At 37.7% G+C, this 72,089-nt stretch overlaps 1 protein-coding gene, 1 long non-coding RNA gene and 1 other non-coding gene across 3 annotated transcripts; 1 reads left to right on the top strand and 2 right to left on the bottom strand.

The window, feature by feature from the left end:
• Positions 1-14,843: 14,843 nt before the first annotated feature.
• On the bottom strand, positions 14,844-20,655 carry LOC130983080 (uncharacterized). The gene is made up of 3 exons (XM_057907260.1): positions 20,060-20,655; positions 19,761-19,957; positions 14,844-16,834 (listed from the first exon to the last, which is right to left on the bottom strand). The coding sequence occupies exon 3, from the start codon at positions 15,695-15,697 to the stop codon at positions 14,864-14,866; it is 834 nt and encodes a 277-aa protein (XP_057763243.1). The 5' UTR covers positions 15,698-16,834; positions 19,761-19,957; positions 20,060-20,655; the 3' UTR covers positions 14,844-14,863.
• A 2,667-nt stretch (positions 20,656-23,322) lies between these two features.
• On the bottom strand, positions 23,323-27,297 carry LOC130979135 (uncharacterized). The gene is made up of 3 exons (XR_009086524.1): positions 26,753-27,297; positions 26,454-26,650; positions 23,323-23,517 (listed from the first exon to the last, which is right to left on the bottom strand). It is a non-coding gene; the product is annotated as an uncharacterized LOC130979135 (long non-coding RNA).
• Positions 27,298-60,945: 33,648 nt separating this feature from the next.
• LOC130984761 (small nucleolar RNA R71) lies at positions 60,946-61,053 on the top strand. The gene has a single exon (XR_009088673.1). It is a non-coding gene; the product is annotated as a small nucleolar RNA R71 (small nucleolar RNA).
• The last annotated feature ends 11,036 nt before the right edge of the window (positions 61,054-72,089 follow it).

The following is a 72,089-nucleotide window of genomic DNA, read 5'->3' as shown; positions in this document are numbered from 1 at the left end:
CAAAGGGCTATAACTTGAGCTACAGATGTCCGATTGATGTGCTTCCAGTGGCGTTGGAAAGCTGACATTCAGAGCTTTCCAACAAAATATAGCAAACCATATTTGGCGTACAATTGAGGTATGAGTGAAAGGCATCTTTAAGGGCAAAAAATAAGCAAAAATAAACCAAAGTGCTTCCACCAATGTTCGAAGCTGGAGCCTTACTCCAAAGCAAAGTAGCGCTCATTATTCTGCTCTGCCCTCTTGGTGAGAGAAATGTCGTGCTCTCTTCATAAAAATTCAAGGAAAATTGTTTTTCCAAATACTTTCACAAGGGTTTGAACTTGGGAACTCTCCTTGGCGCACACAAGCATGAGCATGTCACGGCCCAGGGAAGCATGTCACGCACAAATTGACACGGGCAGGGAGGCAAGGCACGCACCATGACACCACTGCCCCGCTCTCCACAAGGGCAGGGCAATCCCCTGGTTCCCCTCCCACACTTGGCACGCTAATTGGATCCCCATGCAAGGCTTCACTGCTCTGCTCTCCACAAGAGCAGAGCAGCCTCCTGGGAGCAACTCCCATGGGCCAAAATTCAATTAAAATTCCCTTTGAACTCAATTCTTCACCAATTGAATCAAGGCCATCCAAGACCCATTCTCCCTCAAATCCAAAGCAAGCTAAGCCCATTATCATCTCTCAAAGGCACAAGGATCAATTAGATTAGGATTTTTATTTTAAATGTAATTTGTTTTAATTTCATTTTCATTTTCACTTTGTAAAGCCTATATAAAGGCATCAATTCCATCTTATTAAAGAGAGGCTAGCTCCACTAGGGAGCATTAGGAGTAGTAGTAGAGAGCTCTCTCTCTTAGTTTTTCTTTCTGTTCTTAAATTTTGAATTGAGATTGGAAGGAATTTTATTTTCATTCTCTATCTGCACTTCTCTTGTTCTTCTTCTGCATAATTGAGAATTGGATTTACATTTCACTTGCTGTTTGATTTACTTCTCTTCTGCTGATTATTTTCTACTTTGATCAAGGAAGGAATTGAGATCTAGACTTATTTTCTAGTCTCTTTGATTTCCTGAGATCATCATTTTGATTTTCCAATCGAGTTGAATTTAATTTCTGTTTGCTTTTTCAAGCAATTCTACTTTCTGTTTGAGATCAGTTGCAAGTTACTGCATCTTTTTACTTCTCTGTTCGATTGCCATTTACAATTTCTTGTTTGATTTATTGAATCCCATCTCCCAAAATTCTTTTATTCTTCCTGCAATTTAAATTTCTAGTTGCTTGATCTACTGCTTTCATTTAAATTCCCTGCTCCCGCTCCCTTTTATATTCAATGCAATTTATATTTCTTGTCACTTAAGTTTCTACAATTTACATTGTTTGCTCTTTAATTTTCTGCCCATTTACTTTCTGCACTTTTAATTCTTGCAATTTCCTTTCTGTTGGCTACAATTTCACTCAATTCATCAATGTTAGCTTGACTAAACTAATCACCTACTAAAGTTGCTTGATCCATCAATCCCTGTGGGATCGACCTCACTCTAAGTGAGTTATTACTACTTGATGCGACCCGGTACACTTGCCGGTTGGATTTGTGTGTTGGAAATTCGTTTTTCCACAAAAAACCATCAAGTTTTTGGCGACATTGCCGGGGATTGATTAGATCAACAATGATTAAGTGGGTGAGAAGTCTAGATCAAGCATTTTTTTGTTTTTGTTCTCTTTTCTATGTTGAAATCAAGGTGTTTGAGTTATTGCCTCACTCAGAAGTTCTTCTTTGAGACATGAACTTCAATTTTCATTGGTGTTATGTTTTACAAAATTCAAATGGAGTTCAATTCATCTGGTGATCAAACAAATTTTTTGGGATATCACCCACCATCACAAATCTCTAATGGTGGCTGGGAATATCACCAAGAATTTACAGATTCTAAGCACTCCAATCCATGGAGATGCACTTCAAAGCCACAAGATGAACAAGATAATCATATGGGATATTTCTCACAACCACAAAATGATTCAAGAATTAAAGGAGTATGAACAATCAAGTGAAATGAAACATTTTCCAGAGCCACAAAGTGACTCGTACTGTGATGGCACATATACAAATGATGTCTGGGAAGGGAAATGCAATGATTCACATTCTAATTATTTAAGAACATTATCACTTGATTGTGCTGCCAGAGCATACTCGGAAGATTGTTCCTCTCTGCCACAAAATAATCCACACTGTGATGAATTCAATGATCAAACAAATTGTGGGTGGGAGGATCAAAACCAAGCAGCATTCAACAGTTCATACTCCACTTATCAAGAGCCATCATCACTTGAGCAAACCTTCAATTCACTCATACAAAATTGCCCAACCTCACCTTCCATTTCTACATTTGACAATTCTTTATCACCTAAATATGTCTCAACACAAACTTCCACGAGCCAAAGATTCTCAGAGCTTGAGTCCATGTTCAACAGAATTGTAGAGGAACAACAATCCTGGAGAGAACGAGACATCCTTTTTCAAGAGACAGATGAGCACTTGGAGAACACAGAGAAACGCTTAGAACTACTAAGCAAGAAAAATGAAGACCAATTGATGGATGTGAAGGAGAAAGTGGAAGAGCAAGATGAAGAGGCCACTGTATCAAGTGAAATTGCAAAGAAGGAAGAGGTGGTGGAAACATTTGAACCTAAAACTGAACTTGAGATGACAAGAGAACCTGAACACTCACAACCTTCTCAAACTCCCCTGGACTAAAGATGCTCAACATTGATCGAAAAATATAAAGAGGAGATGAAGAAATGTTGGGAAGATCAACAAACCTCCTCAATGAAAAAGCTATTAAGTCAAATGTTGAGTGTAAGGGAGGAAGTGGAAGAGCAAGAAAGTGAGGAAGACACTCAAGAGAAGTCACACTCAACTGAAGCAAAGAAGTGCAAAGAGGAAGGGCTCATGGAACAACCAATTCAAAAGGCTTTTGATGAGGAGAAAAATCCAATAAACACACAGCAACCAAGTCTTGAATACAAAGGAGTGAAGGCAACTAACAAGAGCACCAATCATGTCCCTGGTCTAGCAAGCAAGGTCAATCAAGCCATGTACAAAAGGAAGCTTGCTGAAGAGAGGCCAAGACAAGGGATACTATCTAAAACTTCTCCCCCCTTGAGGTCATTCCTCTTAACAAACTGGAAGAAGAGGAAGAAAGTGAAGAACAGGAAGACAGTAGGTATATTTCTTCTCCTTGCTTTGTTTAAATTTCAATAAAATGGCATATGATTACATTCTAAGTTTGGTGTTGCCTTGCAACAATTTGTTTTCAATCCCTTTTGGATGATTGCATCAATTCTACTTGAAAGTGACACACCAAGATTCTACGTTTGGTATGCCACTTATTTTCTATGCAAATCATTCAAGCAACACTACTTGTCTGCATAATCATAATGCCTCTGTAGTTTTATTTTTTTTCTCTTCTAATTTGACACTTTCTCATCCTACTTGCTTTAGTCATTTTTCTGTTTTTAAATGCTTTCATTTAGTTTGCTTATTAACTATTTTTGTTAATACATCACCAAGACATCCTTATTCATGACAGACTCTTCATTTGGTGGTTGTATTTAACAAATAATAGTTTCTTTTGTTTAGTTTTAGTTCAAATAAATTGACATATGGTTGCATTCTAAGTTTGGTGTTGCTATGCAACAAAATTTGGTTCTAATTCTTACAAGATACTTGCATTAATTCCAAGTGAAATTGTCACACTAAGTTTGGTGTGCCACTTATCTTTTATGCAATGTATTGTGCACACCTTCTTATCTATGCAATCAAAATGTCTCTGTCTCTTGTGCCTTGATTGTTATCTTTAATTTTGCTTGCTTAAAACACATGTGCTACTAACATTTCATTGTATAAGACATTCATGATCCATCTTAGCCCCATAGCCATTGTTCTAATTGTTGCTTGAGGATGAGCAAGCATTCTGAGTTTGGCAAGGGAAAGAGGAAGAATAGAGGAAAAAGGACAACAATAATGAAGATGAACTACAAGCTTGTAGAGCTCCTTTTCTTCTCTTTTGTTTCTAGCACTTTATTTTGCATGATTGTCTTTATATTCTCTGTATGCATGTGTGGTATGAATAAGCATAGCTTGAATCTTGATTTGTAACATGTTGCTGTGACATTATGACTACCAACTTGAGTTTTGTGAATTCAAAAGCAAAAAAAAGCATCATGATCATAAACAAACAAGGAATTAAAGAAGAATTTAACATGTGCATACAAGTATTGGAAAGCTAGTATGATTGATTGTTGCTCAATTGCATTGGATTTTATTTAATTGAAGTTTTTATCTAGGACATTTTGTGAAATCTTTTGAAATCATGAAAACCTTGAAGAAGCAAATACAATTAAAGCAAGAAAAGAAAAAGGTAAAGAATGGGAAAGCTGAAGGCTCTGAGTACCAATGGCAATTTATTTGTTAAGTGCTTGTGGTGTTTATGTATCAAGCCAAATGCTTGAAAACAAAATACTTAGAAGTCAAGGCTAGGCTCAAGTGCAAAAGCACTCCCTCAAAGCTCAAGGTTATGAGCATCAATGATTAGAGAGTCAAGAAAAGAAAAGAAAAATGATGAGCTTAATGAAGTCCTCTAATTAAATGCTTGTGGTGCTTATGTATCAAGTGGTAATACTTGAAAATAAAGCATTTAGAAGTCGTAGCTTTGTTATCAACTCATGGGGCAAAGCACCCAAAAGGAGAAGCTAATAAGAAAAAACAAAAGCTTGTTTCAAGGAAGAAATATAAGAGAAAGATTTCATAAATTGAGCTAGATAGAAGCATGAATTATTTACATCCCTTTTGTGATTGTAGCATGCTTAGAAAACTAGCTAACCATGAACATTGAGTTGCTATTCTTCTTACCTTGGATTGTCAATATTTATTGCATGATTCTTTTCTTGCTTGGGGACAAGAAAGGTTTAAGATTGGTGTTGTGATGACAAGTCATCATATACCTATTTTTCAATGCTTTTTCATACAAGAAATTGATGATTAGTGCTTAATTATTGCATTCTTTTGTGCTTAATTAGAATATTTCTTTGATCTTTTAATTTTATAAATTTTGTAGGAAATAAGAAGAAAAAGAAGCAAAGAGGCACAAAATAAGCTAAAAAGGAGAAAAAAAGAGCTTTGGGGCACACTTTGAAGTTGGAGCACACTTTGGAGCCTTAGGCCACGCTTTTAAAAGCGTGGCCCATGACCAAATCAAAGAAGGAAGCAACCAGCACGCACATTGCTCTGCTCTTGCCAAGAGCAGGGCAATATCTTGATGAAACAAAGTGAGGTTGGAAGCAAATTTTCGCTAAGTTAAAATCTGGCCGCTCACAGCATGACCATGCCTACTTCAAAGTGCTATAACTTGAGCTACAGATGTCCGATTGATGTGCTTCTAGTGGAGTTGGAAAGCTGACATTCAGAGCTTTCCAACGATATATAGCAATCCATATTTGGCGTACAATTGTGGTATGAGTGAAAGGCATCTTTAAGGGAAAAAAATAAACGAAAATAAACCAAAGTGCTTCCACCAAGGTTCGAAGCTGGAGCCTCACTCCAAAGCAAAGTAGCGCTCAATATTCTGCTCTGCCCTCTTGATGAGAGCAATGTGGTGCTCTCTTCATAAAAATTCAAGGAAAATTGTTACCCCAAATGCTTTCACAAGGGTTTGGACTTGGGAACTCTCCTTCGCGCACACAAGCATGAGCATGAAACGGCCCAGGGAAGCATATCACGCACAAATTGACACGGGCAGGGAGGCAAGGCACGCACCATGACACCACTGCCCCGCTCTCCACAAGGGCAGGGCAATCCCCTGGTGCCCCTCCCACACTTGGCGCGCTAATTGGATCCCCATGCAAGGCTTCATTGCTCTGCTCTCCACAAGAGCAGAGCAGCCTCCTGGGAGCAACACCCATGGGCCAAAATTCAATTAAAATTCTCTTTGAACTCAATTCTTCACCAATTGAACCAAGGCCATCCAAGACCCATTCTCCCTCAAATCCAAAGCAAGCTAAGCCCATTATCATCTCTCAAAGGCACAAGGATCAATTAGATTAGGGTTTTTATTTTAAATGTAATTTGTTTTAATTTCATTTTCATTTTCACTTTGTAAAGCCTATATAAAGGCATCAATTCCATCTCATTAAAGAGAGGCTAGCTCCACTAGGGAGCATTAGGAGTAGTTGTAGAGAGCTCTCTCTCTTAGTTTTTCTTTCTGTTCTTAAATTTTGAATTGAGATTGGAAGGAATTTTGTTTTCATTCTCTATCTGCACTTCTCTTGTTCTTCTTCTGCATAATTGAGAATTGGATTTACATTTCACTTGCTATTTGATTTACTTCTCTTCTGCTGATTATTTTCTACTTTGATCAAGGAAGGAATTGAGATCTAGACTTGTTTTCTAGTCTCTTTGATTTTCTGAGATCTTCATTTTGATTTTCCAATTGAGTTGAATTTAATTTCTGTTTGCTTCTTCAAGCAATTCTGCTTTCTGTTTGAGATCGGTTGCAAGTTACTGCATCTTTTACTTCTCTGTTCGATTGCCATTTATAATTTCTTGTTTGATTTCTTGAATCCCAGCTCCCAAAATCCTTTTATTCTTCCTACAATTTAAATTTCCAGTTGCTTGATCTACTGCTTTCATTTAAATTCCCTGCTCGTACTCCCTTTTATATTCAATGCAATTTACATTTATTGTCACTTAAGTTTCTACAATTTACATTGTTTGCTTTTTAAGTTTCTGCCCACTTACTTTCTGCACTTTTAATTCTTGCAATTTCCTTTCTATTGGCTATAATTTCACTCAATTCATCAATGTTAGCTTGACTAAACTAATCACCCACTAAAGTTGCTTGATCCATCAATCCTTGTGGGATCGACCTCACTCTAAGTGAGTTATTACTACTTGATGCGACCCGGTACACTTGCCGGTTGGATTTGTGTGTTGGAAATTCGTTTTTCCACAAAAACACCATCAATGCACAACAAAATCTGCAGCTCAAACCTTCATTAGTGACAATCAATAAAATTCCTCCTGACATCAAACCTAGGTTTGGTGTTGGGAATGCATCATCCACCAAGGAGGAGGGTCCTAAAAAGAAAGTATCCAGAGGATGGAGAAACAAAAAGATCCCCACTGAAGGTTTCTCCCCAGGAATGAAGGTGGTGTTGACTAGCAATCCAGTGTTGACTTATACAGTACACCGAATCCTCTCTTTGGAGCATATTGAGCTACTTTATGGAGACAAGGGAAAGAAGTTCAAAGTGATGGGTGAAGAGCTGAGCCCTTATGATCCTCCTCCCTAGAGGAGCTGACCATCAAGCTAGTGACGGTAAAGAAGCACTTGTTGGGAGGCAACCCGATCTTTTCGTATCCTTTAGTTTGATTTCTGTTGGTTTGATTTTGTTATTTATTTAGTTTTAGTTGAGTTTTTACTATTTTTCCTTTGTTTTACGTGTGTTTGGATCATGCAAAGTTATTGAAACAGAAACAGGTTCCAAAATACAGAGTTACAGACGCGCAGAAGAAAATTTGTCTCAGGAAGATCTGCGCCTAACTTTAGATTTTTCAAGTTAGGCACAGGGGTGAAGGCCAAGGATTCTTGGAGACTCGGGAGACTCTAAGTAAGGTGCTGTGCAAGCCCAAGTTAGGCGCAGGACAGCCCCCCTCCTTTCAAATAAGGCGTGGTCCCCCCTTCCTTTATCACCCAACCTACCTTATTACGCACCAAATCCTTCCCAATCAATTCAAAGATTTGATTCCCATCACCACTTCCTGATTCCACTTTCTTTTATTGAATTCATAAAATCCCCTTTGGCCAAATAATAAATCTATATATATGATCATACCCCCCTTTATATATTTATACTCTCAAAAAGAAAACATAAATAAATAAATCAATAAATAAACAAATAAATAAATAAATAAATAAAGAAAAAAAAGTTTTAATTTTTATCTTTTTTGTCCTTTTATTATTTTCGGCTTATTTTGCATTAATATTTGTTTTTACTCATCCATACGTTTTTTTTATATTCCTCCCTGTTTTTAGTTTTTCTTTGCATGAGGAGAAGCAAACTTTTAAGTTTGGTGTTGTCGCTTCGCTTGTGTTTTTTTATTTTAATGGCACCAAAGGGAGGCGAATTATCTTCACAGAGGAGCACAACCTAAAGAATGAGACGGCCACTAGGATAACTGAGGTGGTTGAGTTCCTTTAGTTCTATATTTCCTCCCGTTCTTATTATGTTATATTCCTGTTTTTTGCTATTTTACTTGGTTTCTGCATGATGCTTTAATATTTCAATCACTAGGTTCTAGTTTAATTTGTTATTCTTATTCGGTTATTTGTTTTTAATTCTGAAAAATGTCTCATGTATTGCTCACTAAGCTTAAATTCGAAAGAAAAAGAAAAAGATGTAGTGCATGAGAAATAAAGTTTATAACAAAGAATAGTCTTATTTACTTAAATGTGGTGGTATTCTTTGTGATTTTGAATGCATGACATGAACCGTGCATATATGAATTTGAATCAAAGGATGTTTATGTATAAGGAAAAGAAATTTAGAGAACTATTATGAATTCTCTAAAGTTAGTGAAAGCTTAATCCTTGAAGCAAAAGAAACAGCAAAAGAAAAAAAAAAGCAAGGTCCAAGGCTCTGAGCATCAATGACTAGGGATGTCAGATATGATTAAAAGCTCAAAGAGTTGTTTCCCTAGATATTTTCTTGTGATGTGAATGTGTCAAGTAACTTTTGAGACAGAGCACTAAGAGTCGAGATCAAATGCATTTAATAAAGTATGCCAAAGGCTTTGAGCACCACTGTCTGAAAGTAACTAAAAGAAAAACCAGAACAAAAAGAGAGTTTCCCAATTAAGTACTTGTGGTGTTTTTGTGTCAAGTGAAGCTTGAGACAAAACATTTAAAGTCATGACTAGGCTCAAGGTTCAAAGCACCAAAGAAAAGAGAATTAAATGAAATTTGCTGTGTTCAAGGATTAACTGAAGTATAAAATATTATAGAATTCATAATATTTATCCGAATTCTAATTTCGAATGACAGTGACATCCTTCTTATTCAAAGGAGAGTGAGATGCCAAAACTATTCAGGATTGCAGTTTCTAACCCCACTTCAAGAAGATACATGAGCTAATTGAACTCTCACTCTCATATAAATTCACATCCTAAGCCAATATTAGTTTTAGTTGCTTGAGGACAAGTGGTGCACAAAATTGTGATCTCAATGGCGCCAACAACTTGGTACGCACAATTGTAATCTCAACTCTTTTTCACAACTTCGTACAACTAACCAGCAAGTGCATTGGGTCGTCCAAGTAATAAACCTTACGTGAGTAAGGGTCGATCCCACGGAGATTGTTGGCTTGAAGCAAGCTATGGTCATCTTGTACATCTCAGTCAGGCGGATTCAAATGGTTATGGAGATTTAATAATTAAAAGATAAATAAAACGTAAAATAAAGATAGAGATACTTATGTAAATCATTGGTGGAAATTTCAGATAAGTGTATGGAGATGCTTTATCCCTTTTGAATCTCTGCTTTCCTACTGCCTTCATCCAATCCTTCATACTCCTTTCTATGGCAAGCTGTATGTAGGGCATTACCGTTGTCAATGGCTACTTCCCATCCTATCAGTGAAAAAGGTCCTCTACGGTTTCCCGCATGGCTAATCAGCTGTTGGTTCTCGATCATGTAGGAATAAGATTTACTATCCTTTTGCGTCTGTCACCACGCCATACAGTAGCGAGTTTGAAGCTCGTCACAATCATCCCATCCCGGATCCTACTCGGAATACCACAGACAAGGTTTAGACTTTCTGGATCTCAAGAATGCTGCCAATGGATTCTAGCTTATACCACAAAGACTCTGATCTCACAGAATGGAAGGCTCTGTTGTCATGAGAGGCAACCATGCGTCGTGGACTAGGAATCCAAGAGATACACACTCTAGCTTTCGCAAGTAGAACGGAGGTGTTTGTCAGGCACGCGTTCATAAGTGAGAATGGTGATGAGTGTCACGGATCATCACATTCATCAGGTTGAAGTACGAATGAATATCTTAGAATGAGAATAAGCATGAATTGAATGGAAAATAATAGTAATTGCATTAATAGTCGAGGAACAGCAGAGCTCCACACCTTATTCTATGGTGTGTAGAAACTCCACCGTTGAAAATACATAAGAACAAGGTCTAGGCATGGTCGAATGGCCAGCCTCCCAAATAGCATGTGAATTCGAAATTAGGGAAAAAGACCCCTAGTACAATAGTAAAAAGTTCTATTTATACTAAACTAGTTACTAGGGTTACAGAATTAAGTAAATGATGCAGAAATCCACTTCCGGGCCCACTTGGTGTGTGCTTGGGCTGAGCATTGAAGCTTTCACGTGTAGAGGTCTTCGTTGGAGTTAAACGCCAATTTGTAACTTGTTTTTGGCGTTTAACTCTGCTTTGCAACTTGTTTCTGGCGTTTAACACCAGAATAGGGCAGAAAGCTGGTGTTAAACACCAGTTTGCGTCGTCTAAACTCGAGCAAAGTATGGACTACTTTCCAACGCAATTGAGAGCGTGCCATTTGGAATCCTGTAGCTCCGAAAATTCCATTTCGAATGCAGGGAGGTCAGAATCCAACAGCATCAGCAGTCCTTTGTCAGCCTCTGAATCAGATTTTTGCTCAAATCCCTCAATTTCAGCCAGAAAATACCTGAAATCACAGAAAAACACAAAAAATCATAGTAAAGTCCAGAAATGTGAATTTTGCTTAAAAACTAATAAAAATATACTAAAAACTAACTAAATCATACTAAAAATTATATAAAAATAATGCCAAAAAGCGTATAAATTATCCGCTCATCACAACACCAAACTTAAATTGTTGCTTGTCCCCAAGCAACTGAAAACAAAATAGGATAAAAAGAAGAGAATATACAATGAATCTCATAATATCAATGAAACTTAGTCCCAATTAGATGAGCGGGGCTAGTAGCTTTTTGCTTCTGAATAGTTTTGGCATCTCACTTTATCCTTTGAAATTCAGAATGATTGGCATCTATAGGTGATAAACCACTATTTTATGGTTTACAATGTGTTTAATTGTGTGGTTTTATCATGATCTTTACCCACTTATTCATGTATTTATCATGTATTTATATTTCCTTCCTAAAATTATTACATGATTGAAAACATTCTTCTTTGGTCTTAATTTAGCTAATCTTAATTCTCTCTTATTACTATTCGATGCCTTGATCTGTGTGTTAAGTGTTTCAGGCTTCATAGGGCAGGAATGGATTAGAGGATGAACAGGAAGTGTGCAAAAATGGAAGGAACACAAGGAATCGAGGAGGTGACCAGCGAGAAGTCACGCGGTCGCATGGCTCACGCGACCGCGTGAAATGGAAGAAATTGGAGTGACGCGATCGCGTGCCTGACGCGACCGTGCGGATTGGAAGCTGCATATACGACGCAAATGCATGGACGACGCGGACGCGTGATACGAAAAACGCTGAGTGACGCGGTCCCGTGGACGACGCAGACGTGTGACATGCGCGATCTGCAGAATTACAAAAGTCGTTGGCAGAGATTCTGGGCCGCATTTCAACCCAATTTTTGTCCCAGAAACACAGATTAAAGTCAGGGAACTTGCAGAGACTCATCAAGCTGTCATAATTCACTTTTCATGTTTTAGATGTAGTTTTAAAGAGAGAGGTTCTCTCCTCTCTCTTAGGATTAGGATTTAGGACTTCTCTTAGTTTTAGGAGTGACTCTAAATCCCAGGTTCAATGTTCCCTTAAAGTATTTTCTACTTTTATTTATTTTATTTTATTACTCCATTTCTTATTTACATCTCAATTGGCTTATGGCTTTCATGTTATGATTTTCTTTGAATTAATATTATTTGAGGTATTTCAGTTATTATTGCTTTCTTTTATTTACATGATTATTGCTTCCCATCTGAAGGCATTTTTATTCCAGTAGCTTCAATTTCCTTTCCTTTTGGTTTTGGTTAAGAAATCAGTAACTCAGGAAGTTATCCAACTCAACACCGTAATTGATAATTGTTATCTCCTCTAATTGAATTGAACTTCAATAATCCCAATCTTTTCTTATGAATTAACTCAGATTTGAAGATCAAACTAATTAGTCACTTGACCTTCCTCTGCTTTAAGTAAGGGTTAACTGAGTGAAATTAAGATTCAATTTTTATTATCATTGATAAGGATAATTCAGTCTGGACTTCCAGTTTCTTATACCTTGCCAAAAGATTTTATTGTTATTATTTTATTTTATTTTATTTGTCATTCAACATATTCCCTCCTTACCTCCTAAACCCCAATTTACAACTCAAAACCAATAATAAGAACATACCTCCCTGCAATTCCTTGAGAAGACGACTGGTGCACGAAATTGCAATCACACTTTTGCAATCCCGCACAACTAACCAGCAAGTGCACTGGGTCGTCCAAGTAATACCTTACGTGAGTAAGGGTCGATCCCACGGAGATTGTCGGCTTGAAGCAAGCTATGGTTATCTTGTAACTCTTAGTCAGGATATCAATAATTCTCAGGTGTAATTGTGAAAAGTAAAAGAACATGAAATAAATACTTGTTTTGCAGTAATGGAGAACAGGTTGAGGTTTTGGAGATGCTCTATCTTCTGAATCTCTGCTTTCCTACTGTCTTCTTCTTCAAGCATGCAAGGCTTCTTCCATGGCAAGCTGTATGTAGGGTTTCACCGTTGTCAATGGCTACCTCCCATCCTCTCAGTGAAAATGTTCAACGCGCTCTGTCACAGCACGGCTAATCATCTGTCGGTTCTCAATCAGGTCGGAATAGAATCCAGTGATTCTTTTGTGTCTGTCACTAACGCCCAGCCTTCAGGAGTTTGAAGCTCGTCACAGTCATTCAATCCTTGAATCCTACTCAGAATACCACAGACAAGGTTTAGACCTTCCGGATTCTCTTGAATGCCGCCATCAATTCTAGCTTATACCACGAAGATTCTGATTAAGGAATCCAAGAGATATCTACTCAATCTAAGGTAGAACGGAGGTGGTTGTCAGGCACACGTTCATAGGTGAGAATGATGATGAGTGTCACGGATCATCACATTCATCAGGTTTAGGAACAAGTGATATCTTAGAATAGAAGCAAGCGTGTTTGAATGAAAAACAGTAGTAATTGCATTAATTCATCAAGACACAGCAGAGCTCCTCACCCCCAACCATGGGGTTTAGAGACTCATGCCGTAGAAGGTACAATATGAAAAGTGTAAAGTGTCATGAGGTAAAGATACAATGTCAAAAGATCCTATTAATAGTGAACTAGTAACCTAGGGTATACAGCAATGAGTAAATGACGTAAAAATCCACTTTCGGGGTACACTTGGTGAGTGCTTGGGCTGAGCATTGAAGCTTTCATGTGTAGAGACTTTTTCTGGAGTTAAACGCTAGCTTTTATGCCAGTTTGGGCGTTTAACTCCAATTTTTGTGCCAGTTCCGGCGTTAAACGCCGGGAATTCTGAAGCTGATTTGCAACGCCAGTTTGGGCCATCAAATCTCGGGCAAAGTATGGACTATTATATATTGCTGGATAGCCCATGATGTCTACTTGCTAACGTAATTGAGAGCGCGCCAATTGGGCTTCTGTAGCTCCAGAAAATCCACTTCGAGTGCAGGGAGGTCAGAATCCAACAGCATCTACAATCCCTTTCAGCCTCTGAATCAGATTTTTGCTCAGGTCCCTCAATTTCAGCCAGAAAATACCTAAAATCATAGAAAAACACACAAACTCATAGTAAAGCCCAGAAAAGTGAATTTTAAACTAAAAACTAATAAAAATGTAATGAAAACTAACTAAAATACACTAAAAACATACTAAAAACAATGCCAAAAAGCGTATAAATTATCCACTCATCACAACACCAAACTTAAATTGTTGCTTGTCCCCAAGCAACTGAAAATCAAAAAGGAATAAAAAGAAGAGAATATACTATAGACTCCAAAATATCAAAGAAACTTGGCTCCAATTAGATGAGCGGGACTAGCAGCTTTTTGCTTCTGAACAGTTTTGGCATCTCACTTTATCCTTTGAAGTTTAGAATGATTGGCATCTATAGGAACTCAGAACTCAGATAGTGTTATTGATTCTCCTAGTTAAGTATGATGATTCTTGAACATAGCTACTTTATGAGTCTTGGCTGTGGCCCAAAGCATTCTGTCTTCCAGTATTACCACCGGATACATACATGCCACAGACACATGACTGGGTGAACCTTTTCAGATTATGACTTAGCTTTGCTAGAGTCCCCAATCAGAGGTGTCCAGGGTTCTTAAGCACACTCTTTTGCTTTGGATCACAACTTTATAAATTTTTTTTTGAATTCACTGCTTTTTCTTGCCTCAAGAATCAATTTGATGATTTTTCAGATCCTCAATAACATTTCTCCTTTTCCATCATTCTTTCAAGAGCCAACAATTTTAACATTCTTAAAACAACAAATTCAAAAGACATATGCACTATTCAAGCATTCATTCAGAAAACAAAAAGTATTGTCACCACATCAAACTGATTCAACTAGTTTCAAAGATGAATTCAAAATCCTGTACTTCTTATTCTTTTGTGATTAGAGCATTTTTCATTTAAGAGAGGTGATGGATTAATAGGACATTCATAGCTTTAAGACATGAACCTTAAATTTTATTAATCATGAATTAAGAACAAGACTCAAAAATAGGTATAAGATAAGACTAATAGTAATAGGAAACAAAAATTTAAATAGACTCCTAATGATAGAGGTTATCACAGAGTTAGGACTCAACAACCTTGATTTTGAGAAGTGGATGCTCCCTCAACTTGTGGGGTATTTGACCCTTCAAGGGAGAGCTTTTGGCGCTTCAACTCCTGTAGCTCACGCCCCTGCTTCTCTTGTTCCTTCAGCAATTTGCAGAGCATGCAGTTTTGATTCTGCTGTTCTTCCTTAATTTGTTCCATAGCTTCTTGTAGCTTGGCAACAGATGCTTCTAGATGAGTCCAGTAGTCAATTTCAGGAAGTTCAGGGAGGAACTCCTGCGCCCTCCTTTTGATAGAGTTATCTTGCATTTGTCCTTCCATTGACCTCTTGGTGATTGGGTGCTCAATTGGGATGAATTCATCTACTCCCATGCTCACCCCAGCATCTTTACACAGCAAAGAGATTAAGCTTGGGTAAGCCAGTTTGGCTTCAGTGGAGTTCTTGTTTGCAATTGTGTAAATCTCACAAGCAATCAGATGATGAATCTCCACTTCTTTTCCTAGCATAATATAATGAATCATCACTGCTCTCTTGATAGTAACCTCAGAACGGTTACTAGTGGGCAAGATAGAACGCCCTATGAAGTCCAACCAGCCTCTTGCAACTGGTTTGAGATCTCCCCTCTTGAGTTGGTTTGGGACACCTTTTGAATTGGTCATCCACTTGGTTCCAGGGAGGCATATGTCCTCTAGAACTTGATCCAACCCCTTATCTACTCTCACCATTCTCCTATTAAAGGATTCAAGATCATCTTGTAGTTGAGGTAATTTGAAGACCTCTCTTATTTTGTCCAGATGGAAGTAAATAATTCTCCCTCTGACCATGGTTCTGTAGGTATGAAAAGCGGTTCCAGTCATTCTCTGCTTATCTGTCAGCCACAGATTTGAGTAGAATTCCTGAACTATATTTCGCCCAACCTTTGTCTCAGGGTTGGTTAGAACTTCCCATCCTCTGTTTCGAATTTGCTCTTAGATCTCCGGATATTCATCTTCTTTCAAATCAAATTTAACTTCTGAGATCACTGACCTTAGACCCATTATTTTGTGGTAATGGTCTGCATGTTCTTTGGTTAAGAACTTCTCTTGACTCCAAAGGTCTTTTGGAGCATTCTCTTTCTTGCCTCTTGAATTGGTTTGTTTTCCTTTGGTGGCCATGATCTTGATGAGCCTTAACTTAGTGATCACGGAAAAACACACCAAACTTAGAGGTTTTCTTGTCCTCAAGCAAAAGAAAGGAAAGAGAAGAGAGAGGAGGAGAGCAAATTCGAATGGTGGGGAAGGGGGGTGTGGCCGAACATATATTTATAAGGAAGGGAGAGAGTGTTCAAAAATTTTGAAGGAGATTTGAGAAGATATGGAAAGAAATTGAGAGATATTTGAGTTGTTTGAAGAAGATTTGGAAAGGATTTGAAAGAGATTTAAAGAATGATTTTAATTTTGAAAATTTGAAGTTGAATGATGAAAGTTTGAAATGTATTTATGTAGAAAATTATGGATCAAAACAGGAAAGTTTGAAAAAAATTGAAGTGGAAAGCAAAATCTCTGTCTCCCACCTTTCTGGCGTTAAACGCCCAGAATGATATCCATTCTGGCGTTTAATGTAACATCCCTTCTAGCAAAATACCTTGCTTAAGTCAGGGTATTTCTACTAGAAAGAACGTTACGTGACCTTTTCTAATATTAACTACTTAATTACTGAGCCTTTATATCGAGTTCGCATTTTAGTTTTAAGAAAATTCCGGAAAATTTTGTTTTTATTCATTAAAGACATGTATCAAGGATAAACATTGCAAATAATAATAACAATCACAGAGGTATTATTATTAGTAATTCTTATATATAGGAAGTCATATAAACCCAAATACAATACCTATCCCTCTGATAAAATAAAACTTCAAAGGACAAGAGCGAGGGGACTCTATGAAAGCAATTAAAACCATAAAGGAAGCCTACTAATCGCTCGCAGCTTCAAATCACATCTTCAAACCTGTGTCACTGAAAGGGTGGAAAATTTGGGGGTGAGAACCAAACCACATATTCTCAGTAGAGGTCGAAAATGCCGTGAAAGTAAAGAATAAAGCGCAAATAGTTAATTTCATTCAGATACATCTAAAAGAAAATTAACCTTCTTTAAAAGTATTAGTTAATTATTCAAAATGCCAGACCCATATTTTCTTTATAAAACTCTTAAAAGTTTCCTAAACTGTATGAATGACCAACCTGTTCCAAGCATAGGTTCATTAAGTCTATGCTGAACCAGTTTGATTTTTCATACTTTACTAGACCTTAACATAAAAGAAGTTACCTACACGGTATAAATGATCATCCTGCTCCGAGCATAGGTTCATTAAGTCTATGCTGAACCAGTCAAATACTTTATACAAAACTAGACCTCAAGCTTACCAGTCACGGCCTCAGGCCCAAACAGCTCAATCAACATCCAATCACTACATTCCAAGCAATCAGTTACAAACACAGGTAATGAGGTTCAAACACAATCAAGAGCATTTATATCAAGTATAGTAATTAGCAGTTACACAGGATTATTCATTTAGGCAAGCCAATTACAATATCCACACCCAAACAATATCACATAGATGCATATGATGAATGTCTAGTCCTAGTGCAGGCCATGAGCTCATGTGTCGGTTGGCTGCCCGCAATCCCGACATTTATCCGGTCACGAGTAATCCCGATTTCCCGAATACGATTTTCCGTTCCTAAATAAATGCGCATATAATAATAGCCGCTCATTTGAGACAGCCTCTGCTTACTGCAGGAAAATATATATATATATATACTCTGCTCTGCTCTGGGGAAGCGGAAAATGGCTGTAGGTAACTTAGTTTCCCTACAGAAACTCTGGGTTGCATTAAGCAACTAATATATATTAAATATAGCTCTGGGTTGCATCAAGCAACTAATATATATTAAATATAGCTCTGGGTTGCATCAAGCAACTAATATATATATATATATATATAGCTCTGGGTTGCATCTAGCAACTAAAATATATACATAAATATCTCTTTATTATATTACTCTTCTCTTTCTTTCTCTTTACTCTGTTCTAGTTTCTCTTTCCTCTGTATCTCTTTACTTTCTTTGAATACTCAACGATCTCGTATACCAAATAATCTCTTCTTAAAAGAATCATTGAAGTTTCTATCATTAAATAAGCCTTAAATATTTATTTTGATTAAGTCCTTATACTTTTATAAAAATTCGGACATAACCTCCTCTGAAAATAAGACTTAACCACCCTTACGGGTTCAAACCAAACAATTCACTTTATTCTTTTCAACCTTTCCAGCATCACATCAAGTCAGAATCAAGCAAAATTCCACATTGAATCAGCCATATAGCACTAAGGTTCATCTTTAGTTTTATAAACTCATAACTGTCACTAGGACATCCTCAACACTCTATCTTCTTTTCTGTTTTTAATATAGCAAATGAACTCGGAATTGCGCAAACTTTATGTCCAGGCGTTCGTCTTGAAATAAGCTTTCTAACAAACCAAAGATCATAATTTTCTGGTTTCTCTAGCCTTAGGAATAAAGGAAAAACCGAGACTGCTCTGCAGTGCGTAAAACCAGAAAAACAGCAGCAGCATGTGACATTCAAAATTCAATTTAAAATCCACGTTAAATCCAATGACTTTGAAAATTAATACAGTTCAACTTCACTCATCCAAGTTTCTTTTGCAATTGGTTTCAGGTCAATCTCATTTTTAATGAAGAAGTTATATAACCTAGAAGTTGACTAATTTGCTGCAGAATTCTGCTTTAAAAGTTAATGAACTTATCTTCTTCCAAGTCCCATAACTTACTCATTAAAACATGGATAGCCCTGAAATTTAAGTCACATATGCTAAACATACTTAATTTTCACCTCCAATTGGTTGCATCTCAATATCTATCCAGGATCAAAAATTATAAATTCTCAAAGTTACTGATTTAAGAAAACAGAATCTGGTTTTTTCTGCATAATGCGTGATCTTTCAAAAATTCATATCTTTAAAACTACGAGTCCAATTGTTCTGAAATTTTATGGCATTAAAATAGTAGGAATAAAATTTCATTTAAAATTGGTTTCGCTTCAAAATTCAATTCAGAACATTCATAGCAGAGCTAACAAGTTACCACTGTTCCAACAATTCTGCAGTAAAAATCAGATCCCACAACCATTATTCAAAAATTCACCATAAATCTTATATTTAATGAAAAGGTCTCAAACTCTCCAATTCAGTCCAAGTTATTCCCAAGTTTAACCAGGACTTGGTTCAACGCAATTCCGATCATCACAGACTTAGTTACAGTCTTTCAAAGTTACTGTTTTCACTTAAAGGTAATGCAGAAATTCAGTTTTTAAGGCTTAACTTTGAAAAAAAATCATAACTAAATCTTCAGTTAATACAAAACCTTCAAATTTAAATCCTAACAACTACACTTGTTAAAGTTTACTCAGATTTTAATCTCATACCATTCCGATCACTAGCAAATTACTAGGCCGTCATCAAAGTAACCATTCTATTTTAAAAACCAGATTCTTAATAATAGTTCAGTCTTTTAGGCCCTAATTCTTCAACAATTCTCAATCCAGTATCAAATATATCGAATGGCTATCTTAGTCTCAACCATTTATACATAATCAGTCAAAACCACAATCCTCTACTAATCTCAAGTCACTTTCACAGCCATAGCAATATACCAAACAACCATTTCAACAACCAACAATCAATAATTCAATCATCTACCATACCTAATTACAATCAATTCTACCACAGCACCAAGCACAATTGCAATCACAATCCAACATTCATGTAATCAATTAATTACTCACAGCTATTAATACTATTTGCAGTTATTCAGTAAACCTTGTTGGCATTCCTAAATTAAAATCATTTTAAACCCCCTACCTCAATGTCGAAACTCGTAAGATTAAACGCTGTGAGCGGCTTTTCCTTTTTACTCACAGCAGTGGCAATTCCCACGCAAATCCGAATCTGGCACTGTCTCTAATCATGCTCGCAACGGCGACAATTCCACAACAGTAATGATAGTTACAGCGAAACAAGGAATTCAAATTGGATGGGAATAAAGAACAATTACAGCCCTGGGGATTTCAAGACAAGACATATACCAGAATCAATTCAGAACCAGCATGGCAATGATAATAAAACGTGTAAATGGGTCTTATTTAAGAAAAAGGTCGAACCAGAGTCAAAGTGGCAGTTTCAGTCTCAACACAGCAAATTCAGCAGCGGCAGAGTAACTAACTGGCTGTGTGACAAGTGGGTGGTGGCTCCAGGCAGAATCGATGACAACGATAGGGCCTTGGCCTTCAGCGGCAACGACAACAACGCTTGGTGATAGCAGCAGCGACAGAGGCCCAGCGTCACCCTTCACTCGCGGTTTCTCCCCCTCTGTTCGAACTTTATGCTTCCAGCCGCGACAACGATGGTGACGGGGTGGCAGCAACAGCTGCGCGGCGACGGAGTGGCGGCACTGTCCTTCGCGCACGAGCTCTCCTTCTCCTCGCGTTTGTCCTCTCCCTTGCAAGCGTTCTCTCTCTGTCCTCTGGCTCTGGCGATAGCGACGGTAACCGGCGCATGGAGCAGCACGGCGCAGCGATCCTCCTGCCTCTCTTCTTCTTCTGTTCCCTCACCCTCTCCTCTCCCTCTGTTCTTCGTTTCCTTCTTTCTTCCCTTCTGTTTCCCCCTCAAGCTCCCCGTTCCCTTTCTTTCCCTTTCTGATTGTAGATTTAGGGATTTAGTATACAAATTAGGGATTTATGGTATTAGGATTAAAATTAAGATTTTATAAAAGAATATGGATAGATATGAATAGATATTTTGATAAAATTGAAGAGTAGAGTAATTTTAAAATCAAATATACTCTCTTAAAAATATATAAGAACATTATTTATCAACATATTGCTAAGTTCAATTAATTATTTGTAGTGTAAATTATAAAATAAGCATATTAATCACATTTTTATAAAATATAGTTTAAACTCAATACCAATTATTCAAATTAAATGATATAACCTTTTAGTATTTTTCTATCACCGAAACTTTAATTTCAATTTACAAAATATCTAATTATAATAAAATTACTTAAACTTTAAGTATTTATAAAAATCCATTTAATCATTCCTAATAAATAAATCTCCTAGAGCTCAAAGTAATAAAATAAACCATAATTTATTCATAATAGAAATTACTTAAATTAAATTATATAATACTTCCATCACTAAATTTTATTTCCAAAACATATGAAATAACCAATTATAAAAATTACATAAGAATATTGATTAACTTAAACTCCAAATATCAATAAAACTAATTTAATTACTCTTAATTGATTAATTTATAAAATAAGATATCAAATTAATAAAATAAATAGTAACCTTTTCAGAATAAAAGTTACTTGAATTAAATTATACAATCCTTTCTAATTTTTCAATTACTAAAATTATACAAAATATTCCATTATAGAAAATTACTTAAGAATCTTATTTGATTTAAAACGAAATTATCTCTGAATCTATTTAATTATCTCTAATAAAATAATTTCTAAAATTATAAAGTTTAAACTCAATAAGGTAAAATCACAATTTATTTATATTTAGATTTTTTCAAAAATGCGGGATGTTACATTCTATCCAACTTACAAAAATTTTCGCCCTCGAAAATTGATATAAAATGAAGAAAAGATTTATATTCACATCCCCTTTTGAATATTTTAAAGGCTCCAAGAAAATCATATCACGTAAACATAGAAGAAAATATACTAGGTAATGCTAGAGTTGATAAAATAACTTAACATAAGAAAAATTTTAAAATCCAAAATCAAATAGGCACATATTCGTTCACAACTTTTAACAAAGCATGATTACTTCCTCTCGTCGCCTCAAAACTCCATAACTCCTTATAACTTCATAGACTAACCAGATTCACTTTCCGTACGCACAAATCGTGTCCCTAAGAACTAGCGCATATAAGGAATTACGAAACATGAGAAGAGAAAGACAAACGGCACGAAAGGTTTATGCGAGAAATTGGAAGAATACTCAAGTTCTCAGTTGAACAAGATGGTATTTCGCCAGGATTTGAAGGAATACGTGAAATCATCAACAAACAAGGATATATAAACAATGAAATGGAGCATAAAGGGAATTAATTCAAGGCTTAGGAAGAAATTTTGTATCGAACAGTTTCAATATGAACATCATAGGAAAAATAGTACAACAATTTTGAACAACTTCAATTTGAAATAGAAGGAATTAGTTTATCTTTTTCAAAAGAATATATATAAATCTAACATTCTTCAATGTACTAAACTTCGTATAAACAATATGTTATACTGATTTAATTTCAAATCAAAACATATCATGCATGGTTTGTAAACTAAAGCTTGGAAGATACTTATGTGCATAGCTATAGAATTATAGTAAAGATGGCAGAAAATCAACTTCTATTTAAAGAATAAATTCTGAAATAAAATTTTCTATAAATCAATAGAAGATAAGTGGTATGTCACAGATAAACAAGTTTAAACTACTTAAAGAAGCTTCAGAGTTTATGTAAGAAAGTCTAAACTGAATTAAAAACAATCCCATCAAAATTTAAGCAAGGGTTGTGGATACAGTCAAGTAAGAAAAGATTTGAATTGAAATTTTTCTCAAAGAAAATCTGAAATAAATACTCATAAAGGAAATTACAAGAAATGGTATGTTACACTGAAATGAATCCAAGTTCAGGACACGGAGCATAGAATTTGTAAGGTGAGAATAAATGTTTCAAAAGATTCAAGCAACAACCAGATACAGAATCAAGCAAGGACATGCACGAATGATAATACAAGGTTAGCAAGAAAGAGATCAGAAACTAGAAATTCCAATACAAATAGTAGAGAAAGAGATAACACTAGGCACGAATAGAGAGCATACGTCGAAACGGAACTATTTTCTAGAATTTAGTTTCTAACGTCCCCAAAACCTCGTAATTCGCGTTAACCTATCACTTCTATTTCGCCTATGATAACCCATTAGTATTTCCATATACATAAATCATTAGTATTAAGTTGGCCAAACTTGATACCATGAGGTATGCAATGGTAAACTAATAGCGTTAATCACTAGACAGCCATGCATATAAAACATAAAATCTTGTCATCAGAACAAGTTAGAAAGCATGACAGACACTCAGAGTATGCAATGAAGCATAGTCAGTCCACTCCCAAGGCTCTACAGGAAGGACTGCTCTGATACCATATTGTAACATCCCTTCTAGCAAAATACCTTGCTTAAGTCAGGGTATTTCTACTAGAAAGAACGTTACGTGACCTTTTCTAATATTAACTACTTAATTACTGAGCCTTTATATCGAGTTCGCATTTTAGTTTTAAGAAAATTCCGGAAAATTTTGTTTTTATTCATTAAAGACATGTATCAAGGATAAACATTGCAAATAATAATAACAATCACAGAGGTATTATTATTAGTAATTCTTATACATAGGAAGTCATATAAACCCAAATACAATACCTATCCCTCTGATAAAATAAAACTTCAAAGGACAAGAGCGAGGGGACTCTATGAAAGCAATTAAAACCATAAAGGAAGCCTACTAATCGCTCGCAGCTTCAAATCACATCTTCAAACCTGTGTCACTGAAAGGGTGGAAAATTTGGGGGTGAGAACCAAACCACATGTTCTCAGTAGAGGTCGAGAATACCGTGAAAGTAAAGAATAAAGCGCAAATAGTTAATTTCATTCAGATACATCTAAAAGAAAATTAACCTTCTTTAAAAGTATTAGTTAATTATTCAAAATGCCAGACCCATATTTTCTTTATAAAACTCTTAAAAGTTTCCTAAACTGTATGAATGACCAACCTGTTCCAAGCATAGGTTCATTAAGTCTATGCTGAACCAGTTTGATTTTTCATACTTTACTAGACCTTAACATAAAAGAAGTTACCTACACGGTATAAATGATCATCCTGCTCCGAGCATAGGTTCATTAAGTCTATGCTGAACCAGTCAGATACTTTATACAAAACTAGACCTCAAGCTTACCAGTCACGGCCTCAGGCCCAAACAGCTCAATCAACATCCAATCACTACATTCCAAGCAATCAGTTACAAACACAGGTAATGAGGTTCAAACACAATCAAGAGCATTTATATCAAGTATAGCAATTAGCAGTTACACAGGATTATTCATTTAGGCAAGCCAATTACAATATCCACACCCAAACAATATCACATAGATGCATATGATGAATGTCTAGTCCTAGTGCAGGCCATGAGCTCATGTGTCGGTTGGCTGCCCGCAATCCCGACATTTATCCGGTCACGAGTAATCCCGATTTCCCGAATACGATTTTCCGTTCCTAAATAAATGCGCATATAATAATAGCCGCTCATTTGAGACAGCCTCTGCTTACTGCAGGAAAATATATATATATATATACTCTGCTCTGCTCTGGGGAAGCGGAAAATGGCTGTAGGTAACTTAGTTTCCCTACAGAAACTCTGGGTTGCATCAAGCAACTAATATATATTAAATATAGCTCTGGGTTGCATCAAGCAACTAATATATATTAAATATAGCTCTGGGTTGCATCAAGCAACTAATATATATATATATATATATATATATATATAGCTCTGGGTTGCATCTAGCAACTAAAATATATACATAAATATCTCTTTATTATATTACTCTTCTCTTTCTTTCTCTTTACTCTGTTCTAGTTTCTCTTTCCTCTGTATCTCTTTACTTTCTTTGAATACTCAACGATCTCGTATACCAAATAATCTCTTCTTAAAAGAATCATTGAAGTTTCTATCATTAAATAAGCCTTAAATATTTATTTTGATTAAGTCCTTATACTTTTATAAAAATTCGGACATAACCTCCTCTGAAAATAGGACTTAACCACCCTTACGGGTTCAAACCAAACAATTCACTTTATTCTTTTCAACCTTTCCAGCATCACATCAAGTCAGAATCAAGCAAAATTCCACATTGAATCAGCCATATAGCACTAAGGTTCATCTTTAGTTTTATAAACTCATAACTGTCACTAGGACATCCTCAACACTCTATCTTCTTTTCTGTTTTTAATATAGCAAATGAACTCGGAATTGCGCAAACTTTATGTCCAGGCGTTCGTCTTGAAATAAGCTTTCTAACAAACCAAAGATCATAATTTTCTGGTTTCTCTAGCCTTAGGAATAAAGGAAAAACCGAGACTGCTCTGCAGTGCGTAAAACCAGAAAAACAGCAGCAGCATGTGACATTCAAAATTCAATTTAAAATCCACGTTAAATCCAATGACTTTGAAAATTAATACAGTTCAACTTCACTCATCCAAGTTTCTTTTGCAATTGGTTTCAGGTCAATCTCATTTTTAATGAAGAAGTTATATAACCTAGAAGTTGACTAATTTGCTGCAGAATTCTGCTTTAAAAGTTAATGAACTTATCTTCTTCCAAGTCCCATAACTTACTCATTAAAACATGGATAGCCCTGAAATTTAAGTCACATATGCTAAACATACTTAATTTTCACCTCCAATTGGTTGCATCTCAATATCTATCCAGGATCAAAAATTATAAATTCTCAAAGTTACTGATTTAAGAAAACAGAATCTGGTTTTTTCTGCATAATGCGTGATCTTTCAAAAATTCATATCTTTAAAACTACGAGTCCAATTGTTCTGAAATTTTATGGCATTAAAATAGTAGGAATAAAATTTCATTTAAAATTGGTTTCGCTTCAAAATTCAATTCAGAACATTCATAGCAGAGCTAACAAGTTACCACTGTTCCAACAATTCTGCAGTAAAAATCAGATCCCACAACCATTATTCAAAAATTCACCATAAATCTTATATTTAATGAAAAGGTCTCAAACTCTCCAATTCAGTCCAAGTTATTCCCAAGTTTAACCAGGACTTGGTTCAACGCAATTCCGATCATCACAGACTTAGTTACAGTCTTTCAAAGTTACTGTTTTCACTTAAAGGTAATGCAGAAATTCAGTTTTTAAGGCTTAACTTTGAAAAAAAATCATAACTAAATCTTCAGTTAATACAAAACCTTCAAATTTAAATCCTAACAACTACACTTGTTAAAGTTTACTCAGATTTTAATCTCATACCATTCCGATCACTAGCAAATTACTAGGCCGTCATCAAAGTAACCATTCTATTTTAAAAACCAGATTCTTAATAATAGTTCAGTCTTTTAGGCCCTAATTCTTCAACAATTCTCAATCCAGTATCAAATATATCGAATGGCTATCTTAGTCTCAACCATTTATACATAATCAGTCAAAACCACAATCCTCTACTAATCTCAAGTCACTTTCACAGCCATAGCAATATACCAAACAACCATTTCAACAACCAACAATCAATAATTCAATCATCTACCATACCTAATTACAATCAATTCTACCACAGCACCAAGCACAATTGCAATCACAATCCAACATTCATGTAATCAATTAATTACTCACAGCTATTAATACTATTTGCAGTTATTCAGTAAACCTTGTTGGCATTCCTAAATTAAAATCATTTTAAACCCCCTACCTCAATGTCGAAACTCGTAAGATTAAACGCTGTGAGCGGCTTTTCCTTCTTACTCACAGCAGTGGCAATTCCCACGCAAATCCAAATCTGGCACTGTCTCTAATCATGCTCGCAACGGCGACAATTCCACAACAGTAATGATAGTTACAGCGAAACAAGGAATTCAAATTGGATGGGAATAAAGAACAATTACAGCCCTGGGGATTTCAAGACAAGACATATACCAGAATCAATTCAGAACCAGCATGGCAATGATAATAAAACGTGTAAATGGGTCTTATTTAAGAAAAAGGTCGAACCAGAGTCAAAGTGGCAGTTTCAGTCTCAACACAGCAAATTCAGCAGCGGCAGAGTAACTAACTGGCTGTGTGACAAGTGGGTGGTGGCTCCAGGCAGAATCGATGACAACGATAGGGCCTTGGCCTTCAGCGGCAACGACAACAACGCTTGGTGATAGCAGCAGCGACAGAGGCCCAGCGTCACCCTTCACCTCGCGGTTTCTCCCCCTCTGTTCGAACTTTATGCTTCCAGCCGCGACAACGATGGTGACGGGGTGGCAGCAACAGCTGCGCGGCGACGGAGTGGCGGCACTGTCCTTCGCGCACGAGCTCTCCTTCTCCTCGCGTTTGTCCTCTCCCTTGCAAGCGTTCTCTTTCTGTCCTCTGGCTCTGGCGATAGCGACGGTAACCGGCGCATGGAGCAGCACGGCGCAGCGATCCTCCTGCCTCTCTTCTTCTTCTGTTCCCTCACCCTCTCCCTCTGTTCTTCGTTTCCTTCTTTCTTCCCTTCTGTTTCCCCCTCAAGCTCCCCGTTCCCTTTCTTTCCCTTTCTGATTGTAGATTTAGGGATTTAGTATACAAATTAGGGATTTATGGTATTAGGATTAAAATTAAGATTTTATAAAAGAATATGGATAGATATGAATAGATATTTTGATAAAATTGAAGAGTAGAGTAATTTTAAAATCAAATATACTCTCTTAAAAATATATAAGAACATTATTTATCAACATATTGCTAAGTTCAATTAATTATTTGTAGTGTAAATTATAAAATAAGCATATTAATCACATTTTTATAAAATATAGTTTAAACTCAATACCAATTATTCAAATTAAATGATATAACTTTTTAGTATTTTTCTATCACCGAAACTTTAATTTCAATTTACAAAATATCTAATTATAATAAAATTACTTAAACTTTAAGTATTTATAAAAATCTATTTAATTATTCCTAATAAATAAATCTCTTAGAGCTCAAAGTAATAAAATAAACCATAATTTATTCATAATAGAAATTACTTAAATTAAATTATATAATACTTCCATCACTAAATTTTATTTCCAAAACATATGAAATAACCAATTATAAAAATTACATAAGAATATTGATTAACTTAAACTCCAAATATCAATAAAACTAATTTAATTACTCTTAATTGATTAATTTATAAAATAAGATATCAAATTAATAAAATAAATAGTAACATTTTCAGAATAAAAGTTACTTGAATTAAATTATACAATCCTTTCTAATTTTTCAATTACTAAAATTATACAAAATATTCCATTATAGAAAATTACTTAAGAATCTTATTTGATTTAAAACGAAATTATCTCTGAATCTATTTAATTATCTCTAATAAAATAATTTCTAAAATTATAAAGTTTAAACTCAATAAGGTAAAATCACAATTTATTTATATTTAGATTTTTTCAAAAATGCGGGATGTTACATTTAACGCCCAAATGTTGGCCAATTTGGGCGTTTAACTCCCAGCCAGGTACCCTGGCTGGCGTTAAACGCCAGAAACCCCTTCATCACTGGCGTTTTGCTAAACGCCCAGGATGCTGCACACCTGGCGTTAAACACCCAGAATGGTGCCCATTCTGGCGTTTAACGCCCAAAATGGCACCTTCACTGGCGTTAAACGCCCAGAATGGTGCCCATTCTGGCGTTTAACGCCCAAAGTACCCCTTACTGGCGTTTTTTTGCCAGCAAGCTCCTTTTCTCTGCTTTTTGCACTGAATCCTTCTGTAACTCTGTGAATTCCTTCAATTTTGATAATTGCCCTTTGAGAATATGCATCAAACTTTGATTAAACAAAACAGATAACTTTCTAATGACTGGGTTGCCTCCCAACAAGCGCTTCTTTATTGTCTTTAGCTGGACTTTCACTGAGAATCATTCAAGCCTCAGTTTTGAGCATTCTTGCTCAAAATTGCTTTCAAGATAATGCTTGATCCTCTGTCCATTAACAATGAACTTTTTGTCAGAATCAGTATCCTGAAGCTCAACATATCCATATGGTGAAACTCCTTAATCACATACGGACCCCTCCACCGGGATTTAAGTTTTTCTGGGAACAGTCTGAGCCTAGAGTTGAAGAACAGAACTTTTTGTCCTGGCTCAAAGACTCTGGATGACAACTTCTTGTCATGCCACTTCTTTGCCTTTTCCTTATAAATTTTTGCATTTTCAAAGGCATTGAGTCTAAATTCATCTAGCTCATTTAGCTGGAGTAATCTTTTTTCACCAGCTAACTTAGCATCCAGGTTTAGGAATCTGGTTGCCCAGTAGGCTTTATGTTCCAGTTCCACGGGCAGATGACAGGCCTTGCCATACACAAGTTGGTATGGAGAGGTTCCTATCGGAGTCTTGAATGCTGTTCTGTATGCCCACAGAGCATCATCCAAGCTCTTCGCCCAATCCTTTCTACGGGCAATTACAGTCCGTTCTAGGTTTCTTTTTAGCTCTCTGTTAGAGACTTTAGCTTGCCTATTTGTCTGTGGATGATACGGAGTTGCTACTTTGTGGCTAATTCCATATCGGACAATAGCAGAGTATAGCTGTTTGTTACAGAAATGAGTGCCTCCATCACTGATTAGGACTCTTGGAACACCAAATCTGCTGAAGATGTGTTTCTGGAGGAATTTCAGCACGGTCTTAGTATCATTAGTGGGTGTAGCAATTGCTTCTACCCATTTAGATACATAGTCCACTGCCACCAGAATGTAAGTGTTTGAGTATGATGGTGGGAATGGACCCATGAAGTCAATACCCCATACATCAAACAATTCAATCTCTAAGATCCCTTGTTGAGGCATGGCGTATCCATGAGGCAAGTTACCAGCTCTTTGGCAACTGTCACAGTTACGCACAAACTCTCAGGCATCTCTATAGAGAGTAGGCCAGTAGAAGCCACACTGGAGGACCTTAGTGGCTGTTCGCTCACTTCCGAAATGTCCCCCATACTGTGATCCATGGCAGTGCCATAGGATCCTTTGTGCTTCCTCTCTGGGTACACATCTGCGGATCATTCCGTCTGCACATCTCTTAAAGAGATATGGCTCATCGCATAGGTAGTACTTGGCATCTGAAATTAATTTCTTTCTTTGCACCCTGTTGTACTCCTGGGGTATGAACCTCACAGCTTTGTAATTTGCAATATCTGCAAACCATGGAGCTTCCTGAATGGCAAAAAGTTGCTCATCTGGGAAGGTCTCGGAGATCTCAGTAGAAGGGAGGGACGCCCCAGCTATTGGCTCTATTCGGGACAGATGATCAGCTACTTGGTTCTCTGTCCCTTTTCTGTCTCTTATTTCTATATCAAACTCTTGCAAAAGCAACACCCATCTTACGAGCCTGGGTTTTGAATCATGCTTTGTGAGTAAGTACTTAAGAGCAGCATGGTCAGTGTATACAATCACCTTTGGTCCTACTAGATAGGATCTAAACTTGTCAATGGCATAGACCACTGTAAGTAACTCTTTTTCTGTGGTTGTGTAATTCTTCTGTGCATCATTTAGAACACAGCTGGCATAATAAATGACGTGCAGAAGCTTGTTATGCCTCTGTCCCAACACTGCACCAATGGCATGGTCACTGGCATCACACATTAGTTCGAATGGCAATGTCCAGTCTGGTGCAGAGATGACTGGTGCTGTGACCAGCTTGACTTTCAGGGTCTCAAATGCCTGCAGACACTGTGTGTCAAACACAAATGGTGTGTGATGGTGTTTTTGCGGAAAAACGAATTTCCAAAACACAAATCCAACCGGCAAGTGTACCGGGTCGCATCAAGTAGTAATAACTCACAAGAGTGAGGTCAATCCCACAGGGATTGATGGATCAAGCAACTTTAGTGGGTGATTAGTTTAGTCAAGCTAACATTGAGTAAATTGTGTGAAGTGTAGCCAACAGAAAGTAAATGGCAGAAATCTTAAAGATGCAGAAAGTAAATTGGGCAGAAAACTTAAAGAGCAAGAAAGTAAAAGAGCTGAAACTTAAATTGCAAGAAAATTAAATTGCAGTGAATATAAAGGGGGTTGGGTGCAGGGAATTTAAAATCCAACAAGAAAATGTAAAGAGCAATCAAGCAGAGAAGTAAAAGATGAAATAAGTGCAGCAGATTTAAACAGAAATGGAAAATTGCTTGAAGAAGCAACGCAGAATGTAACTCAGCTTGATTTTGAAATTTAAAGAGACAAGATCTCAGGGAATCAATGAGACTAGAAAATAAGTCTAGATCTCACTCCCTTCCTTGATTCAACAGCAAACAGATTGAAGAAGAAATAGAGATGGAAGCAGTAAAGAGAGCCTTGATTTAAATCAAAATTCCTTGAATTATGCAGAAGAACAAAGCATGGATTTCAGATCAAAGATTGGAACAGAATTCCTCCAACCTCAATTCAAAATTTCAAAACAAGAGAAAGACTAAAGAGAGAGCTCTCTAATGGAGCAAGCCTCTTTTCTATTTCTAATCCAGCTCCCCCTTTTTGAAAATGAGAGTGATGCCTTTATATAGGCTTTTTACAAAATGAAAATAAAATGAAATTGAAACAAATTACATTAAAAATAAAAATCCTAATCTAATTGATCCATGTGCCTTTGAGTCATGATGTGGGCTTTGCTTGCTTTGGATTTGAGGAGAAATGGGTTTGGTTGGCTTTGATTCAATTTGGTGAGGAATTGAATTAAATTGAATTTTGACCCATATGTTGCTCCCAGGAGGCTGCCCTGCCCTTGTGGAGGGCAGGGCAGAATTTGATGCATGCGGCCTTGGTGCGAGCGTGGCGTGGGAGCTTGGTGCGCAGGATGCTGCCCTGCCCTCGCGAAGGGCAGGGCAGAATTTTCTGGTGCGCCATTTTGGTGCCTGTGTGCGCTGCTGGTGCTGCCGAATGATGCCCTTGGTGCGCCAGGTTGGTGCGCTGGCCGTGCCACAACAAAATGCTGCCCTGCCCTCGCAGAGGGCAGGGCAATGTTTCCAACTTGAAGCCCCGTGTTCGAAACTTGGCCGATGCACACGCTACCCATTTTCCTTGGCTTTCTTGGCACCATAATGAGACCTAGTTCCTTGCTTCCTTATTGTGCCGTGTTCGATTTCTTGGCCTAAGCCTCCAAGGTGTGCTCCAACTTCAAAGTATGCTCCAAAGCTCTTTTTTTCCTCTTTTTTTGTGCTTCTTTGCTTCTTTTTCTTCTTATTTCCTTCAAGATTTATAAAATTAAAAGGTCAAGGAAATCTTCCAATTAAGCACAAAAGAATGAAATATTTAAGCACTAATCATCAATTTCTTGTATGAAAAAGCATAGAAAAATAGGTATATGATGACATGTCATCACAACACCAAACTTAAACCTTGCTTGTCCCCAAGCAAGAAAAGAATCATGCAATAAAGATTGACAATCCAAGGTAAGAAGAATAGCAACTCAATGTTCATGGTAAGCTAGTTTTCTAAGCATGCTTCAATCACAAAAGAAATGTAAATGATTGATGCTTCTATCTAGCTCATTTTATGAAATCTTTTCCTTATAATTCTTCCTTGAAACGAGCTTTTGATTTTTTTTTTTAAGCTTCTCCTTTTGGGTGCTTTGCCCCATGAGTTAATAACAAAGCTACGACTTCTAAATGCTTTGTTTTCAAGTATTACCACTTGATACATAAGCACCACAAGCATTTAATTAGAGGACTTCATTAAGCTCATTTTTCTTTTCTTTTCTTGACTCTCTAATCATTGATGCTCAGAACCTTGAGCTTTGAGGGAGTGCTTTTGCACTTGAGCCTAGCCTTGACTTCTAAGTGTTTTGTTTTCAAGCATTTGGCTTGATACATAAACACCACAAGCACTTAGCAAATAAATTGCCATTGGTACTCAGAGCCTTCAGCTTTCTCATTCTTTCCCTTTTTCTTTTCTTGCTTTAATTGTATTTGCTTCTTCAAGGTTTTCATGATTTCAAAAGATTTCACAAAATGTACTAGATGAAAAACTTCAATTAAATAAAATCCAATGCAATTGAGCAACAATCAATCATACTAGCTTTCCAATACTTGTATGCACATGCTAAATTCTTCTTTAATTCCTTGTTTGCTTATGATCATGATACTTTACTGCTTTTGAACTCAAAGAATTCAAGTTGGTAGTTATAATGCCACAGCAACATATTACAAATCAAGATTCAAGCTATGCTTTATTCATATACACATGTAAACAGAGAAGATAATAAGACAATCATGCAATTCAAGTGCTGGAAACAAATTAGAAGAAAAGGAACTCAACAACCTTGTAGTCCATCTTCTCTATTGTTGTCCTTTTTCCTCTATTCTTCCTCTTTCCCTTGCCAAACTCAGAATGCTTGCTCATCCTCAAGCAACAATTAGAACAATGGCTATGGGGATAAGATGGATCATGAATGTCTTACACAATGAAAAGTTAGTAGTACATGTGTTCTAAACAAGCAAAATTGAGGATAACAATCAAGGCACGGAGAAACAAAAACACTATGATTGCAAACATAAGATGGTGTGCATGATACATTGCATAAAAAAAAATATAAGTGGCACACCAAACTTAGTGTGACACTTTCACTTGGAATTGATGCAAGTATCTTGTAAGGATTGGAACCAAATTTTGTTGCATAGCAACACCAAACTTAGAATGTAACCATATGCCCATTTATTGAATTTAAACAAAGTAAGGAACGAAAATAAAGCAGAGAAGAAATGTTACCTACGGTTGGGTTACCTCCCAACAAGTGCTCTTTTAGTGTCATTAGCTTGACATGTTGTTATTCACTTTCTTTCTCTTCTTCCAATTGGTTAAGAGGAATGACTTCAAGGGGGGAGAAGTTTCAGCTTTTGTCCCCTTTCTTGGTTTCCTCTCAGCAAGCTTCCTTTTGTAAATGGCTTGATTGACCTTGCTTGCTGGACCAGGGACAGGATTGGTGCTCTTGTTAGTTGCCTTCACTCTTTTGGATTTAATACTTGGTGATTGTGTGATTGTTGGAGTGATTTCTTCATTAGGAGCCTCTTGCATTAGTGGTTTCATGAGCTCTTCCTCTATGTACTTTTCTGCTTCAGTTGAGTGTGACTTCTCTTGAGTGTCTTCCTCCCTTTCTTCTTCATGATTTTCCATTAATGCCTCTGGGAGGGAATCTTTATGTTTCATTGTCACCTCAAGTAGCTTTTGTGATTGTAAAATCCTTGGCTCATGTCCCTCATCCTTTATTGCAATTTTACTTGCAACAGAGACCTTTTGTTCTTATTTTTCCACTTCCTCACTCACTAATTGGTCTTCATCCTCACTGTTTGATGGTTCTAAGTTCCCCCTTGTTTGCTCTAAGGGCCCATTCATCTTCTTGAGGATGATTTCTTTCCAGGATTGGGGTTGTGTGTATCTTTCCACGAGTTTTCTATGTATTTCAGTGGCTTGAAGGTAATCCTCATCTGCTGGTTCAAGAGATGAAGGTAGAGAGTAATTTTGGTGACATGGATGTGTTGTGGTGAAGTTGTGTTGAGGGGTGTGGAATGAGTTGTGTGATTGATGGGATGACTTGTATGGATTTTGGAGGAAACTTTGTGTTGAGGCATAATCAAGTGATGAAGAATTTTCAAATGAGAAACCGGGACGTGAGGTCGGACATTCTCTCATGTGACTTGACTGCTCAGAATTTGCAGTTTCTTGGTAATACTCCCAGCCACCATTAGAATAATGACTTGTATCATTTTGTGGTGGAGGAAAATATCCCATATGATTTTCTTTCTCATCTTGTGTTTCTGAAGCATTTCTCCATGGATTAGAGTGCTCAGAATCTTTGATTTCTTGGTGATATTCCCAACCACTATTAGAGATTGGTGATGGTGGGTGATATCCCATAAAATTTTGTTTGACCATAAGATGAGTTGAACTCCATTTGTATTTTGTAAACATCAATGAAATTTGAAATTCATGTCACAGAGAAAGAATTTCTTAGTGAGGCAATAACTCAAACACCTTGCTATCAATTTAAAACAGAGAACAAAAATAAAAAAATGCTTGATCTAGACTTCTCACCCACTTAATCAATGTTGATTTAATCAATCCCCGGCAACGGCGCCAAAAACTTGATGGTGTTTTTGCGGAAAAACGAATTTCCAAAACACAAATCCAACCGGCAAGTGTACCGGGTCGCATCAAGTAGTAATAACTCACAAGAGTGAGGTCGATCCCACAGGGATTGATGGATCAAGCAACTTTAGTGGATGATTAGTTTAGTCAAGCTAACATTGAGTAAATTGTGTGAAGTGTAGCCAACAGAAAGTAAATGGCAGAAATCTTAAAGATGCAGAAAGTAAGTTGGGCAGAAAACTTAAAGAGCAAGAAAGTAAAAGAGCTGAAACTTAAATTGCAAGAAAATTAAATTGCAGTAAATATAAAGGGGGTTGGGTGCAGGGAATTTAAAATCCAACAAGAAAATGTAAAGAGCAATCAAGCAGAGAAGTAAAAGATGAAATAAGTGCAGCAGATTTAAACAGAAATGGAAAATTGCTTGAAGAAGCAACGCAGAATGTAACTCAGCTTGATTTTGAAATTTAAAGAGACAAGATCTCAGGGAATCAATGAGACTAGAAAACAAGTCTAGATCTCACTCCCTTCCTTGATTCAACAGCAAACAGATTGAAGAAGAAATAGAGATGGAAGCAGTAAAAAGAGCCTTGATTTAAATCAAAATTCCTTGAATTATGCAGAAGAACAAAGCATGGATTTCAGATCAAAGATTGGAACAGAATTCCTCCAACCTCAATTCAAAATTTCAAAACAAGAGAAAGACTAAAGAGAGAGCTCTCTAATGGAGCAAGCCTCTTTTCTATTTCTAATCCAGCTCCCCCTTTTTGAAAATGAGAGTGATGCCTTTATATAGGCTTTTTACAAAATGAAAATAAAATGAAATTGAAACAAATTACATTAAAAATAAAAATCCTAATCTAATTGATCCATGTGCCTTTGAGTCATGATGTGGGCTTTGCTTGCTTTGGATTTGAGGAGAAATGGGTTTGGTTGGCTTTGATTCGATTTGGTGAGGAATTGAATTAAATTGAATTTTGACCCATATGTTGCTCCCAAGAGGCTGCCCTGCCCTTGTGGAGGGCAGGGCAGAATTTGATGCATGCGGCCTTGGTGCGAGCGTGGCATGGGAGCTTGGTGCGCAGGATGCTGCCCTGCCCTCGCGAAGGGCAGGGCAGAATTTTCTGGTGCGCCATTTTGGTGCCTGTGTGCGCTGCTGGTGCTGCCGAATGATGCCCTTGGTGCGCCAGGTTGGTGCACTGGCCGTGCCACAACAAAATGCTGCCCTGCCCTCGCAGAGGGTAGGGCAATGTTTCCAACTTGAAGCCCCGTGTTCGAAACTTGGCCGATGCACACGCTACCCATTTTCCTTGGCTTTCTTGGCACCATAATGAGACCTAGTTCCTTGCTTCCTTATTGTGCCGTGTTAGATTCTTGTGGCAAGCAATTGGGGGAGCAATTTTCCTTGATTTTCCATGAAGAGCACGACATTGCCCTGCTCTCCAAGAGGGCAGGGCAGAAAATTGAGCGCTACTTGCTTTGGGGTGAGGCTCCAGCTTCGAGCCTTGGTGGAAGCACATTGGTTTATTTTTGCTTATTTTTTGCACTTAAAGATGCCTTTCGTTCCTGCCTCAATTGTACGCCAAATATGGATTGCTATATATCGTGGAAAGCTCTGAATGTCAGCTTTCCAACGCAATTGGAAGCACATCAATCGGACGTCTGTAGCTCAAGTTATAGCCCTTTGAAGTAGGCATGGTCATGCTGTGAGCGGCCAGATTTTAACTTAGCGAAAATTTGCTCCAACCTCACTTTGTTTCATCATGATTCTGCCCTGCCCTTGGCAAGGGCAGGGCAGTGTGCGTGCTGGTTGTTTTCTTCATTAATTTGGTCATGGGCCACACTTTTAAAAGCGTGGCCTAAGCCTCCATGGTGTGCTCCAACTTCAAAGTATGCTCCAAAGCTCTTTTTTTCCTCTTTTTTTGTGCTTCTTTGCTTCTTTTTCTTCTTATTTCCTACAAGATTTATAAAATTAAAAGGTCAAGGAAATCTTCCAATTAAGCACAAAAGAATGAAATATTTAAGCACTAATCATCAATTTCTTGTATGAAAAAGCATAGAAAAATAGGTATATGATGACATGTCATCACAACACCAAACTTAAACCTTGCTTGTCCCCAAGCAAGAAAAGAATCATGCAATAAAGATTGACAATCCAAGGTAAGAAGAATAGCAACTCAATGTTCATGGTAAGCTAGTTTTCTAAGCATGCTTCAATCACAAAAGAAATGTAAATGATTGATGCTTCTATCTAGCTCATTTTATGAAATCTTTTCCTTATAATTCTTCCTTGAAACGAGCTTTTGATTTTTTTTTTTTTAAGCTTCTCCTTTTGGGTGCTTTGCCCCATGAGTTAATAACAAAGCTACGACTTCTAAATGCTTTGTTTTCAAGTATTACCACTTGATACATAAGCACCACAAGCATTTAATTAGAGGACTTCATTAAGCTCATTTTTCTTTTCTTTTCTTGACTCTCTAATCATTGATGCTCAGAACCTTGAGCTTTGAGGGAGTGCTTTTGCACTTGAGCCTAGCCTTGACTTCTAAGTGTTTTGTTTTCAAGCATTTGGCTTGATACATAAACACCACAAGCACTTAGCAAATAAATTGCCATTGGTACTCAGAGCCTTCAGCTTTCTCATTCTTTCCCTTTTTCTTTTCTTGCTTTAATTGTATTTGCTTCTTCAAGGTTTTCATGATTTCAAAAGATTTCACAAAATGTACTAGATGAAAAACTTCAATTAAATAAAATCCAATGTAATTGAGCAACAATCAATCATACTAGCTTTCCAATACTTGTATGCACATGCTAAATTCTTCTTTAATTCCTTGTTTGTTTATGATCATGATACTTTACTGCTTTTGAACTCAAAGAATTCAAGTTGGTAGTTATAATGCCACAGCAACATATTACAAATCAAGATTCAAGCTATGCTTTATTCATACACACATGTAAACAGAGAAGATAATAAGACAATCATGCAATTCAAGTGCTGGAAACAAATTAGAAGAAAAGGAACTTAACAACCTTGTAGTCCATCTTCTCTATTGTTGTCCTTTTTCCTCTATTCTTCCTCTTTCCCTTGCCAAACTCAGAATGCTTGCTCATCCTCAAGCAACAATTAGAACAATGGCTATGGGGATAAGATGGATCATGAATGTCTTACACAATGAAAAGTTAGTAGTACATGTGTTCTAAACAAGCAAAATTGAGGATAACAATCAAGGCACGGAGAAACAAAAACACTATGATTGTAAACATAAGATGGTGTGCATGATACATTGCATAAAAAAAATATAAGTGGCACACCAAACTTAGTGTGACACTTTCACTTGGAATTGATGCAAGTATCTTGTAAGGATTGGAACCAAATTTTGTTGCATAGCAACACCAAACTTAGAATGTAACCATATGCCCATTTATTGAATTTAAACAAAGTAAGGAACGAAAACAAAGCAGAGAAGAAATGTTACCTACGGTTGGGTTACCTCCCAACAAGTGCTCTTTTAGTGTCATTAGCTTGACATGTTGTTATTCACTTTCTTCCTCTTCTTCCAATTGGTTAAGAGGAATGACTTCAAGGGGGGAGAAGTTTCAGCTTTTGTCCCCTTTCTTGGTTTCCTCTCAGCAAGCTTCATTTTGTAAATGGCTTGATTGACCTTGCTTGCTGGACCAGGGACAGGATTGGTGCTCTTGTTAGTTGCCTTCACTCTTTTGGATTTAATACTTGGTGATTGTGTGATTGTTGGAGTGATTTCTTCATTAGGAGCCTCTTGCATTAGTGGTTTCATGAGCTCTTCCTCTATGTACTTTTCTGCTTCAGTTGAGTGTGACTTCTCTTGAGTGTCTTCCTCCCTTTCTTCTTCATGATTTTCCATTAATGCCTCTGGGAGGGAATCTTTATGTTTCATTGTCACCTCAAGTAGCTTTTGTGATTGTAAAATCCTTGGCTCATGTCCCTCATCCTTTATTGCAATTTTACTTGCAACAGAGACCTTTTGTTCTTATTTTTCCACTTCCTCACTCACTAATTGGTCTTCATCCTCACTGTTTGATGGTTCTAAGTTCCCCCTTGTTTGCTCTAAGGGCCCATTCATCTTCTTGAGGATGATTTCTTTCCAGGATTGGGGTTGTGTGTATCTTTCCATGAGTTTTCTATGTATTTCAGTGGTTTGAAGGTAATCCTCATCTGCTGGTTCAAGAGATGAAGGTAGAGAGTAATTTTGGTGACATGGATGTGTTGTGGTGAAGTTGTGTTGAGGGGTGTGGAATGAGTTGTGTGATTGATGGGATGACTTGTATGGATTTTGGAGGAAACTTTGTGTTGAGGCATAATCAAGTGATGAAGAATTTTCAAATGAGAAACCGGGACGTGAGGTCGGACATTCTCTCATGTGACTTGACTGCTCAGAATTTGCAGTTTCTTGGTAATACTCCCAGCCACCGTTAGAATAATGACTTGTATCATTTTGTGGTGGAGGAAAATATCCCATATGATTTTCTTTCTCATCTTGTGTTTCTGAAGCATTTCTCCATGGATTGGAGTGCTCAGAATCTTTGATTTCTTGGTGATATTCCCAACCACCATTAGAGATTGGTGATGGTGGGTGATTGATGAGCGGATAATTTATACGCTTTTTGGCATTGTTTTTAAGTAGTTTTTAGTAAGTTCAAGCTACTTTTAGGGATGTTTTCCTTAGTTTTTATGTTAAATTCACATTTCTGGACTTTACTATGAGTTTGTGTGTTTTTCTGTGATTTCAGGTAAATTCTGGCTGAAATTGAGGGATTTGAGCAAAACTCTGAAAAAGGCTGACAAAAGGACTGCTGATGCTGTTGGATTCTGACCTCCCTGCACTCGAAATGGATTTTCTGGAGCTACAGAACTCCAATTGGCGCGCTCTTAACGGCGTTGGAAAGTAGACATCCAGAGCTTTCCAGCAATATATAATAGTCCATACTTTATTCGGAAATTGACGACGTAACTTGGCGTTGAACGCCAAGTACATGCTGCTGTCTGGAGTTAAACGCCAGAAAAACGTCATGATCCGGAGTTGAACGCCCAAAACACGTCATAACTCGGAGTTCAACTCCAAGAGAAGCCTCAGCTCGTGGATAGATCAAGCTCAGCCCAAACATACACCAAGTGGGCCCCGGAAGTGGATTTATGCATCAAATACTTACTCATGTAAACCCTAGTAGCTAGTCTAGTATATATAGGACATTTATCTATTGTATTAGACATCTTTTGACAGTTTAATCTCTTTGAATATTCGGTCACTTGATCATGGAGAGGGCTGGCCATTCGGCCATGCCTGAACCTCTTTTACTTATGTATTTTCAACGGTGGAGTTTCTGCACACCATAGATTAAGGGTGTGGAGCTCTGCTGTACCTCAAGTATTAATGCAATTCTATTTTCTTCTATTCAATTCTCTTTTATTCTTATTCCAAGATATTCATTCATACACAAGAACATGATGAATGTGATGAGTTAGATAACCCTCATTATTATTCTCACTTATGAACGCGCGTGATTGACAACCACTTCCGTTCTACATGCAACCAAGCTTGAACGTGTATCTCTTAGATTCCCCAACAGAATCTTCGTGGTATAAGCTAGATAGATGGCGGCATTTATGAGGATCCGGAAAGTCTCACCTTGTCTGTGGTATTCCGAGTAGGATCCTGGGAATCCGGAAAGTCTAACCTTGTCTGTGGTATTCCGAGTAGGATTCCGGTAATGAATGACTGTGACGTGCTTCAAACTTGCAAGTGCTGGGCGTTAGTGACAGACGCAAAAGAATCAAGGGATTCTATTCCAGTAGGCGCGGGAACCAACCAGTGATTAGCCGTACTGTGACAGAGTGCGTGAGCATTAGTTTTCACTGCGAGGATGGGATGTAGCCATCAACCATGGGTGATGCCTCCAGACGATTAGCGTGCGAGTGACAGCCGCATAGGATCATTTTCTCGAGAGGATTGAAAGTAGCCACCGCTGATGGTGAACCCCTATACACAGCTTGCCATGGAAAGGAGTAAGAAGGATTGAGTAGAAGCAGTAGGAGAGCAGGCGTCCTTGAGCCATACAGCATCTCCATCCACTTATCTGAAATTCTCACCAATGAATCGGCATAAGTATTCTATCCCTTTTATTATTTTCTTATTATTAATTTCCGAAATCTTGAACAATTTTAATCTGCCTAACTGAGATTTGCAAGGTGACCATAGCTTGCTTCATACCAACAATCTCTGTGGGATCGACCCTTACTCACGTAAGGTTTATTACTTGGACGACCCAGTACACTTGCTGGTTAGTTGAACGGAGTTGTGAATTTAACCAAGAGCCACAATAGTTTTTGTGTACATACTAAGAGCCAATATTGATGATCACAATTTCGTCCACCAAGTTTTTGGCGCCGTTGCCGGGGATTGTTCGAGTATGGACAACTGACGGTTCATCTTGTTGCTCAGATTAGGTAATTTTCTTTTCAAAAATCTTTTTCAAAATTTTTTTCTTTTATTTTTCGTTTTTCTAAACTTTATTTTCGAAAAAATTAATAAAAATTCAAAAAATTCATAAAATCATAAAAATCAAAAATATTTTGTGTTTCTTGTTTGAGTCTTGAGTCAATTTTTAAGTTTGGTGTCAATTGCATGCTTTAAAAATTTTCTTGCATTTTTCGAAAATCCCATGCATTCATAGCGTTCTTCATGATCTTCAAGTTGTTCTTGATAAGTCCTCTTGTTTGATCTTGATGATTTCTTGTTTTGTGTCTTATGTTATTTTTCATATGCATTTTTTGTTTGTTAGAGTCCATGCATTAAAGATTTCTAAGTTTGGTGTCTTGCATATTTTCTTTGCATCAAAAATTTTTCAAAAATATGTTCTTGATGTTCATCATGATCTTCAAAGTGTTCTTGGTGTTCATCTTGACATTCATGGCATTCTTGCATGCATTCATGATTTTGATCTAAAAATTTCATGCATTGAGTATTTTTGTTGTTTTTCTCTCTCATATTTAAAAAAAATTCAAAAAGCAAAAAAATATCTTTTCCTTATTTCCCTCCAAATTTTCGAAATTTTGGGTTGACTTGGTCAAAAAATTTTCAAAATTAGTTGTTTCTTACAAGTCAAGTCAAAATTTCAAATTTTAAAAATCTTATCTTTTCAAAATCTTTTTCAAAAATCATATCTTTTTCAATTTTTTTTATAATTTTCGAAAATTTCAAAAATATTTTTCAAAATATTTTCAAAATCTTTTTCTTATCTTTACATCTAATTTTCGAAAATTAGCTAACAATTAATGTGATTGGTTCAAAAATTTGAAGTTTGTTACTTTCTTGTTAAGAAAGGTTCAATCTTTAAGTTCTAGAATCTTATCTTGTAGTTTCTTGTTAGTCAAGTCATCTTAAAAATTAAATCTTTTTCAAAATATCTTTTTATTAAAATTTTTATTTTATCTTTTTATCTTATCCTTCTCAAAACTTTATCTTTTTCAAAATTTGATTTCAAAATATCTCATCTAACTTCTTATCTTCTTATCTTTTTAAATTTTGATTTCAAATCTTTTTCAATCAACTAACTAACTTTTTGTTTGTTTCTTATCTTTTTCAAAACCACCTAACTACTTTTCCCTCTCTAATTTTCGAAAATATCTCTCTCTTTTTCAAAAATTCTTTTTAATTAATTAATTGTTTTAAATTTTAATTTCAATTATATTTTATTTTGAATTTTCGAAAATTACTAACCTCTTTTTCAAAATTATTTTCGAAATTTCTCTTCTCTTTTCTTCTTCTATTTAATTATTTAATTACTAACACTTCTCTTCACCTCGCTTCATCCAAAAATCCGAACCTCTTCTTCATTCTTCTACTCCCTTCTTTTTCTACTAACATAAAGGAATCTCTATACTGTGACATAGAGGATTCCTCTTTCTTTTCTTGTTTTCTTCTCTTTCATATGAGCAGGAACAAGGATAAAGGCACTCTTGTTGAAATAGATCCAGAACCTGAAAGGACTCTGAAGAGAAAATTAAGAGAAGCTAAATTACAACAATCCAGAAGAAACCTTCTAGAAATTTTCGAACAAGAGAAAGAGATGGCAGCTGAAAATAATAATAACAATGCAAGGAGAATGCTTGGTGACTTCACTAAGCCAACATCCAAGTTTGATGGAAGAAGCATCTCCATTCCTGCCATTGGAGCCAATAACTTTGAGCTTAAGCCTCAACTAGTTGCTTTAATGCAACAAAACTGCAAGTTTTATGGACTTCCATCTGAAGATCCTTATCAGTTTTTAACTGAATTCTTGCAGATCTGTGAGACTGTAAAGACGAATGGAGTTGATCCTGAAGTCTACAGACTCATGCTTTTCCCTTTTGCTATAAGAGACAGAGCTAGAATATGGTTGGATTCACAACCCAAGGATAGCCTGGACTCATGGGATAAGCTGGTCACTGCCTTCTTGGATAAATTCTTTCCTCCTCAAAAGCTGAGCAAGCTGAGAGTGGATGTTCAAACCTTCAAACAAAAAGATGGTGAATCCCTCTATGAAGCTTGGGAAAGATATAAGCAGCTGACCAAAAGATGTCCATCTGACATGTTCTCAGAATGGACCATATTAGACATATTCTATTATGGTCTCTCTGAATTTTCGAAAATGTCATTGGACCATTCTGCAGGTGGATCTATTCACCTGAAGAAAATGCCTGAAGAGGCTCAAGAACTCATTAACATGGTTGCAAACAACCAGTTCATGTATACCTCTGAGAGGAATTCCGTGAATAATGGGGTACCTCAGAAAAAAGGAGTTCTTGAAATTGATGCTCTGAATGCCATATTGGCTCAGAACAAAATGTTGACTCAACAGGTCAACATAATCTCTCAAAATCTGAATGGATTGCAACATGCATCCAACAGTACTAGAGAGGCAGCTTCTGAAGAAGCTTATGATCCTGAGAACCCTGCCATGGCAGAGGTTAATTACATGGGTGAACCTTATGGAAACACCTATAACTCATCATGGAGAAATCATCCAAATTTCTCCTGGAAGGATCAACAAAAGCCTCAACAAGGCTTTAACAATGGTGGACGCAATAGGCTAAACAATAGTAAGCCATATCCATCATCTTCTCAGCAACAGACAGAGAACTCTGAACAAAACAATTCTAATTTAGCCAATATAGTCTCTGATCTGTCAAAGGCCACTTTCAGTTTCATGAATGAAACAAGATCCTCCATTAGAAATCTGGAGGCACAAGTGGGCCAGCTGAGTAAGAAAGTTATTGAAACTCCTCCCAGTGTTCTCCCAAGCAATACAGAAGAAAATCCAAAAGGAGAGTGCAAGGCCATTGACATAGTCAATATGGCCGAATGCACAATGGAGGAGGAGGACGAAAATCCTAGTGAGGAAGACCTCCTGGGACGTTCCTCAAGCAAGAAGGAGTTTCCTATTAAGGATCCTGAGGAATCTGAGGCTCATCTAAAGACCATAGAGATTCCTTTAAATCTCCTTCTGCCATTCATGAGCTCTGAAGAATATTCATCTTCTGAAGAGAATGAAGATGTGACTGGAGAGCAAGTTGCTCAATACTTAGGAGCTATCATGAAACTGAATGCCAAGCTATTTGGTAATGAGACTTGGGAAAGTGAACCCCCCTTGCTCATTAGTGAACTAGATACTTGGATTCAGAGAACTCTACCTCAAAAGAAACAAGATCCTAGCAAGTTCTAAATACCTTGCACCATTGGCACCATGAGCTTTGAAAAAGCTCTATGTGATCTTGGGTCAGGGATAAATCTTATGCCACTCTCTGTAATGGAGAAGCTGGGGATCATTGAGGTACAACCTGCCTTGTTCTCATTACAATTGGCAGATAAGTCCATAAGACAAGCTTATGGAGTAGTGGAGGACGTGCTAGTAAGGGTTGAAGGCCTTTACATCCCTACTGATTTCATAATCCTAGACACTAGGAAGGAAGATGATGAATGCATCATCCTAGGAAGACCTTTCCTAGCCACAGCAGGAGCTGTGATAGATGTCAACAGAGGTGAATTAGTCCTTCAATTGAATGGGGACTACCTTGTGTTTCAGGCACATGGCCATCCCTCTGTGACAAAAGAGAGTAAGCATGAAGAGCTTCTCTCAGTTTAGAGTCAAGAAGAGCCCACACAGTCAAACTCTAAGTTTGGTGTTGTGAGGCCACAACCAAACTCTAAGTTTGGTGTTCAAACCCCATATCCAAGCTCTAAGTTTGGTGTTGGGACTACACACTAAATTGACCTGATCACCATGTGGCTCCATGAGAGCCACTGTCAAGCTATTGACATTAAAGAAGCGCTTGTTGGGAGGCAACCCAATTTTATTTATCTAATTTTATTTTATTTTGTTTCCTTGTTATTTTTGTGTTTTATTAGGTACATGATCATGAGGAGTCACGAAAAAAATCAAAAAAATTAAAAACAGAGTCAAAAACAGAAGAAAAAAATTTTCACCCTGGAGGTAGCGCAGACTGGCGTTCAACGCCAGTAAGGTGCATCTGGCCGGCATTCAACGCCAGAACAGAGCACCATTCTGGCGCTGAACGCCCAAAACAAGCAACAACCTGGCGTTAAACGCCAGGATGGTGCACAGAGAGGACAAACTGGCGCTGAACGCCAGGAACAAGCATGAAACTGGCGTTCAACGCCAAAAACATGCATTACATGGGCGTTGAACGCCCAGAACATGCACCAATGAGCGTTTGAACGCCAGAATGATGCATGAAGGCAATTTACATGCCTATATGGTGAAGGAATGGTATTTGTTTTCACCTCAGGATCTGTGGACCCCACAGGATCCCCACCTACCATATTCCCACCTTACCTTTTAATCCTAATCACACTCTCCTAATCCAAATCTCATTTCACTCTTCCCCATATCACACTTCCCAAAAACCTTCACCAATCACCTCAAGTCCTCTTCCCAATTACCCCATTCACCATTCACATCAACCTCCCCTTCCCCATAAACCCCACCTACCCTCATAAAATTCAAATTCAATTTCCCACCCATTCCCACCCAAAATGGCCGAACTCCCACCCTCCCTCTCCCTCTCCCTATAAATAACCTCCCATTCTTCTTCATTTTCACACAACACAAACCCCTTCTTCTCCCATATAGCCGAACCTACTTCTCTCCCTCTCTACCATATTCTCTTCTTCTTCTTCTACTATTCTTTTCTTTCTTGCTCGAGGATGAGCAGATTTTAAGTTTGGTGTGGTAAAAGCATAAGCTTTTTTCTGTTTTTCCATTACCAATGGCACCTAAGGCCGGAGTTTCCTCTAGAAAAGGGAAAGGGAAGGCAAAAGCTTCCACCTCCGAGTCATGGGAGAAGGAGAGATTCATCTCCAAAAGCCACCAAGACCACTTCTATGATGTTGTGGCAAGAAAGAAGGTGATCCCCGAGGTCCCTTTCAAGCTCAAAAAGAATGAGTATCCAGAAATCCGACATGAAATTCAAAGAAGAGGGTGGGAAGTCATAACCAACCCCATGCAACAAGTTGGAATATTGATGGTTCAAGAGTTCTATGCCAATGCATGGATCACTAGGAACCATGATCAAAGTATGAACCCGAATCCAAAGAACTATCTCACAATGGTTCGGGGGAAATACTTAGATTTCAGTCCGGAAAATGTGAGGTTGGCGTTTCACTTACCCATGATGCAAGGTGATGAACGCCCCTACACAAGAAGGGTCAACTTTAATCAAAGGTTGGACCAAGTCCTAATGGACATTTGTGTGGAAGGCACCCAATGGAGAATAGACTTCAAAGGCAAGCCAGTCCAACTAAGAAGACTGGACCTCAAGCCTGTAGCTAGAGGATGGTTGGAGTTCATCCAAAGATCCATCATCCCTACAAGCAACCGATCTGAAGTTACTGTGGATCGGGCCATCATGATTCATAGCATCATGATTGAAGAGGAAGTAGAAGTTCATGAAGTCATCTCCAATGAACTCTACAAAATAGCCGACAAGCCTTCACACATGGCACGGCTAGCCTTCCCCCACCTTATATGCCATCTATGTTACTCAGCTGGAGTTATCATAGATGGAGATGTCTCCATTGAAGAAGACAAGCCCATCACCAAGAAAAGGATGGAGCAAACAAGAGAAGTTCCTCACGGCCCTCAAGAAGAACATGAGGAAGTTCATCATCAACAAATGCCTCAAGGAATGCACTTTCCTCCAAACAACTATTGGGAGCAACTCAATACCTCCCTAGAAGATTTGAGCCATAATGTTGAACAACTAAGGGTGGAACATCATGAACACTCCATAAGAGAAGATCAAAGAGCAATGAGGGAGGAGCAACAAAGGCAAGAAAGGGACATAGAAGAGTTGAAGAACATCACTGGTCCTTCAAGAAGAAGACGCCACTAAAGGTGGATTCATTCCTTGTTCTTTATTTCTTTCTGTTTTTCAGTTTTTAATATTGTGTTTATCTATGTTTTGTGTCTTTATTTCATGATCATTAGTATGTAACCATGCCTTAAAGCTATGAATAAATTCCATTAATCCTTCACCTCTCTTAAAAGAAAAATGCTTTAATTCAAAAGAACAAGAAGTACATGAATTTCGAATTTATCCTTGAATTTAATTTAATTATATTGATGTGGTGACAATACTTTTTGTTTTCTGAATGAATGCTTGAACAGTGCATATATCTTTTGATCTTGTTGTTTATGAATGTTAAAATTGTTGGCTCTTGAAAGAATGATGAACAAAGAGAAATGTTATTGAGGATCTGAAAAATCATGAAATTGATTCTTGAAGCAAGAAAAAGCAGTCAATAGCAAAAGCTTGCGAAAAAAAAAGAGAAAAAAAATGGCGAAAAAAAAAGGGGGGCTAAAAAGAGTATATAGAAAAAGAAGGAGCAGTAGAAAAAGCCAATAGCCCTTAAAAACCAAAAGGCAAGGGTAAAAAGGATCCAAGGCTTTGAGCATCAATGGATAGGAGGGCCCAAGGAAATTAAATCCAGGCCTAAGCGGCTAAATCAAGCTGTCCCTAACCATGTGCTTGTGTCATGAAGGTCCAAGTGAAAAGCTTGAGACCGAGTGGTTAAAGTCGTGATCCAAAGCAAAAGAGTGTGCTTAAGAGCTCTGGACACCACTAACTGGGGACTCTAGCAAAGCTGAGTCACAATCTGAAAAGGTTCACCCAGTTATGTGTCTGTGGCATTTATGTATCCGGTGGTAATACTGGAAAACAAAATGTTTAGGGCCACGGCCAAGACTCATAAGTAGCTGTGTTCAAGAATCAACATGCTTAACTAGGAAAGTCAATAACATCATCCGAAATTCTAAGTTCCTAGAGAAGCTAATCATTCTAAACTTCAAAGGAAAAAGTGAGATGCCAAAACTGTTCAGAAGCAAAAAGCTACAAGTCCCGCTCATCTAATTATAATTAATATTCATTGATATTCTGGAATTTATAGTATATTCTCTTCTTTTTATCCTATTTGATTTTCAGTTGCTTGGGGACAAGCAACAATTTAAGTTTGGTGTTGTGATGAGCGGATAATTTATACGCTTTTTGGCATTGTTTTTAAGTAGTTTTTAGTAAGTTCAAGCTACTTTTAGGGATGTTTTCCTTAGTTTTTATGTTAAATTCACATTTCTGGACTTACTATGGAGTTTGTGTGTTTTTCTGTGATTTCAGGTAAATTCTGGCTGAAATTGAGGGATTTGAGCAAAACTCTGAAAAAGGCTGACAAAAGGACTGCTGATGCTGTTGGATTCTGACCTCCCTGCACTCGAAATGGATTTTCTGGAGCTACAGAACTCCAATTGGCGTTGGAAAGTAGACATCCAGAGCTTTCCAGCAATATATAATAGTCCATACTTTATTCGGAAATTGACGACGTAACTTGGCGTTGAACGCCAAGTATATGCTGCTGTCTGGAGTTAAACGCCAGAAAAACGTCATGATCCGGAGTTGAGCGCCCAAAACATGTCATAACTCGGAGTTCAACTCAAAGAGAAGCCTCAGCTCGTGGATAGATCAAGCTCAGCCCAAACATACACCAAGTGGGCCCCGGAAGTGGATTTATGCATCAAATACTTACTCATGTAAACCCTAGTAGCTAGTCTAGTATATATAGGACATTTATCTATTGTATTAGACATCTTTTGACAGTTTAATCACTTTGAATATTCGGTCACTTGATCATGGAGAGGGCTGGCCATTCGGCCATGCCTGAACCTCTTTTACTTATGTATTTTCAACGGTGGAGTTTCTGCACACCATAGATTAAGGGTGTGGAGCTCTGCTGTACCTCAAGTATTAATGCAATTCTATTTTCTTCTATTCAATTCTCTTTTATTCTTATTCCAAGATATTCATTCGTACACAAGAACATGATGAATGTGATGAGTTAGATAACCCTCATTATTATTCTCACTTATGAACGCGCGTGATTGACAACCACTTCCGTTCTACATGCAACCAAGCTTGAACGTGTATCTCTTAGATTCCCCAACAGAATCTTCGTGGTATAAGCTAGATAGATGGTGGCATTTATGATGATCACAATTTCGTCCACCAGTGATATCCCATAAAATTTTGTTTGACCATAAGATGAGTTGAACTCCATTTGTATTTTGTAAACATCAATGAAATTTGAAATTCATGTCACAGAGAAAGAATTTCTTAGTGAGGCAATAACTCAAACACCTTGCTATCAATTTAAAACAGAGAACAAAAACAAAAAAATGCTTGATCTAGACTTCTCACCCATTTAATCATTGTTGATTTAATCAATCCCCGGCAACGGCGCCAAAAACTTGATGGTGTTTTTGCGGAAAAACGAATTTCCAAAACACAAATCCAACCGGCAAGTGTACCGGGTCGCATCAAGTAGTAATAACTCACAAGAGTGAGGTGTATCCCACAGGGATTGATGGATCAAGCAACTTTAGTGGGTGATTAGTTTAGTCAAGCTAACATTGAGTAAATTGTGTGAAGTGTAGCCAACAGAAAGTAAATGGCAGAAATCTTAAAGATGCAGAAAGTAAATTGGGCAGAAAACTTAAAGAGCAAGAAAGTAAAAGAGCTGAAACTTAAATTGCAAGAAAATTAAATTGCAGTAAATATAAAGGGGGTTGGGTGCAGGGAATTTAAAATCCAACAAGAAAATGTAAAGAGCAATCAAGCAGAGAAGTAAAAGATGAAATAAGTGCAGCAGATTTAAACAGAAATGGAAAATTGCTTGAAGAAGCAACGCAGAATGTAACTCAGCTTGATTTTGAAATTTAAAGAGACAAGATCTCAGGGAATCAATGAGACTAGAAAACAAGTCTAGATCTCACTCCCTTCCTTGATTCAACAGCAAACAGATTGAAGAAGAAATAGAGATGGAAGCAGTAAAGAGAGCCTTGATTTAAATCAAATTCCTTGAATTATGCAGAAGAACAAAGCATGGATTTCAGATCAAAGATTGGAATAGAATTCCTCCAACCTCATTCAAAATTTCAAAACAAGAGAAAGACTAAAGAGAGAGCTCTCTAATGGAGCAAGCCTCTTTTCTATTTCTAGTCCAGCTCCCCCTTTTTGAAATGAGAGTGATGCCTTTATATAGGCTTTTTACAAAATGAAAATAAAATGAAATTGAAACAAATTACATTAAAATAAAATCCTAATCTAATTGATCCATGTGCCTTTGAGTCATGATGTGGGCTTTGCTTGCTTTGGATTTGAGGAGAAATAGGTTTGGTTGGCTTTGATTCAATTTGGTGAGGAATTGAATTAAATTGAATTTTGACCCATATGTTGCTCCCAGGAGGCTGCCCTGCCCTTGTGGAGGGCAGGGCAGAATTTGATGCATGCGGCCTTGGTGCGAGCGTGGCGTGCGAGCTTGGTGCGCAGGATGCTGCCCTGCCCTCGCGAAGGGCAGGGCAGAATTTTCTGGTGCGCCATTTTGGTGCCTGTGTGCGCTGCTGGTGCTGCCGAATGATGCCCTTGGTGCGCCAGGTTGGTGCGCTAGCCGTGCCACAACAAAATGCTGCCCTGCCCTCGCAGAGGGGAGGGCAATGTTTCCAACTTGAAGCCTCGTGTTCGAAACTTGGCCGATGCACACGCTACCCATTTTCCTTGGCTTTCTTGGCACCATAATGAGACCTAGTTCCTTGCTTCCTTATTGTGCCGTGTTCGATTCTTGTGGCAAGCAATTGGGGGAGCAATTTTCCTTGATTTTCCATGAAGAGCATGACATTGCCCTGCTCTCCAAGAGGGCAGGGCAGAAAATTGAGCTCTACTTGCTTTGGGGTGAGGCTCCAGCTTCGAGCCTTGGTGGAAGCACATTGGTTTATTTTTGCTTATTTTTTGCACTTAAAGATGCCTTTCGTTCCTGCCTCAATTTTACGCAAAATATGGATTGCTATATATTGTTGGAAATCTCTGAATGTCAGCTTTCCAACGCAACTGGAAGCACATCAATCGGACGTCTGTAGCTCAAGTTATAGCCCTTTGAAGTAGGCATGGTCATGCTGTGAGCGGCCAGATTTTAACTTAGCGAAAATTTGCTCCAACCTCACTTTGTTTCATCAGGATTCTGCCCTGCCCTTGGCAAGGGCAGGGCAGTGTGCGTGCTGGTTGTTTTCTTCATTAATTTGGTCATGGGCCACGTTTTTAAAAGCGTGGCCTAAGCCTCCAAGGTGTGCTCCAACTTCAAAGTATGCTCCAAAGCTCTTTTTTTCCTCTTTTTTTGTGCTTCTTTGCTTCTTTTTCTTCTTATTTCCTACAAGATTTATAAAATTAAAAGGTCAAGGAAATCTTCCAATTAAGCACAAAAGAATGCAATATCTAAGCACTAATCATCAATTTCTTGTATGAAAAAGCATAGAAAAATAGGTATATGATGACATGTCATCAGTGTGTCAGCAGCTAGCAGGTTGTTCAGAGGTTTTGCAATTTTCGAAAAATCCTTTATAAACCTTCTGTAGAATCCTGCAAGCCCCAGAAAGCTTCTAATTGCCTTAACATTGGCAGGTGGTGGTAATTTTTCAATTACCTCTACCTTTGCCTTATCCACCTCTATTCCCTTGCTTGAAATTTTGTGTCCAAGGACAATTCCTTCAGTCACCATAAAGTGACATTTCTCCCACTTTAAAATCAGGTTAGTCTCTTGGCACCTTTTCAGGACAAGTGCTAGGTGGTTAAGACAGGAGCTGAATGAGTCTCCATATACTGAGAGGTCATCCATGAAGACTTCCAGGAATTTCTCCACCATATCAGAGAAGATGGATAGCATGCATCTCTGAAAAGTTGCAGGAGCATTACACAGAGCAAAAGGCATTCTCCTGTAGGCAAACACGCCAGAAGGGCAAGTGAATGCTGTTTTCTCTTGGTCCTAAAGATCTACTGCAATTTGGTTGTAACCTGAATAGCTATCCAAAAAGCAGTAATAATCATGACCAGCTAGTCTTTCTAGCATTTGGTCTATGAATGGTAAAGAAAAATGATCCTTTCTGGTGGCTGTATTGAGCCTTCTGTAGTCAATACACAAACGCCACCCTGTAACTGTTCTTGTAGGGACCAGTTCATTTTCTTCATTATGAACCACTATCATGCCTCCCTTCTTGGGGACAACTTGGACAGGGCTCACCCAGGGGCTATCAGAAATAGGATAAATAATCCTAGCCTCTAGTAATTTAGTGACCTCTTTCTGCACCACCTCCTTCATGGTCGGATTTAGCCGCCTTTGTGGTTGAACCACTGGTTTGGCATTATCCTCCAATAGGATCTTGTGCATGCATCTTGCTGGACTAATGCCCTTAAGATCACTTATGGACCACCCAAGAGATGTCTTGTGTGTCCTTAGCACTTCAATCAGTGCTTCCTCTTCCTGTGGATTTAAAGCAGAGCTTATGATCACTGGAAAAGTGTCACCCTCTCCCAGAAATGCATACTTCAGGGATGGTGGTAGTGGTTTGAGCTCAAGTTTGGGAGGCTTATCCTCTTCCAGAGGAATTTTCAAAAATTCTTTTGTTTCCTCTGGTTCTTCTTGATCAGGCTGAACATCCTTGAAGATGTCCTCTAGCTCTGATTCTAGACTTTCAGTCATATTGATCTCTTCCACCAAAGAGTCAATAATGTCAGCACTCATGCAGTCATCTGGTGTGTCTGGATGCTGCATAGCTTTTACAGCATTCAACTTGAACTCATCCTCATTGACTCTCAGGGTTACTTCCCCTTTTTGTACATCAATAAGAGTTCGTCCAGTTGCTAGGAAAGGTCTTCCTAGAATGAGAGTTGCACTCTTGTGCTCCTCCATTTCCAGCACTACAAAGTCAGTTGGGAAGGCAAATGGCCCAACCTTGACAATCATGTCCTCAATTATGCCTGATGGATATTTAATGGAGCCATCAGCAAGTTGGAGACATATCCGGGTTGGTTTGACTTCTTCAGTCAACCCAAGCTTTCTGATAGTGGATGCAGGTATTAGATTGATACTTGCTCCAAGGTCACACAGGGCTGTCTTGGTGCAAGCACCTTCTAATGTGAATGGTATCATAAAGCTTCCTGGATCTTGAAGCTTTTCTAGTAAGCTTTTCAGAATAACTGCACTGCATTCTTCAGTGAGAAACACTTTTTCAGTTTCTCTCCAATCCTTCTTATGACTTAAGATCTCTTTCATGAACTTAGCATAAGAAGGATTTACTCAAGTGCCTCTGCAAACGGAATCTTTATTTCAAGAGTCCTTAGATAGTCTGCAAAGCGGGCAAATTGCTTATCCTGTTCCGCTTGGCGGAGTTTCTGAGGATAAGGCATCTTGGCTTTATATTCTTCAACCTTAGTTGCTGCAGGTTTATTCCTTACAGAGGTGGTTGGAGAAGCCTTTTTAGAGGGGTTACTACCAGCACTCTCAGGTGTCTAATTCCCCATTGGCGTTTGAACGCCAGGATTGGGTGAAGAATGGGCGTTTAACGCCAACTTTTCCCCCTTTTCTGGCGTTTGAACGCCAGAACTGGGCAAGGAATGGGCGTTTAATGCCAGCTTTTCCCCCCTTTCTGGCGTTTGAACGCCAAGAGTATTCCTCTCTGGGCTCTTACTGTCCTCAGAGGGATTTTGGACAGTGGTTTGGTTATCCTCTGTCAATTGTTCCTTTATTGACTTTTTGCTACTTTGAGAAGTGTTATTTAATGTCTTCCCACTCCTCAGTTGAACTGCTTGGCATTCTTCTGTTATCTGTTTAGATAACTACTATTTTGCCTGATTCAACTGTGATTCTATGTTCTTGTTAGCAATTTTAGTTTCTTGGAGCATCTCTTTAAATTCTGCTAACTATTTTGTCATCAGGTGTAATTGCTGATTAAGCTCAACCATCTGTTCTTGAAGATTAGGATCAGTGGCTACTGCCATAACTTCTTCTTTTGTAGAGGACTCATTGCTAGAGTACAAATGTTGATTTCTAGCAACAGTATCTATAAGCTCTTGAGCCTCTTCAATCGTCTTCCTCATTTGTATAGATCCACCAGCTGAGTGGTCTAGAGACATCTGAGCTTTTTCTGTAAGCCCATAGTAGAAGATGTCTAACTGTACCCACTTTGAAAATATTTCAGAGGGGCATTTTCTTAGCATACCTCTATACCTCTCCCAGGCATTATAAAGGGATTCATTATCCTCTTGTTTAAAGCCTTGGATGTCCAGCCTTAGCTGTGTCATCCTTTTTGGAGGGTAAAATTGATTCAGGAATTTGTCTGATAACTGTCTCCATGCTTTTATGCTTGTTGTGGGTTGGTTATTCAACCACCTCTTAGCTTGATCTTTTACAGCAAATGGAAATAGTAATAATCTGTAGACATCCTGATCTACCTCTTTATCACGTACTGTGTCAGCAATTTGTAAGAATTGTGTCAGAAACTCAGTAGGTTCTTCCTGTGGAAGACCGAAATATTGGCAATTTTGCTGCACCATGATAATGAGTTGAGGATTTAGCTCAAAGCTGCTTGCTTTAATGGGAGGTATACAGATGCTACTCCCATATGCAGCTGTAATGGGGTTAGCATATGACCCCAGAGTCCTTCTGGACTGCTCAATTCCACTTAGGTCCATGATGGAGAAAGGGAATATGATATGGATTCACAAGTAAAGTAAATTTTTTTCTTTTTTTTTTTAGGTGACCGAAAAATTTTTAAAATAAAATAAAATAAAATTTCGAAAACTAAAAAAAAATAAGATCAAAACAAATTGAAAACTAAATCAATTAGTAAAAAAAAGATTTTGGAATTAGCAATTGAAAAGATATGATTGAAAATTATTTTGAAAAAGATTCAATTTTTGAAATGAGGAAAGAGAAAAACCACAAAATGACACCAAACTTAAAATTTTTAGAAAATCAGACACAAATTTTCGAAAACTTGAAGGAAAAAAAAAACAAAGAAGACACCAAACTTAGAATTTTTAAGGATCAAGAAAGGACTAAGGATATGCAAATTCGAAAAATAAAAGAAAAGAAAAGCATGCAATTGACACCAAACTTAAAATATGAAACTAAACTCAAATAAAAGACTCTAAACCAACAAAAATAAAACAGTCCTAATCTAAGCAACAAGATAAACCGTCAGTTGTCCAAACTCGAACAATCCCCGGCAACGGCGCCAAAAACTTGGTGCACGAAATTGCAATCACACTTTTGCAATCCCGCACAACTAACCAGCAAGTGCACTGGGTAGTCCAAGTAATACCTTACGTGAGTAAGGGTCAATCCCACGGAGATTGTCGGCTTGAAGCAAGCTATGGTTATCTTGTAACTCTTAGTCAGGATATCAATAATTCTCAGGTTTAATTGTGAAAAGTAAAAGAACATGAAATAAATACTTGTTTTGCAGTAATGGAGAACAGGTTGAGGTTTTGGAGATACTCTATCTTCTGAATCTCTGCTTTCCTACTGTCTTCTTCTTCAAGCACGCAAGGCTCCTTCCATGGCAAGCTGTATGTAGGGTTTCACCGTTGTCAATGGCTACCTCCCATCCTCTCAGTGAAAATGTTCAACGCGCTCTGTCACAGCACGGCTAATCATCTGTCGGTTCTCAATCAGGTCAGAATAGAATCCAGTGATTCTTTTGCGCCTGTCACTAATGCCCAGCCTTCAGGAGTTTGAAGCTCGTCATAGTCATTCAATCCTTGAATCCTACTCAGAATACCACAGACAAGGTTTAGACCTTCCGGATTTTCTTGAATGCCGCCATCAATTCTAGCTTATACCACAAAGATTCTGATTAAGGAATCCAAGAGATATCTACTCAATCTAAGGTAGAACAGAGGTGGTTGTCAGGCACACGTTCATAGGTGAGAATGATGATGAGTGTCACGGATCATCCCATTCATCAGGTTTAGGAACACGTGACATCTTAGAATAGAAGCAAGCGTGTTTGAATGAAAAACAGTAGTAATTGCATTAATTCATCAAGACACAGCAGAGCTCCTCACCCCCAACCATGGGGTTTAGAGACTCATGCCGTAGATGGTACAATATGAAACGTGTAAAGTGTCATGAGGTAAAGATACAATGTCAAAAGATCATATTAATAGTGAACTAGTAACATAGGGTATACAGCAATGAGTAAATGACGTAAAAATCCACTTCCAGGGTCCACTTGGTGAGTGCTTGGGCTGAGCATTGAAGCTTTCATGTGTAGAGACTTTTTCTGGAGTTAAACGCCAGCTTTTATGCCAGTTTGGGCGTTTAACTCCAATTTTTGTGCCAGTTCCGTCGTTAAACGCCGGGAATTCTGAAGCTGATTTGCAACGCCGGTTTGGGCCATCAAATCTCAGGCAAAGTATGAACTATTATACATTGATGGAAAGCCCATGATGTCTACTTTCCAACGCAATTGAGAGCGTGCCAATTGGGTTTCTGTAGCTCCAGAAAATCTACTTCGAGTCCAGGGAGGTCAGAATCCAACAGCATCTGCAGTCCTTTTCAGCCTCTGAATCAGATTTTTGCTCAGGTCCCTCAATTTCAGCCAGAAAATACCTGAAATCACAGAAAAACACACAAACTCATAGTAAATCCCAGAAAAGTGAATTTTAAACTAAAAACTAATAAAAATGTAATGAAAACTAACTAAAATACACTAAAAACATACTAAAAACAATGCCAAAAAGCGTATAAATTATCCGCTCATCAACGACCCGAGGTTTAAATACTCGGTTAACAATTTTTAAGGGGTTTGTTACTTGTGACAACCAAAATGTTTGTACGAAGGGATTTCTGTCGGTTTAGAGACTATATCTACAACGCGACTATTTTTATGAAATTCTTTACTGGCAAAAATCCCAACGTCAATAGGAACTCAGAATTTTAGATAGTGTTATTGATTCTCCAAGTTAAGTATGTTGATTCTTGAACACAGCTACTTTATGAGTCTTGGCCGTGGCCCTAAGCACTTTGTTTTCCAATATTACCATCGGATACATAAATACCACAGACACATAACTGTGTGAACCTTTTCAGATTGTGACTCAGCTTTGCTAAAGTCCCCAGTTAGAGGTGTCCAGAGCTCTTAAGCACACTCTTTTGCTTTGGATCACAACTTTAACCACTCAGTCTCAAGCTTTTCACTTGGACCTTCATGACACAAGCACATGGTTAGGGACAGCTTTATTTAGCCGCTTAGGCCTGGATTTTATTTCCTTGGGCCCTCCTATCCATTAACGCTCAAAGCCTTCGATCCTTTTTACCCTTGCCTTTTGGTTTAAAGGGCTATTGGCTTTTCTTGCTTGCTTTTTCTTTTTCTTTCTCTTTTTTCTTCGCCACTTTTTTTTTCACTGCTTTTTCTTGCTTCAAGAATCAATTTCATGATATTTCAGATTATCAATAACATTTCTCTTTGTTCATCATTCTTTCAAGAGCCAACAATTTTAACATTCATAAACAACAAGATAAAAAGCATTCATTCAGAAAACAAAAAGTATTGCCACCACATCAAAATAATTAAACTAATTTCAAGATAAAATTTGAAATCCAAGTACTTCTTGTTCTTTTGTAATTAAGCACATTTTTCATTTAAGAGAGGTGAAGGATTCATGGAATTATTCATAGCTTTAAGACATAGACACTTGACACTAATGATCATGTAATGAAGACACAAACATAGACAAACATGATAAGCATAAAAACTGAAAATAGAAAAATAAATAGACAAGGAGATTAAGGAATGAGTCCACCTTAGTGAGGGTGGCGTCTTCCTCTTGAAGAACCAATGGAGCGCCTAAGCTCCTATATGTCTCTTCCTTGCCTTTGTTGCTCCTCCCTCACAGCTCTTTGATCTTCTCTAATCTCATGGAGAATGATGGGGTGCTCTTGGTGCTCCACCCTTAGTTGGTCTATGTTGTAACTCAAGCCTTCCGAGGAGGTGTTGAGTTGTTCCCAATAGTTGTGTAGAGGAAATTGCATCCCTTGAGGCATCTCAGGGAATTCTTGATGAGGATCTTCCTCATGCTCTTGTTGAGAACCATGAATGGGCTCTCTTGTTTGCTCTATCCTTTTTTTAGTGATGGGCTTGTCCTCTTCAATGAGGATGTCTCCTTCTATGTCAATCCCAGTTAAATTGCATATATGACAAATGAGATGAGGAAAGGCTAACCTTGCCAAAGTGGATGACTTGTCAGCCACCTTGTAGAGTTCTAGAGGTATGATCTCATGAACTTCTACTTCCTCCCTAATCATGATACGATGGATCATGATGGCCCGATCCACAGTCACTTCAGATCGGTTGCTAGTAGGAATGATAGAGCGTTGGATGAACTCCAACCATCCTCTAGCCATAGGCTTAAGGTCCGGTCTTTTCAATTGAACCGGATTATCTCTTGAGTCTCTTTTCCATTGAGCTCCTTCCACACATATGTCCATGAGGACTTGGTCCAACCTTTGATCAAAGTTGACCCTTCTAGTGTAAGGACGTGCATTTTCTTGCATAATTGGCAAATGGAATACCATCCTTACATTTTCCGGAATGAAATCTAAGTATTTCCCTCGAACCATTGTAAGCCAATTCCTTGGATTCGGGTTCATACTTTGATCATGGTTCCTAGTGATCCATGCATTGGCATAGAACTCTTGAACCATTAAGATTCTGACTTGTTGAATGGGGTTGGTGAGAACTTCCCAACCTCTTCTTCGAATCTCATGTCAGATCTCTGGATACTCATTTTTCTTGAGCATGAAAGGAACCTCAGGGATCACTTTTTTTTTTGCTACAACTTCATAGAAGTGGTCTTGATGGACCTTTGAGATGAATCTCTCCATCTCCCATGACTCGGAGGTAGAAGCTTTGGTCTTCCCTTTCCTCTTTCTAGAGGTTTCTTCGGCCTTAGGTGCCATAAATGGTTATGAAAAAACAAAAAGCAATGCTTTTACCACACCAAACTTAAAAAATTTGCTCGTCCTCGAGAAAAAAAAAGAAAAAAAGAAGTAGGAGAAGAAGAAAATGGAGGAGATGGAGGGAGATAGTGGTTCGGCCAAGATGGGGGAAAAGTGTCTGTGTTGTGTGAATATGAAGGAGTAGTGAGGGGTTTATATAGGGGTGAGGGGAGGGTTGGGTTTCAGTCATTAGGGTTAGGTTTGGGGGGGGGGAATGTTTGAATTTGAAAGAGAGGTAGGTGGAGTTTTTGGGGAAGAGATATGAAGGTGATTGGGGAAGAGAATATAGGGAAGAGGATATGATTTGATTGGTGAGTGAGAGAGAGAGGGGGTAGGGTAGGTGGGGATCCTACGGGGTCCACAGATCCTGAGGGGTCAAGGATGTATCATCCCTGCTCCTATTAGGTGTGTAAATGCCCTTACTGTGCAATCCTGGCGTTTAACGCCAGACTGCTGCTTGTTTCTGGCGTTAAACGCCAGCTTTTATTCCATTCCTGGCATTAAACGCCGGGCTGCAACCTGTTTCTGGCATTTAACGCCAGATTGTTGCTTCTTTCTGGCGTTTAACACCAGTCTGGTGCTTGTTTTTGGTGTTTAACACCCAGAATGGTGCCAGACTGGGCGTTAAACACCCATTCTGCTACCCTTATTGGCGTTTAAACGCTAGTAAATTCCTCCTCCAGGGTGTGCTATTTTTAATGCTGTTTTTTATTTTTCTTTAATTTTTGCATTTGTTTTTGTGACTCCACATGATCATCAACCTAAAAAAAAGAAAATAACATGAAATAACATAGATAAATAAAAATTGGCTTGCCTCCCAATAAGTGCTTCTTTAATGTCAATAGCTTGACAGTGGGCTCTCATGGAGCCTCACGGATATTCAGAGCAATGTTGGGACCTCCCAACACCAAACTTAAAGTTTGAATGTAGGGGTTCAACACCAAACTTAGAGTTTGGTTGTGGCCTCCCAACACCAAACTTAGAGTTTGGCTGTGGGGGCTTTGTTTGACTCTGTATTGAGAGAAGCTTGTCATGCTTCCTCTCCATGGTTGCAGAGGGAGGTCCTTGCGTTTTAAACACAAGGTAGTCCTCATTCAATTGAAGGACCAACTCTCTTCTGTCCACATCAATCACAGCCTTTGCTGTGGTTAGGAAGGGTCTTCCAAGGATAATGGAATCATCCTCATCCTTCCCAGTGTCTAGGATTATGAAATCAGCAGGGATGTAAAGGCCTTTGACCTTTACTAGCACGTCCTCTACCTATCCATAAGCCTTTTTTATGGATTTGTCTGCCATCTCTAATGCGAATGTGGCAGCCTGCACCTCAAAGATTCACAGTTTCTCCATTACATAGAGTGGCATTATATTTATGCCTGACCCCAAGTCACACAGAGCCTTCTCAAAGGTCTTGGTGCCTATGGTACAGGGAATTAAGAATTTACCAGGATCCTGTTTATTTTGAGGTAAAGTGTGCTGAACCCAGGTATTCAGTTCATTAATGAGCAATGGAGGCTCATCCTCCGAAGTCTCATTACTAAATAGCTTGGTATTCAGCTTCATGATTGCTCCTAAATACTGGGCAACTTGCCCTTCAACAATGCCTTCATCTTCTTCAGAAGATAAATAGTCATCAGAGCTTATGAATGGTAAAAGAAGTCATCAGACCATCATAGAATATATCCAGGATGGTCCATTCCGAAAGCATGTCAGAAGGACACTTTTTGGTCAGTTACTTGTATCTCTCCCAAGCTTCATAGAGGGATTCACCTTCTTTCTGCCTGAAGGTTTGAACATCCATTCTAAGCTTACTCAGCTTTTGAGGAGGAAAGAACTTGGCCAAGAAGGTCGTGACCAGCTTATCCTAAGAGTTCAAGCTATCTTTAGGTTAAGAGTCCAACCATACTCTAGCTCTGTCTCTTACAGCAAAAGGGAAAAGCATAAGCCTGTAGACCTTGGGATCAACCCAATTGGTCTTAACAGTATCACAGATATGCAAGAATTCAGTTAAGAACTGAAAAGGGTCTTCTGATGGAAGTCCATGAAACTTGCAATTCTGTTGCATCAGAGAAACTAATTGAGGCTTTAGCTCAAAATTGTTTGCTCCAATGGCAGGGATTGAGATGCTTCTACCATGAAAATTGGAATTTGGTGCAGTGAAGTCACCAAGCATCTTCCTTGCATTGTTGTTGGGTTCGGCCATGTCTCCTTCTTTTTTGATATTCTCTGTAAGGTTTTCTCTGGATTGTTGTGCTTTAGCTTCTCTTAGCTTCCTCTTCAGAGTCCTTTCAGGTTCAGGATCTGCTTCAACAAGAATGTCCTTGTCCTTGCTCCTGCTCGTATGAAAAAGAAGAGAACAGAAAAGAAGAAGAATCCTCTATGTCATAGTGTAGAGATTCCTTTATGTGAGTAGAAGAAGAAAAGAATAGAAGAAAGAGAAGAGAAAAATCGAACACAGACGAGAAGAGAGGAGGGTTCGAATTTTGAGTAGAAGAGAAGTGTTAGTAAATAAATAAATCAATAGAAGGAGATGAGAGGGAGATAATTTTGAAAATCTTTTTAAAAAAATTGGTTAGTGATTTTCAAAAATTAAGTGAAGAAATAAAATTAAAATTAAAATTTGAAACAATTAGTTAAATAAAAAGATCTTTGAAAAAGAAGGTGATTTTCGAAAATTAGAGAGAGAAAAGTAGTTAGGTGGTTTTGAAAAAGATAAGAAATAGTAAACAAACAAAAAAAGTCAATTAGTTAGTTGAAAGAGATTTGAAAATCAATTTTGAAAATATAAGAAGTTAGAAAAGATTTTGAAAAAGATATGATTTGAAAAAGATATGGTTAAAAGGATATGATTGAAAAGATATCTTGAAAAAGATTTGAAAAGGAAATTAAAAAGATTTGATTTTTAAAATTAAAATTGATTACTTGACTAACAAGAAACAAAAAGATATGATTCTAGAATTTAAAGATTGAACCTTTCTTAACAAGAAAGTAACAAAATTCAAATTTTTGAATCAATCACATTAATTGTTAGTAAAGTTTTGAAAAATTTGAAAAAAAGATAAGAAAAAGATTTTGAAAATCAATTTTAAAGAATTTTCGAAAATAATAAAAGGAAAAAGAAAAGATTTGATTTCAAAAAGATTTTGAAAAGATAGGATTTTTGAAATTGAAATCTTGACTTGACTAACAAGAAACAACTTATTTTAAAAATTTTGACTAAGTCAACCCAAAGATTTCGAAAATTATGAGTAAAATAAGGAAAATATATTTTTTTATTTTTTGAATTTAATGAGGAAAGAGAAAAAACATAAAAATGACTTAAAACATAAAAATTTTGGATTAAAACAAATAATGCATGCAAGAACACTATGAATGTCAAGATGAACACCAAGAACACTTTGAAGATCAAGATGAATATCAAGACTTATTTTTTTTAAAAATTTTCAAGAAAAGAAAAACATGCAAGGCACCAAACTTAGAGATTTTTCATGTTTAGACACTAATAATTCAAAAATGCATATGAAAAACAAGAAAAGACACAAAACAAGAAAATACGAAGATCAAACAAGAAGAGTTGTCAAGAACAACTTGAAGATCATGAAGAATGCAATGCATGAATTTTTCGAAAAAAATGCACAAATTTTAAAAACATGCAATTGACACCAAACTCAAACAAGAAACACAAAATATTTTTGGTTTTTATTTTTTTTGGATTTTTCAAAAATTGTTTTGGAAAAAAGAAAAAGAAGAAAAATTTTTTGAAAAATTTTTGAAAACTTTTTGAAAATAAAATAAAGGTTAAAAAAAGAAGAAAATTACCTAATCTGAGCAACAAGATGAACCGTCAGTTGTCCAAACTCGAACAATCCCCGGCAACGGCGCCAAAAACTTGGTGCACGAAATTCTGATCTCAATGGCGCCAACAACTTGGTACGCACTATTGTAATATCACTCTTTTTCACAACTTCGCACAACTAAACAGCAAATGCACTAGGTCATCCAAGTGATAAACCTTACGTGAGTAAGGGTCGATTCAAATGGTTATAGAGTTTTGATAATTAAATGATAAATAGAACATAAAATAAAGATAGAGATACTTATGTAAATCATTGGTGGGAATTTCAAATAAGTGTATGGAGATGCTTTATCCCTCTTGAATCTCTGCTTTCCTACTGCCTTCATCCAATCCTTCATACTCCTTTCTATGGCAAGCTGTATGTAAGGCATCACCGTTGTCAATGGCTACTTCCCATCCTCTCAGTGAAAAAGGTCCTCTACGGTTTCCCGCATGGCTAATCAGCTGTTGGTTCTCGATCATGTAGGAATAGGATTTACTATCCTTTTGCATCTGTCACCACGCCCTACAGTCGCGAGTTTGAAGCTCGTCACAGTCATCCCATCCTAGATCCTACTCGGAATACCACAGACAAGGTTTAGACTTTTCGGATCTCAAGAATGCTACCAATGGATTCTAGCTTATACCACGAAGATTCTGATCTCAGACCCAGATGCCCCATTATCAGAGGGGAGTTGATGTGAATCGTTGATTAGAAACCCAAGAGATATACATTCAAGCTTGTTTTCATGTAGAACGGAAGTGGTTGTCAATCATGTGTTCATAAGTGAGAATGGTGATGAGTGTCACATAATCATCACATTCATCATGTTTTTGTGTGCGAATGAATATCTTAGAATAAGAATAAGCATGAATTAAATAGAAGAAAAATAGTACTTGGCATTAATACTCGAGGAACAGCAGAGCTCCACACCTTAATCTATGGTGTGTAGAAACTCCACCGTTGAAAATACATAAGAACAAGGTCTAGGCATGGCCGAATGGCCAGCCTCCGCAAATGGCATATGAATTCAAAAATAGAGAAAAAGACCTCATCCCCATATTAAGGATGATCAAAAGATCCGAATACAATAGTAAAAAGTTCTATTTATACTAAACTAGTTACTAGGGTTTACAAAAATAAGTAAATGATGCAGAAATCCACTTCTGGGCCCACTTGGTGTGTGCTTGGGCTGAGCATTAAAGCTTTCATGTGTAGAGATCTTCCTTGGAGTTAAACGCCAGTTTGTAACCAGTTTTGGGCTTTTAACTATAGCTTGTAACTTGTTTCTGGCGTTTAACACCAGAATAGGGCAGAAAGCTGGCGTTGAACGCCAGTTTGAGTCATCTAAACTCGATCAAAGTATAAACAATTATATATTGCTGGAAAGTCCTGTATGTCTACTTTCCAACGCAATTAAGTGCGCACCATTTGAGTTTTTTTTGCTCCAAAAATTCTATTTCGAGTGCAGGGAGGTCAGAATCCAACAACATCAGCAATCCTTTTTCAGCCTCTGAATAAGATATTTGCTCAGGTCCCTCAATCTCAGCCAGAAAATACCTGAAATCACAGAAAAACACACAAACTCATAGTAAAGTCCAGAAATGTGAATTTTGCATAAAAACTAATAAAAATATACTAAAAAGTAGCTAAATCATACTAAAAACTACCTAAAAACAATTCCAAAAAGCGTATAAATTAACCGCTCATCACAACACCAAAGCTAGTTTGGTGTTGTGATGCGTGAGCATCTTTCCTATCTTTTCCTAGTGAATTTGCATTCAATTTATTGAGTTTAATCAAGAATTAATTATCTTTTAGCCACTATGGATGCTACTTTGAGTCATGTGCAATTCTGTTTATTTTAGGTAGCATTTGACTGGATTTAATGGAGTTTCTGCAGAAAAAAAGAAGAAGGCGAGTGATCCTGTCAACCCTGAACTCTCTGCACTCAAACCTAAATAACGCAAGCTACAGAGATCCAATGGACGTGATTCTAGTAACGTTGGAAAGCTAACTTTCAGAGCTTTCCAATGATATATAATAGTTCATACTTCTTCTCTAACCATACTACCAAGGCTGCGCCTAACTTGAGATTTCTCAGGTTAGGCGCAAGACATTAACAACAACATGCAACAATTGCCTTGACTGCTCAAGTAAAGCGCACCATTATTCAAGTTAGGCGCCGTTTGTGGTTCAATATGCAAGTTAGGCGCAACTCCACTTGAAGTTAGGCGCAGAGAGCAAAGGAATCTAATTCAAGTTAGGCACATGGATTCTTCAAGTAAGGCACAGCACATGAGAACCAAGTGCAATTCCTCACTGCATCCTTCAAGTGAGGCGCAACCTTTGCCAAGTTAGTGGCAAGCTCTTTCTTTGATCAAGTGGTCCCCACTCCTCTTCAACAGGCTACGCGAGATCTATTATTTATTCTGATTAAAGTTTAATTTTTATTTTAAAATAGGAAAAGATATTATTTTAGTTTTAGAAAAAAAATTTTAAATTTAATAGGATTAGATATAAAAGAGAAAAGAAACTTCTCTTCTGGGGATTATTCCACCTCATTCTAAATTTACAGTTTACCAGAATCCTAGTTTCCACTCTTTTCCATGAGCAACTAAACCTGCACTGTTAAGGTTAGGAGCCCTGTCTATTGTATGGATTGATTCTATTATTTTTTCTATTTTAATTCATCTATTGATTCATATAATTCAAGAATTGTTTTCTTTCTTTATTTTATGATATTGGGTGGAACGGAAGTATGACCCTCTTTCTAATTGAGTTCTTGTATAACATGGAAACAGTGTTGTCAGAACCGGACCGAACCGGCTGGTCGGACAGAAAACTCCGTGAACAGGTGACCTAATCGGTCCGGGTGAGCTTCCTGACCGGACAAGGAAGCAAACCGAAATAACCCGATTTGAACCAGTCGGGACCAAAACCGGTGAATCGGCGAGTTTCATTTAACCCGGACCAGTTTGACTTCTTTTTTTTTTAAATTCCCTTGAAACGACGTTGTTTCCTTAAAAATTAAAAAAAATTAGGTAAAGAGCTGCTCAAGTGCTAAACTGATTACTGAAACCCTAGCTGCCTCCATCGTCCCCTTTCCCTGTTCTGTTTCCCTTCCCAAATCCCAAACCTTTTGGCAATGACTCCATGAGAGACCACCTTCCACCTGAGATAGAGAGTGTGAGAGAGACCCATTCAGCCACCTCACCTGGCTCACCGTCGTCGCAGGAGGCAACCATCACAGTGCGCCACCCACAACAGTCCAGAAGCACCTCCATCAAAGATTGAAGTCGCGTACTACTCAACGGCTCCTGCTCGTCAGTCGACGCCCCCTGCTCGTGAGTCGTCGCCACCGGTCTCCCTCAGTCCCGCTTCTGATCTTCTTTGCTCGTCTCCTCCTGCTCGTGAGTCATCGCCGCCGGTCTCCCTCAGTCCCACTTCTGATCTTCTCTGCTCGTCACCTGCTGCTCGTGAGTCGTCGCCGCCGGTCCGCTTCTAATCATTTTTGCTCGTCGCCTCCTGCTCGTCAGTCGTCTTCTCTGCTCGTCCCTCCAGGTATTTATTTTTTTGTTTTTATTTTTTTTAAGTTATTCTAGGTTGTTGATTAATGATTATGTATGTTGATTAATTGATTAATGATTGATTATCTATGTTGATTTCTGTTTGATTTTTGTTAGAATTTAGATTGTTGATTATTCTGTTTGAGTTTGATCTCTCTTGGTTGTTGGTTTATGTTTAATTTCTGTTCAATTTATTGATTATCCATTGTTGATTATGGTTTTGAAGTAGTTTGGCATTGTTCAATTTGTTGATTATCCATTATTGATTATCCATTTCTGTTTGATTTTAAAGTTATATATGATTGTTGATTAATGATTATTGACGAGAGGATTTTTGCTAGTAAAGAATTCACAAAAATAACCACGTTGCTAGTATAGCTTCTAAACCAGCAAAGAATACTTTCGTACAAAAACTTGTTTGTCAATAAAGCAAACCCAATAAAAATTAATAACCGAAGTATTCAAACCTCGGGTCGTCTCTCAAGGAATTGTAGGGAGGTTTGTTATTATCGGTTATGAGAAAAGTATCTTTTTGGGTTTTTGAAAGGTTTGAACAAGGAATGTAAATGACAAGGAAGTAAACTAATTATCCTGAAAACCCTTGCAAGGTATAAGAACTGCACGCCCTATCCAAGTTATCCTTATTAATTATGATGAGAATTGGCTTTTGCTCCCACTTGGTCAACCTCTAACTATGAAGTTATGATAAGTGGATAAATCAATTTGATTCCTCAGGTCCTAGTCAATTCATAAGAAAAGACTAGAGTTAGGGGAATTCAAATCAATCAGCAAAGAATTCCAATTTTCAATCAACAAGGAGTTTGATAACTCAAGTGTCTCCAATTACTCAACACAAGCTAAGAATGTAAAAAGCTAAATTAAAATAAAAAATATGAAATACCTCAAATTGCATTAAATAAAGAAATCAAATCTAACATGGAGTTCATAAACAAATAGAAGAGAAACTAAATTAAAAAAACATTGAGCCTGGAATTGAGAAGAAGAAGAAATCCTAATCCTAAAGGAATCCTAAATCCTAAAACCTAAGAGAGAGGAGAGAGCCTCTCTCTCTAAAACTACATCTAAACCTAAAATTGTGTGAATGAAAGTTGTATGAATGTCTCCTTGATTCCCCTACTTTATAGCCTCTAATCTGTGTTTTCTGGGCCGAAAACTGGGTCAAAACACGGCCCGAAATCGCCCCCAGCGTTTTCTGTAACTTTCTGCACGTGGCGTCTGTCACGCGTGCGCGTGGGTCACACGTGCGCATCATTTGGCATTTTTGTCTTGTCACGCGTACGCGTCAGTCAGTACGCTGGTGTTTTGCGCTTGTCACGCGCCTGCGTCGTCCATGCGTGAGCGTCGCTGCAATTTTCTTCAAAACTTCATTTTTGTGCGTTCCTTCCACTTTTGCATGTTTACTTTCTGCCTTCTAAGCCATTCCTGCCCTCAATTGAGTACAAGATAAACTATAAAATAGTGGTTTATCAATTATGTATTTTGATTAATTGATTAATTATTGATTATGTATGTTGATTTCTGTTTGATTTCTGTTAGAATTTAGATTGTTGATTATTCTATTTGATTTCTGTTTGATTTTAATCTCTTTTGGTTGTTGATTTATGTTTGATTTCTGTTCAATTTGTTGATAATCCATTGTTGTTAGATTGATGATGAGTCATTTAGTCATTAGTCCTGGTTGATTAGGAATTTAGGATGGCTTCATCAAATACACCATCAGAAACACCAACTTCTCAGGAACAAGGATCAACTCCTGATCAACTCCTTATGTGGGACCGGGTTAACCTGTTTAACCAGTGACCCAGTAGCTTGACCGGTTCGATCACCGGTTCGGTTCTAACAACTATGCTTGGAAAAGCTCTTTACTTGAACAACAGCTTGAAAACATATTCTCCTAAATTTATAATTATCTGAATTTAACGAGATACATGACATATAATCCTCTTATATTTGGGTAATTCGGATTTCTGTGGCATATAACTAGAATTAAACTTCACCCTCTAATTGGAATTAATTGACCAAGGAATTGGCGGTTGATGAATTTTAGAGGAGACTAAAAAGGTCTAAGGAATTAGGGTTTAGTCATATATAGTTTGCCAGGAATTAAATCTTGCATGATTAAAATAGTTAGTAAGAAAAGTCAATCCGGAAAATAGATAACTCTGAAATCTTAACTATTTTCTCCATATATTATTCACATCAATTTACTATTTGCTTTTCTGATTCTCTGAATTATTGTTTAATGATTTTGAACACTTAAAACACTATTTTCTTCTTGTCTAACTAAGTAAATTAATCAACCATTGTTGCTTAGTCCATCAATCCTCGTGGGATCGACCCTCATTCACTTGAGGTACTACTTGGTACGACCCAGTGCACTTACCGGTTAGTTTGTGGGTTATAAATTTTGCACCACAAATCTTTGCAAGGAGGTCCAAGACAACAGAAATTTCAAGGAAGAGGTGAGGGGTAGTATAAAAAGTCGAGGAGAAATTATTAAGAAGCTCGAGTCTCAAGTAGAACACCTCTCACAGTAGATTCCTAAGTCCACTGGTACCTTCCCAAGTGACACTGAGAAAAATCTAAGAGGGAAAACGAAGAAGGTGTAATGGGAAGAATGTAAGGCAATTACTCTTACGAATGAAGAAATCCAGGAGGAAGACATTAGCAAGCCAACAGAGCATAGCCAAGGAGATTCACAAGAAAACTTGATTCCAGGGCATCTTAGGCTAGTTTCACTAGCATTTTTCTTTGTTTTTAGTAGGTTTTATGCACTTTTTTGAGTTATAAGTAAGAAAATTAGGTATAAATTCATGTATGCCTAGATTCATTCAATCATGATTGATTTGATGTAATTTCATGAGAATTTTGCTATAATTATTTGTGTGCTAAGAATGATGAGAATTCTCATGACATTAGCAAGGCTTTGATGTATATATTGGTTGATGACAGGTGAACAAAGGCATGGAAAGAGTTGAAGAAGGAGCAGAGAAAAGATGTAGAAGGAGCAACGTTGGTGGCCAAGTTGGACCACCAACGTTGGAAGAGAAGCAGAACAAATCTCTGCATAGTTGCTGATTGCTCACGTTGGAGGGAGCGTTGGACATCCAACATTACCCCCAACGTTGTGAAAAACTGATCAATTTTGGAGCTGAAGAATTTTTAAGTGACACGTACGCGTCTATGGCGCATACGCGTCTATGGTGCGTACGAGTGAAAAAGCAAAATTTTCAGAGCCACGCGCAAGCGTGAGTCACGCACACGCGTGGAATGGCAAAATTGACCATCCACGCGTACGCGTGGGTCATGCGTACGCGTCACAAAGCGAACGTTGGAGGTCCAACGTTGCCTCAAATGCTATCTCCAATGTTCGCGATGCCAAGCCCGAAAATTGGAGTTGGGAATTTTGGATCAACGCATACACGTCAGTGACGTGTACGCGTGGATAGAGAAAAAGGGCAATGCACGCGTAAGCGTGGCGTACGCGTACGCGTGAATAAGTAAAATCTCAGATTTCACGCTCATGTGTGATGCACGTACGCGTGGGTAAGTAGAACATTGGCCCTCCAATGTTTAGTCAAACGCCAATGATAATAGAGTATCTGGTTTTTCTGGTTTCATTCTTAAATGGCGTTTGAGTCATCGTTGGCCATCAAACATTGACTCCAACGTGAAGCATCAGAATTCATAATTCAAACAGATCTTCCCAACAGTAAAGGAATCCAATTGGAGCAACTTCAACCCAATTCCATCAAGGCCAAAAGCCCAACTCAGAAATTGAAGATTAATGGAAGAAAGTGTATAAATAGTTTAGAAGTTAAGTTAAAAAGGACCTTTTCCCAGTTTTCAAATTTTTACACTTACTGCACTTTTCATTTTGGAATTCTGAATGTATCTTTTAATTCCAATTCCCTTTCATTGGGTTAGGAAGCTCTATTGTAATTCAATGGATTAATAGTAGTTTTCATCTTCTTCTTCTTTTTTTTTCTCTTGATTTTTGTTAGAAAGCTTTCGGTCTTATTTCAATTGGATAATTGTCTTGAGAGAGAAGCTATCCATAATTGGAATTCTTCGGATCCTTGAGAAAGGGATGAAGAATTCATGCTAGAATTGCTTTCTCACATTGGATTAGATTGGGGGTTGGATGGATATAGTGACATGCAAACCTACCAATACTTTGATCTATGAATTTGTGTGGTATAGTGGTACACGAAATTATAATCATCAACAATGGCGCCAAAAACTTGGTAGCGCTCTCAAACGTGAATCACACTTTGTCACAACTCCGCACAACTAACCAGCAAGTGCACTGGGTCGTCCAAGTAATACCTTACGTGAGTAAAGGTCGATCCCACAGAGATTGTTGGTATGAAGCAAGCTATGGCCAACTTGTAAATCTCAGTTAGGCGGATAATAAAAAGTTATGGAGTTTTCGAATAATAATAATAAATAAATAGAAAATAAAGATAGAAATACTTATGTAAATCATTGGTGAGAATTTCAGACAAGTGTTTGGAGGTGCTTGTCCCTGTTGAATCTTTGCTTTCCTACTGCTTTCATCCAATCCTTCTTAATCCTTTCCATGGCAAGCTGTATGTAGGGCATCACTGTTGTTAATGGCTACATCCCATCCTCTCAGTGAAAATGGTCCAAATGCTCTGTCACAGCACGGCTAATCATCTGTCGGTTCTCGATCATGTTGGAATAGAATCCCTTGATTCTTTTGCGTTTGTCATCACGCCCAGCAATCGCGAGTTTGAAGCTCGTCACAGTCATTCAATCCCAGAATCCTACTCAGAATACCACAGACAAGGTTTAGACTTTCCGAATTCCCATGAATGCCGCCATCAATTCTAGCTTATACCACGAAGATTCTGATTAAGGAATCCAAGAGATATGCGCCTGGTCTAAGGTAGAACGGAAGTGGTTGTCAGTCACGCGCGTTCATAGGTGAGAATGATGATGAGTGTCACGGATCATTACATTCATCAAGTTGAAGTGCAACGAATATCTTAGAACAAAAATAAGTCGAATTGAATAAAAAATAAAAGTACTTGCATTAAAACTCCAGGTACAGCAGAGCTCCACACCCTTAATCTATGGTGTGTAGAAAATCTACCGTTGAAAATACATAAGTGATGAAGGTCCAGGCATGGCCGAGAGGCTAGCCCCCAAAACGTGATCACAGGATCAAAAATACAATCCAGGATGAAAATATAATAGTAAAAAGTCCTATTTATAGTAGACTAGCTACTAGGGTTTACAGAAGTAAGTAATTGATGCAGAAATCCACTTCCAGGGCCCACTTGGTGTGTGCTTGGGCTGAGCTTGAACTTTACACGAGCTAATGCTTCTATTGGAGTTGAACGCCAAGTTGTAACGTGTTTTTGGCGTTCAACTCTAGTTAGTGACGTGTTTCT

The sequence above is a fragment of the Arachis stenosperma genome, chromosome 5 (genome assembly GCF_014773155.1).
Source record: "Arachis stenosperma cultivar V10309 chromosome 5, arast.V10309.gnm1.PFL2, whole genome shotgun sequence".
NCBI classification, from domain to species: Eukaryota; Viridiplantae; Streptophyta; class Magnoliopsida; order Fabales; family Fabaceae; genus Arachis; species Arachis stenosperma.
The sequence above is the reverse complement of the archived record's forward strand: the minus strand, read 5'-3'. Positions and strand labels throughout refer to the sequence as shown.

Bases quoted from the DNA above. Each gene is read 5' to 3' on its own strand.
- LOC130983080 (XM_057907260.1), bottom strand. From the start codon at position 15,697: ATGACTGGAACCGCTTTTCATACCTACAGAACCATGGTCAGAGGGAGA.